Here is a 72,089-nt window from a genome sequence, read left to right as displayed (position 1 = left end):
ACCTTGCAAATATATTAAAGTTAAAATACAGAGTTATCTATTTATTCTGGTTTATCTTTAGGATAACATTTTACTTTTTCTTCCTTTTTTTTTTTTTTAAACATAATGCTTCTATTTACATACACACTTACATGGTACGTCAACAGAAAACAATGCACTGATCTCAAATAAATAATTCACCTCAGCTAATACATTAAGAATGCTCCTTACAGAAACCCCTTAGTGGTACTCCAGAGTACAAGTGGCACCTCTAGAAGTACAAAGGATATCGAGAGTGGCCTGAAAAAAGATGCCACAAGCCAGACCCCACTTGGAAACACCAACCAAAATGCTGTGCTCAAGGAGATGCGTGGCAGGGCTGGGGAGGGAAGGTAGCCAGCCCATGGGGCACTCAGCCTGTCACTACAACACCAACCACTTCTATCCAACACCACTGTTCTGGTTTGGGAAAAAAAAAAAAAGCCCACAAACAGAAAAACAAACAAAAAAAATCCCTCTGCTATGAAAGACATTTTTCTAAGGCAGGTACAGCTATCAGGTACTAAATTGCCATTGACAGTCAATAGGAATCAACTGCCCAAGTACCATTTCTGCCTCAGAAAATCCATCACACAGTGCTGGACAGTGGTACCACCAAAAGTATGGCCAGAGAGTTTAACCTTTACCCAGAAAGGTTTCCTTACACACCACAAAAACACACTTAGAATTACCCATCCACTGTCCCAAAGATTTTTATTTTTTTTTTTTTTACGTAGCCTTCTAGCTTTCAGTTGCATATAAGGGCTTGTCGCACAAATCTTTGTCCACGCTCTTATTTCCTGTCCTTGAGGGGCTTTATGTTTTCAGCAAGTGAGGACAACCTCATGGCACTTACACCCCAGTTTTGTCAATATTCAATTCTTACACACTTCCCAATGCCAAACAGCATACAGTAACTCACTTGAAGCAATACCAGAGGCAAGAGGCAGGCAAGGAGAAGGTTGGTTGCAAATGGTCACATCACCAACTACAGCTGGCACCAATTCCTGCATCTTAGTATCATCTGAAGAAAAGGGTCATGCAAATTGCTGGTGGTGGTTGGTCGCATAGCAACAGCAGAGTGAGCGCAGAAACCCAAATATTGCCAGGCTAGAGAGCCACGGCAAGCTCTCAGAAGGCAAGATAGTACAAATACATAATGAGTCAGCAGGGTCACAGGACAAAATAGAGGAACACTGCTCTTTTTTACAGGAAGTTGAAGATGAAAATCTGAAAAAAAAAAAAACCCAAACAAAAAAAAAAAAAAACCAAACAAACCCAAAAAACTTGGCTTCCATGCGGTACAGGAAGGTTTAGGGCAAAGCACCACCTGTACTCACAGCTGTGGACGAGCTGGGCTGCACCTGGCCATAAGGGACTCTGCAGCCCCTCTCCACTTCCACACTGCACATGGAGCTGCAGGTGGTATTACCAGGTGGGTGGCACTGGGACATCTGACAACAGTCCATCCCCCAGATGCCTGTCTTGCCTCTCCCTACACAGACCTGGGCACAAATACAGGACATCACATGGCCATCTAGTTCCTGTGGACTTCTGTGGGGCACAGCTGTTTCTGACTGTGTTTCTGGCTTTGGGAAATGCTTTTGCATTTGTAAGTGTCTGCCACTTTTTGAAGAGAGCTTTGAGACTGCCCTTGAAAGTAAAGTTTGCCTAAAGTTCCCTGTGAAGAGCAAGTGCAGCTGAAGGGCATCCTCAGAAGTTTCTAGCACCCTGCAGGCATTATCATGCTTGAGAGCTTAATGTGCTACTGCTCCGGCCTGGGATGGATGCCTGTAGCACCTCCACAAAGTAACCAAGGATCACCCTACGTTCACAGCAGCATTTCAAGAGTGCTCCTCAACTATTTTAGGAGCTTCAGCAACCAAAACACCACCTTCCTAACTAGAACCTTCTGGTTGTCCCAGCAAAATACATAGGCTGAACTTCCACCTCAGCCACGGTGACAGGACACCTAGGTGTGCTATGTGACACACTGGAAGGAATTTACGCTGACACCAAAGTCCACTGCTTTTCTGAAGAAAAATACAGGTCTTCCATCTGCAGACCCGATTGATGAGCGAGCATGAACTTCACATGCACACAACAGGACTTCTTGTGTGTAAGTTAAAACAACCTACATGTGTTTTGTAGGAGCCTATGCAATTAGCTAAAAATTTCATCTCAACAGTGCATTGCTATTTTCACAGTATCACAGTATGCTAGGGATTGGAAGGGACCTCAAAAGATCATCTAGTCCAATCCCCCTGTCGGAGCAGGAACACCTAGACGAGGTTGCACAGGAAGGTGTCCAGGCGAGTTTTGAATGTCTCCAGAGAAGGAGACTCCACAACCTCCCTGGGCAGCCTGTTCCAGTGCTCTATCACCCTCACTGAGAAGAAGTTTCTTCTCAAATTTAAGTGGAACCTCTTGTGTTCCAGCTTGAATCCATTACCCCTTGTCCTATCATTGGTCACTACTGAGAAGAGCCTGGCTCCATCCTCATGACATTCCCCCTTTATATATTTATAAATGCTAATAAGATCACCCCTCAGTCTCCTCTTCTCCAAACTAAAGAGACCCAGCTCCCTCAGTCTTTCCTCATAAGGGAGATGCTCCACTCCCTTAATCATCTTAGTTGCCCTTTTGGTAGACTTAATTTCAGTTAATGGGTTCAGAAGCTGTTTTTCTCTACCCAATGAAATGTAAACCCATCTCATGATATATTAAGCAGAGTCACATACAAACCAACACGTATTGATGTTTCATGTCCTCTTGTTTTGCAATGGACTGCTTAAAGTCCTTTACTTGTTTCATAAATGCTAATCCACCTGGGACCTCAAAGTGAGCAGTCACTTCTCCTGAGAGGCACCATCACGCACATCTGACAGGAGGGACGCCACAGCCAAGTGGCTGAGCAGCAACACAAGGATGCTGTAGGACTGCTACAAAAAGCAGCCAGGTCTCCTGACTCCCGCAGTACCTTATGTCCAGATCTCAGTTATCTGCAACTCAGGCTCCTACGATACCCCTCTCTTCGTAGTACTCGAGTTTCATTTTTTTTAGAGTAGTACATGAAACAACATACCCATCTTGTAACTTGTTTTCTCTCTTTAAGTAGAAGATTCACACATACAGGAGTTACATTTACTTTGGCAGAGTCTGCTTTGCTAATTATTTATATTTGAAATTACTGTATTTCTACTTTGCCAAAAAAAACCCCAAACAAACCAGTGAGTATTGCAAATGAAGCGTGTAACAGTTCAGCTAACAGTTCATAGTCAAAGAAGGCATGGTATTACATATGCATTTAGTAGCAGGTACACTCACACTGCCAAGAGCTGCTTGAAGCCTATGACCCATGCAGTCGGACAGGGCAAAACAGCAGCAGAAGGTTTACATCTCACTGTCAAGGACCTCCAGCCATCCAGTCAAAGAACCCCTGAGACCTGGTTTACGCACACAAAAAAATAAAATTAAAGCATGCAGTCTGGATAACAACTGTGCCTCACTCCAGCTAAGACCCCGTTCTGGACCGTCAGCGAGCCAAGACTCCAGCACTTACACCGCAGCCTCCCTGAGGCCAGTTTGGACACAGCCAGCCAGCCCACCCCTAGTGCTCCTTGCAGCCCTTCCTCCTTTCACAGCTCATAGTCTTTTATCTCCTGCCAGCGGTCAAGTATTTGACATTGGCATACAATTGACACCAGAGGTATTTTCCAACCACTTTCCTTTCCCAGACTGTTGATTGCAGTCTTAAGACTTTGTAAGGCCCAGGAGCCCTTTCAGTTGCTTAGGGGCTTAGCACTTGGATACGGATCTTCAAAGACTGGGCTGGGGTTTCATATGGTTTAATGTGGTCTTGAATCACAAAAACTATCACCAGAGGCAGGGGACGAACAATCCTCTGCAACAATGCTTCCACATGCAATACGGAAAATAATCTGGTTGTTAGTGGCCATGGTACAGTATGCATGTGTGTGTATATATGTATAAAAAAATACATATATATATAATAATTTTCCTTCCAAGAAACATCTGATGGAAACACAAATGAAATATGTTTTCAAGTTGTTCTCACACATTGGTTTGACAGAAACAGGACTCATAAGCTGGGGAGGTTTGGATGCAAGCTGGCACTCTCCACTACAATGCTTACTGCTTTTAGAGAAAGCAAAGGAAAAAGGTCTGGAAGTGGATCCCAAAAATAAATCAGCGGGGCACAAAAAAGTTAGTGGGAAGAAGGCTGTGGGCAATGGCAGGTGAAAGGGACAGAAGGTCATGAAAGGTCAATGACTGTGGCTGTTGGTGTGTTGAACTGATGTCATCAAACCCCTGGCAGACCCTGATAAGAGGTTTATTTGAAGGGCAGGGCTATAGGGAGGCTGGATCCCAACCCTGCGAGAGCACCACAGGCACAAGTCCAGGGATTTTAGACAACACAACTCCATGCACAGCAGGCCCAGCAAACCACTCTAGTTTATGCTCCAGTTTAGATGGGCCCCATGATCTGCACAAAAATATGCTGACAGCCTTGGGAAACTGCCTGCATGAGTTGCAGCCACTTTTTATCCTCTGTCTGCAGTCTCCTACATCCAAAGTCAGTGTACCAACCCTTGAAGCTCAGCTACACAGAAGAGCAGTATTGTTTTAACAAGACTAGTTTAGAGCAATATCCCTGATGTTTGACAAAGTCACAGTGGGATAAAAAGGTTCATGTTGGGGTGGATTATCACAAATGGGTATAGGAATTTAGTTATGCTGGAGAACAGTACAACTCAGTCTCCATGAAGAACATAAACACCGTAACTTGTGGAGGAAGGGCAAGTAGAAGTACAAAACCCATAGGCAATAAAGCTATCTCAGTAGAAAATCAGCTTTAGACTAGGCCTTAACATGTAGCCCAAAATCTCAGCTGGAATAGAAGACAGTGCCAGAAACTGCTTTTAGATTATTCTCCTTAGAGAAAACCACAGTACACAACAGATTTTTGTTTGATGGTTGCCTTCTGAATTCAGGGGCATATCATATCCTTATTACTGAATACGGAAATAAAGAGTTTCTATGTGGAGTAACAAGTTCCTGGACTTTGTTCTTGAATCTGTGCCCCTCATGTGCTACAAGATCAAAGCGATCTTTTATCCTGTGAGTTATCATTTGCCCAATATATTTACTGCCATTCCACGAACACAATTTCAGCAAAGATAAATTATATTAACCTCATTTACCTCTTCTTACTGCGTACATAAGTGCCATCTTCTGGCCACAACAGGGACTCTAAGAGAAGTGCTAAAGTTAAAAAAAAAAAAAAAAAACAAAACCAAACACAACCAAACAAAACAACACAATGGTTTTAAACCTAAGGAGTAAAACCTTTGAAGAATTATTTGCTCCAGAGATAGCAGTGAACAAAGAACAACTGCTTACAGATTTAATGTGAAGAAGTTTCATCTGGAAGGTGAAAGCTTCCTCCTAATGTTCAGAGCTGTCACATTTGCAAACATCTTTCTAACGTTGGTAGAGTGGGAAAGGACAGACACAGAGCTCTGCTTTTAGGTGCATCTTAATTGGATAATGTCTTTTGCCTCAGTTGGAGGCAACCACAACCAGTGGCCCAGAAAGTCCTTCTTACCCTGCGTTCCCAAAAATCAACATGATGAAACCTGAAAAGCTAAATAGATACCACAACCGAGGATTGTGCCATCAGTACTTCTCAATAGTAGCAAGGAAAAGTGTTAAAATCCCTGCTTAGGGCACTTTCGTAAAATTTCAGAGAACCTGACATTTGTCACCCCTGTACTGTGCTGTTGGGCTGCAGCAGCAACACAAAATCCTTTTGAAAATATCCACCTGAATCAAGTGAATCTCAGCAATCTGTCCACACATCCCCCATGAAGACAGAAACACCTACATATTCCCACATTTTATAAACTTAGGCCTGAGAATTGTTGTCTCTTGCACAGGATTTCTTTCTCCTCCCTCAAGTGTAATCTGACTAGAAATTTTTACCAGCATACTGCAAAAACAACAAAAATGCTTTGAAGTTAATTAGTTACATATTCATTCTTTACTATGGGATGTAACCACAAAGTATTAAATCAAGTATCACTGCCAGTACACAGAATTTTATTGTACCCCATGACACTTAGCTGCCTTAAAATCCCATCTTCTGAAATAGTGACCACATGATGACTACATTAACATTGTAATGTGCTCTAGGCAATCCTGCTTTAGCAGGGGAGTTGGACTAGATCTCTAGAGATCCCTTCCAACTCTGAAAACTCCACGATTCCGTGATGTTAAAAAAAAAAATTAACTTTCACATCAGCGTGAGGAAGAAACACCAAAAAAGCCAACTTCCAAAAACTAGAAAGCAAATAATTACAAAACACATCTACTACTTTTGATGACTTTTAAGTCTCACTTATTATGGGGGAGAAAAAAAGTGTCTTTTTGAATGCCTGACATAAATGATATAAAATAAAGCACTTTAACACATGTTCAACAGAATGGGTTACTACAAACACAGATTATACACAAATAGAAATTACTTTAAAATCCAGAACCCCTCTTGCTCTGGGTAAAATGGGGAGGGAAGGAAAGAGGCCAAAAGGAACAATAAGGAGATATTTATTGTTTCTGTGCAATGTGTTTGGCACAAACTCTTTTGATACCTAAAGTGAGCTTGATGGGTTTTGTGATAATCACGAAGGACAAAGCCCCCAATGCTTCTGACCTACTGATGCCAATAGGAGGTTAAGTACAGAGTAAAGGAGTGCAGAGCAAAGGAACTGAGGCCTGCAATAACATATCACCAAAAAACACTGAAACCTGTGGGAGCTTTACCGCAGTGAAATTCAGAAGCACAGAACTTAATGACATCAGGGTTTGATCCTATTTAAGACTAATTTTGCAAAGCAGATACCAGTGCTGAAAGAGCTCAATGTTCCCATGTACTTGCAAGAAATGCAGTAAGCTGAAAGCCGCTTTCATAAAAACAGCATTTTCTGCTTCTGTTGACCATGTGGTCTGATCTTTCTTCTCCTAAATAAACAAGCAAACACAGAAAATAAGAAACATAATTCCTATCCAGTTCGACATGAACAGGTGTTTTGCTTCTTCTTACCTCACTTATGGAGGGCGTGGAAAAAGCCCTTTGAAGTCAAATTTCATTGGATCCAAATTAAATACTTTGTTTAAAATACCTAACAAGAATGGGGATAAAGAACTAGGACCACAAAGTTACTAGAAAAATACAGAGGTTGTAAAAGTGACAAACAGTTTCACATTTCTAATTTTTTTATTGCTATTGGCTTACACGCATGCCTAGAAATTGACTCAGACTCAGAATGGTGGCTGCCTTAGAATCACAGGCTTTTTTTTCAAACAAATGTTTCGCTAAAAAATGTCATTTGTGACTCCCAATTAAAAAAAAACACACTTGCTTCCTATTGTGCAGGTTTTCTAAAGCACTGAATAATGAATAATTAATTTTAATATGACAATCTGAACACATTCCTTACAGTTGTTTTCATAAACCCTATAGTGTGCTAGACAATTAAACATCACATACAGTATTTATCTCTGTCTGTTCCCTTGCTCTGTGTCCTAAATTCCATATGTTCACATCATCTCTTAAAGCAAAGTTAAACACTGAATTTTTCAAAAGAATTAATTATTCTTTATTTAATGGCTGTTAGCTCTCAGCAGTCTCTGTGCCTCTGATGGACAGCAATAAAAGCAGTACCACAGTATTACCAAAGGAGGACGTCATTTCTGTCACACTTTGATCTTCAGTCTTACACCTACAATAAAACTTTGTCTAGTCTTACAATCTTGCCAGCCTCCACATCAGACCAGAAGAGGTTTGCGAGATAACTATGGAAGTCTGTTCTCACGCGTCTACCAGCAAAAGCAAGTCTAGATTGCACAGAAAACCTAAACAGCGGTTTGTCTTCTATCACGTTAATATTCTATCCCATAAGCTTTCAAGCATGTCATGGTTTAGGCCAAATTGGCTACTGGGGACCTGAGGGACCCCAGATGGGACTGACAGATGCTCCCCTCCACCCCTCTTCAAAGAGAGAGGCAGAGGAAGAAAAAGAGACTTATGAGTTTAGAAGGAACTAAACAACTTTAATGAAATACTAATAATAAAATAAAAAGAAATAATGAAATATATACAAAACCATTAGCAAGCTCCCGAAATGACAATCACGACACTGTCTGGCACTGGGGCAGACCCAGGCTGGACTCAGTGACAGACAGGAGCTGGATTCCAGATCTGCATTCAGGATCGGGATCACAGGCAGATGAACGGAGTCCTCAGACGTCAGCCATTGAAGGAAGAGAGCTGACCCTTTGATCCCTCAGCTTTTATACTGAGCATGAGGCAGATGGGATGGAATACCCTGTTGGCCAGTTTTGGGTCACCTGTCCTGTCCGCTCCTCCCTGCAGGTGGGACCCCACTATGCTTTTCCGCTTCCAACCCTCCAACGGGGCAAATAAAGTTGGTTGGCCTTGGCTGTTATAGCAATAAGTATAAGCAAGAGCCTCTCTGCATCCCATGCCTGGGCATCAGCTGTAAACAATTGGTCTTATCACTCTGAGAGAGTGAACACTGCACAATATGCAGTTAATTTCAGTAGTTAGAAGAGGCCCAGCTAAGAAGTAAAGTTACTGAACAAAATTGGTTCTGTTTTACCTCAAACCAGGACAAAGCGCAAAAACTTCATTCATAAAGAGCTGCACAAAGACCTTGCACAGTGATCTCATTATTATGTTGCTGTATGATTTGGAATCTCTATAAATACTGAGGTAATATTCAAGATACACTGGAGGTAGGGCATTAGTCAGCAGTCCCATTTCCATACAGTTATCCAAGATATTTTGTTAAAGGCAGATGCTGCAAAATATTAAAATAAATGGTTACACTAAGCATCAGATACAGACAAGCCACACCCTCAGTAGTTAGATATCCATCAACAGCTTTAGATATTGTCTCAGCAGCAGGAGAAAAAAAAAAAAAAACACAAGTATTTTTTTAACAAGCAAGCCAAGCCTACAGTAGTGACATTACAGCAGTGGATAACAGTCTAAATGCTCACAACATACAAAATCCATTAATTCCTCCTGCTCCAAGTTGCCTCAATTAGTAGTTTAAAAGTAACCCCCTGGCCAGAAAGAAGTATTTTATACCAGGCTCAAATCTTGGTATTCATTGAGAATACAAGAGAAAGACCCACAGCTACAATATCTTAAATGCAAGCATCAGATCCAGCTGTCTACATGAGCAAGCTGCCTGCAGAATCACTTGTTTTACTTCGGTCACTTATACCAACCACTCCAACCATGCAAAGGAAGAGAGACAACCTCTAAGGTGACCAGCTGTTAAGCTTCACAAGATTTTTTTTAGCTTAGAACCCAGGACCTTAAACTACACTTGTGTACTTACAGTGGAACTTGAAATCAACTTGCAAATTAGCTCTATCCAAAGTGCCTGTATGCTGATTCACTCCACTAAGCAGGCAGGAAAAACACTCCCTGCCCTATGAAGGTTCCAAAAGGCTCTCAAAGCACAGTTCCAGTACAGTCTGCCTGACAGCAATACCCAAGTTTACAAACAGTAAAAGTATTAAAAGAACAGATTAGCATCCATAAACATCAGTTTAACTCTCAAGCACAGACTCACGGTGCCAGGCCTACAAATCTAATCCTGCCAGAGTACAAACAGTGAGGGAAAGACAAACTCTTCCCTCAAAGACCTATTGATTTCAAGGATCTGATTTTAGTGTGGCCCATATTTGAGGCCAACATTTAGAGAATAAGTAAACCCCTCGATGAGGTAGATCTACCCAGAGTGTCAATCACATTGCAAACACTTATCAATCACGGTAAACATACATAATATTTTAATAAAGAATACAAAGCCACGGCAATACATTGAACATTGCAGGAAAACCAGTTTTGATTTCTATAGAATACAGAATTCCAGGAAATTCTAGTGAAAAAATATTGCCCCATAAATTAAATTACACCAGTAAGTTAGAGAGGGATAATATGTAAGTGATAACTAATCCTTATCAAATGAGTCAGATAAACACTGATAGGCAGACACAGACAATCAAACAACAGGGAATATGACATTTTTATGGATGATCATTGTCAATCATTTTCTTTGTCAATAATGATGCACAGTGCTAATAATTTAGGGGACAGCAAAAATTAGGATTCTTAACATCTTCAAAGATAGAGACTTAAATGTTACCGCAAGAAAAAAAACATCAGACATATCATTACGTAAAATTCTAAATGCTTAAGCTAACCGAAATTCAGTTAAACTTGTATTTCATTATGTATGAAATGACAAGGACTACACTGAATTCAAAAACATTTCAGATTTCAACAAGCTTGAACAAGACTTGCACATGTATTTCATCAGCTCATACAAAGACAAAAATAATCATTACATCGAGTAACCATAATTTGTTCTCAGCAGCAATTTCCATACATTGGTGTGCCCATTTATTGCCCATCTGTCAGAAAAAAATAAGCAAGCCGAACAAACTAAACCCATGCATCAACACAAGTCAAAACTATTAAACAAAAGACATATGGAGTAATACAAAACAATATTTAAAAACATATCATATATGAAAAATAAGAATTATATTAAATGCTCTGAGTCACAATGGATTGCATGGTCTTTGAGGCAACGACCATCCTTTATATTGTACAAATACATAACAACACTGGGCATCGTACACCACATATTTATACAATGCCTAATGCTGTTATAAGAGCAACTTTAATAAACCTGCTGTGAGCTCAAGTACCTGCAAATGCAAAACTGACAAAAGCATAACGAAAAGAACACGCTTTTCATTAGGAAGTTATATGATTGTCTCCTCTCCCTATAGGTAGTCATAATACAATACAAGCAATAGAAAATTTTACTTCAAAATTACTGAGCATATTATCTTGATGAAGCAGATCTGCTTTGAATAGCAAAGCCATAGCCTAGTAAAACCCAGACCTAAGTCTAAAGCTGCAGTAATTAACCCACTTCACCCTCTCTCACCCCCAAATCCTAATATTCAGCCCCTGAGGAATCAGAACTTAATTCTCAATGAACTACACTTACCGGGATAATTCTACAGACCTTAAGGATTTGTGTATTCTGTGGGCAGAACCAGCACTGCATTATAGCACAGCCACACCAGACTTTAGTGTGGTAGGTGACTGGGCACAGAGCTTAGCACAGCAAGGTAGCACCAACACAGCTAGCCCATCAAGCACCACAGCTACCAGCACTTGTACTAGACAATTCTGAAACACTCTAAGGTACACCTACATTATTTTTCCCTCCTGCAGGTTACATAAAATCCAATTATGCGCAAAGTCTGACTATAAACATGCTACAAAAGAATTTTTTTTTTAAAAAATAAGATTTACAATACAACAATACCTAATACATAAATAGCAATGAGGAAAACAAGGTATTTAACAGTCAGATTTTTAGAGTAGTCACCTGTAAGGCCTATAGTGACATCCTGTGAAAGGCAAATACAGAGTATAAAACCTGAAGTTTTAATAGGCAAAAGGACTCCCCAAATTTAATGTGAATTTCCAGAACCACTGGCAGCCTTTCCTGTTCTGGAAGATTTTGTTTTTCTGTACTCTGCACAAGCTACTAAGTGTGTTGAGAGTGCTGCATTTGTATTATCAAGTACATACTGAAAGGCACATAATGTCAGGTACTCAACATTATAGAAACAGCTAGGTTTCAAATATGAAAATTAATCACCACTGCAGGAAGTCCATTCTCACTCATTCTCTCTCCCTAAGCCAAGAGCCCTCAAATAAATCATTCTTACTCCTCAGAAAGGTTTTAGCCAATGCAAGAACTAGACAGAGATAATTTGTGGTTTTTTTTCAGCCTCTCACCACATACTCCAGTTCTACCTTGGCTATTCAGATTTTTCAGGTTGCAGAACAAGGTACCTTTTGTGAATTTCTGGACAGCGACCTGAACAAGAACAGTAATAGAAGTTACATATTAAGTATTTTACCATGTTGAAACTGGCAAAAATCACAAAAAGCAAAGACACTGACACTAGATAAGCAATATTATCCCCCCCCCCCCCCAACTTCTCTAGCTTGGCAGCTTTCTTAAAGAAAACTATGAACACTAATTTTTTTTTTCTGATAAAAGATCAACCTATAGAAATTCATTACATTTGGAATAGCTTTCCATTTGCCACTAAAACCTATTTAAAATTCCTCTGAACTTCTGACATATAACTGTGCACAAACTCCTCCTTAAGCATTTCATAATCTGGGTGGAACACTAGTTCTTGTTACTCTGACAGCTTTCTTTGAATTTCAAAATACCTGTTTTTAAAGAAGGCTAATTGGCGGACAGTCTCTTCATCAGACTCCTAAAAGTAATCTGCAGTTGATTAATAACTCAGTTAAGCATCAGGCACAATTTAATAGTGGAACACAAAATAAAGCCAAATGCACTTTCTGTGAGATTTCTGTAACCTTCGGAGTCTCCTCTTTCCAATTTACTCCCTTGCTGATGTACTGGACTAGAGTTAAACAATAACATTTTGAACACACCCTATCACACAGCACTCTACAAACCTCAAAATGCTATGATTTGACACTGATACCAACACATTACTACAGCACTTGACAGCGTACTTGACAAATGTGCTCTTTAATAGATACCAATAGCCTGCTTATGCCCTTGAAACTACTTTGCAGCATACATCCCGTTTTCTCACGAACATTAGCTCCCATTGCTAGCGTGAATGTAGTTATTGATTTACCGGTGCAAAACACTTGAGAACAGCCTTTCAGCTTTGCTCTGTTTTATATTTAAGCAGCACAGTTTCTTCTATCCTGACGGTATTAGCCATGCTAGGGATCAAACACCCTCCAAGGCCAGTCCTTTGCTCCACTCACAGAGGGGTTTAGCCTGTGTCCTGTGCCACCCGTGAGACAGGGGATTTAAAAACAAGAAAACCCACAAACAACAACAACCACCACCACCACCTAAACAGCGTTTTTAAGTGTGAACATGGAAGCCAGCACCACTTTCACCCCAGCTCCCGCGGCTCCTCGGCCCAGACGTGCACCCTGACCCGGTACCCTCCCCGTCAGGAAGCCAAACCAGGCCTGGGCCGGGCCACCACAACATTGCCCCAAAAGCCGCGGCCTCCCCTGAGGGGACGAGCCGCGGAGGCTCCTGGCTCTATCTAGTCCCCTCCTCCGGCTGAGAGAAGCAACTGCCAACCCCAACAGAGCAGCGGGGACGGTTTTATCCCCGCCATTTCCCCTCCCCGGGGGCGGGGCCGGCGCTGACATGGCGGGGCCCGCGGAGTAACCCGGCCCTGGGTCACGTGGTGCTCTGGCCGCGCCGCGCGCGCGCTCCTTCCCTCTCCTCCACACGCACCCCCCGCCCCGCCTTGCTCCCCCCCTCCCCCCCGCCCTCCGCTCCTTCCTCCTGTGGGTGGCGCGGGGCCGGGAGGCCTGCACGATCCCAGGGTGCTGTGCGCGGCGTGGGCTCCGCCATCCCGCTGGGAGAGACGGTCTGTGCCGCGGCCCTGCCAGCGAGACGCCGCACCGAACGAGCGAGCGAGCGAGGGAGAGAGAGGGGAGAGCGCGAGCCCCGCCGCCGCCGCCGCCGCCGCCAAACGGCCATGTCCGCGCGCAGCCCCTGAGCAGGACCGAGCCGCCCCACCTCCCTCTCCCCTCCTTCCCTCCCCCGCGCGGGCGCCCGCCCGCATACAGCCGCCGCCAACATGGAGGCCGTGAACGCCTTCAACCAGGAGGTGGGAGCCGGGGAGCTGGGGGGGGGAGGGGGAGCGCGGGCCGGGGGGCCGCGGCGGGGCAGGGCGAGGGGGGTGTCACGGTGGCCGCCATCGCTTCCCCCCTCTTTCCCCCCTCCCAACCCGCGCTCGGCTTCCGCCTCTGGGCCGCGCGGGCCCGGTGCGGCGCCGCCGGAGGCCTGCGCTGGGGAGGGCCCGGGCAGCGGTTGGCCTGGCTCGGCCCGCGGCTGCCCGAGGGGCGGAGGGGGGAAGGGGGGTGGGGGTGGTGAGAAAGAGAGATCGGGTCTTCTGAGTAAAATGGAGGCGAGAGGGGTCGGGCCCGCCGCGGCCGTTGCAACGGCCTGGAGCGTTCCTCGAGCGACGCTGCAGCCCGGCTTCCCGCACGGGCCGGGGGGTGGGGGGAGGCGGGGAAGGAAGGGCGCTGAGGGGATCTTCGGGCCCCCCCTCTCTGCTCCCACTCCCCGGAACCCCAGATTCCCCCTCGCCCCACTGGAGAGCGTCCGAGCCGGGATCCGTGCTACAAGGCGTTCCCAGTGCGTGCGTGTTGTTAAGGAGGTGGAAGCCGCGTTTCAGGGCGCGGGGCACTTTTATTTCCTCGCAGTGGTTTGACGAGACCTGCCATGTGAGCAGGCGGCAAATAAGATAGGCTGGAGGTTGAATAGAGAGGGAAAACTGCGAGGGGGCTAATTCCTGTACAGAAACGATGCCAGGGGGGATGGGACTAATGGATCGACCCCAACACTAGGGACATGGGTGGTAGTTTGGAAAGCATGAGGCCTTCAGTCTCCTTTCATGGTACACAGAAGGTCCCTGTCTTCTGATGATTTTTTTTTTTTCATTCCATAGTCATCCAATTGGAATTGGAAACAAAATGTACTGTGATTGCTTTTTGCATAATGTACACCAAAGTACTCTAACCTGTACTTTATAAAGTTTTTGATACATGATTTTAAATTATTCTTAGATTAGATGACACTCCCACCTCGGTTTGACAATTTGGCTTTTGCAGATGCTGTGTGGACTATAGAGCATGCCTATTCTTGTTGCAGATAATCAGTTAAAGCTAAGCCAGAACCTATTCCAGAATGTTTAATACGTTTTGAAGGTTAGGTTGCTGTGCATGTTTGCTGAACAGAAACAGGAAAAATGGCAGACTACTCTCATGTGATAAAGTCATGCTGTGTAAAGTTCACTCCGTGCAACTGCTTGTCATGCACAGACACAACTGAAAATCTGCTCATCCTTAAAATTATAAAAGTACAAAGTGAAAGATAGGTAGCATAAGCCCCTTGTTAACAGCTTTATTCTTGTTTATGTGCCCATGTTATGGGTGTATTGTGCTGTTTTGAACCAGTGGTATGGAAGGGTACAAAACAACCTTCCCAAATAGGTTAAAATAGAATGACATGCACACAGCATTTTCAGTTTTCATGTAAACAGGTAGCAGAAATATTCTTACCTGCCCAAATATAAACAGATGTTCTAGCAGATGATTGCTTTCACTTCATTCATTTCAACATGTTGCTACCTGATAAAGCTTAATTGTAGAGGCAGTGCTTAGTGTTTCTCAAGTAATAAAACCTACTTCTTTTACTGATCTGGTGGCGAAAGTATGTGTGACTTTAGAGTGAAGGCAGTGTTTCTTGGTATTTTGTGACTAATCTTTGTTTTAGAAATGGATGTGTTTTATTTTGTACATCTTCCTCTCAGTTGTAGTAAAACCATGATGCTTTTTTTTTTGATACAATCAGAAATATTGAGTGAAATTCTGATGGGTGGCTGCTGAAAGGTATTAAACCACTGGGTTTCATTTGAACAGCTATGGGGAAAAAAACTATACTTGCTAAAATCCCTGTTCTGCAGTCATTTGTATGTATGACTAGTTCTGTAGGACTACTTAGGCGTAAAGTTAGCATGTTAATAAATTCAAGGTTTGTGTAATTGCTGTCCTGCTCTCAGAAGGCGTGTTTATGATATTAGCTAAAAACATAAAGTCCAGTTCTTAAACTGTTCTCTCAGCTTTCCAGCATGTGTTGCCGGAAGCTGTGTGTGCAAAACAATATATATTAAAATAAAGTGTGAAACATCTCAAACTTTTTTGAAGAGGGGAAGATTTACAATCAGATATTGTTCCATTTCTGGGCTTTCTCAGTGAAAGTGGAGAAAGTGAAAGAGCTGTTTTACAAAAGGTCTCGACGTTATTCACAGAATGGTGGGAATAGCGCAGGCTAGCGAGTGTGTGAGAACTCATTTTGTCTGTAAGACTGTCTTATAATGCATAGACGCTGTGAGGACTACAGAGGTACCAGTCTCTGTTCACTGAATAGTTAATTATTTTATTGAGAGTGGAATAGCTTCAACAGCAAAGATTGGGGTATATACAGAATACCCTGTAGGTCAAGAATTCCTGAACTTACTGGCTGACAATTGTACCATGCCACTGTAGACCGAGAACTGTGGTTTTATAATGGCAACTTTAACTGCAGCAGCCATGAGTTTTATGCTGGACTTCCCATGTATGCTAGAGATTATGCGCTTCTGGCTTTACTGTCTCTTCTTCTGTGGAGGTGGCAGCTCTCAGCTCTTTGCCAGTCTACGTGAAGGAGGAGATTCCGCTTACTGCTTCAGGTGATATGATAATTTGGGATTTTTTGGGGTGGGTTTGGTGATTACAGCAATTTCTTGAATGATGGGAGGTCCAAGTTCAAACCATGGCTGTAAATTAGGCATCCTCTAAGCTATTATGTTGGTATCCTCTTCTCAGACAAAAGAGGCTAGGGAGGAAGAGAAAAGCACCAGAAACACTTTCATTTATGCAATTTGAACCGTTTTGTTTTGGCTGAAGCTGTTCACCCAGTCCAGTAGAAATCATTAGTAGTTTTGGCTGACTTAGGTTCCAATTCTACTTGGAAGTTCAGTTTCTGCCCTTTGGGTTACAGGCTTCTGACGGTAAGTATGATTGTGTTGCAGTGAAATAACAAGTTTCTGCCTGTCATCTAATTGTGATGTAAGTATGGGATCTTAACTGCCCATCTGAATTGTGAGGTAAAACTTAAATATAGAGGTTTGAGCTAGCGTGTTGCACTTAGCAATTGTGGCAAGCTGGGGAAGAACACTTAGCCTTGCGATGGGTGGTAACTTACACGGGTTGCGTAATTTGATCGTGTTTGATTGTGTTGCCCATTCCCTTAGTCGTGTTCTTTGTACCTGTATTTTGAATGCAAGTTTATCAATAAATGAGCTTCTTAATTCTCATTTTCCTACAGGAGCAAGCATGTTTGTTTTTTTTATTGACCAAACACACTTGCTGCTTTATTTTTATCCAGCTGTACTCTGAGCAGATATTGCCAACTGAATAGGCAGGATTTGACAGTTATGTAGGATAGTATATTTTCCCTGAGGAAGTTAGTTCAAACTGTATCCTGGAAAAATGAGTTAGGATTCATGTAGTTAGGTGTATACGGTATGTTAAATTAATAGTACAGTGTAAGTAAATCACAAAATGTAACTTGATAATGGTGCAAAATTTTGTTCTGTTTTTAAGAAAACAAGTAAAAATTTTCCTAAAAAAAAACCGCCAAACAAACCCACGCATCCACCATGGTTTATAAAGATTTTAATCTTTGTTGTGCTTTAATTTAGGGGAATATGTGTGTTTCCTTTTCTTTAATTTGAAAAACTTGAGGGATAGTTTACTGGTTGTAAAAGTAAGAAATAAGAGATTTCTTCACAGTCTTGCTGCTGGAAGTAGAAAAAAGTCAAGTTTGCTATTTTGTAATCTTATATTTGTATTGAGTAATGCAGTATATTCGCTTAATTGTGTGTCTCAGGTGGGTAATAGGTAATCTGTACCACCGAAACAATTGATATCCCACTAATGCGTGCCTAGATCACAAACAGAATAGATATTTTGTGGGCTGTTTCTTTAAAGTTAAAGCTGCAGCTTTCTTTACTGTTTATCCATATTCAGTGAACCGGACAGTTGTATTTTTGATCTAGTTTAGCTATCTTAGCTAATGGTAAGACTTCATTTTGCATGTTCTATTACAATCTGTTGCTCCCTGTTCTTCCCCTCCCCTCTCCAGGTCCTATAAATAGAGGTTAGCAGGATATCCTTCACAGTGGTTCTTCAGCAGTTACTGGAACTAATGAACCCCAGTTAGATTCCCTCTGTTGTATGGCAAAGTAGCAAGGATACAACTACCAGGATCCATGGTTGGAGGAATGAATAACTTAGTCTTTTGTGCATTTTGGCACCCTTTGTGCCTTTTAGAAAACAGTAAAAGCTGCTACCTGTTGTAGCTTCCGTATAATGATTCCCATACTCCAATAGGTGTGATAGGCTGTATTTTTAAGCCAGTGCTGCCTCCCACATGTCCTGGCAGAGTCCTTAAGCTCAAATGGATGTTTAGATGGGGTAGCGGGAAAGAAAGATAGGAGAATTCTGCTAGAGTTTTAGACTGAATTTAGTCCCTTTTTTAAACTCTGAGACCCAGACTGAAATTGTTGCAGAACTAGTGTGCAGCTCTTTTGGGATGAAAGTTGCTTTGTTGCTTTTATGACTGTATCACCTGTCACCTACCTGGACTTGTGCAAAGTGTTTGATGCTGTCCCACACGATATTCTGGTCTCTAAATTGAAGAGACATGGATTCGACAAATGGACCACTCGGTGGATAAAGAACCGGCTGCACGGTCGCACTCAAAGAGTTGCAGTCAATGGCTTGATGTCCAAGTGGAGAGCAGTGACAAGTGGTGTTCCTCAGGGGTCAGCACTGGGGCCTGTACTGTTCAACGTCTTTGTTGGTGACATGGACAGTGGGGTCAAGTGCATCCTCAGCATGTTTGCCGATGATACCAAGCTTTTTGGTGAGGTAGACATGCTGGAGGGGAGGGATGCCATCCAGAGGGACCTGGACAGGCTGGACATGCAGTTCAACAAGGCCGAGTGCAAGGTCTTACATCTGGGTCGGGGCTATCCCAAGCACAAATCCAGGCTGGGCGGGGAATGGCTGGAGAGCAGCCCTGAGGAGAAGGACCTGGGTGTGCTGATTGACGAGAAGCTCAACATGAGCCAGCAGTGTGCAATCGCAGCCCAGAAGGCCAACCGTATCCTGGGCTGCATCAAAAGAAGTGTGGCCAGCAGGTCCAAGGAGGTGATTCTGCCCCTCTACTCCGCCCCTCTACTCCACTCTCATGAGACCCCACCTGGAGTACTGCATCCAGCTCTGGAGTCTCCAACACAAGAAGGACATGGACCTGCTGGAGCGTGTCCAGAGGAGAACCACGAGGATGATCCAAGGGCTAGAGCACCTCTCCTATGAGGAGCGGCTGAGAGAGTTGGGGCTGTTCAGCCTGGAGAAGGCTCTGGGGAGATCTTATTGCGGCCTTCCAGTACCTAAAGGGGACCTACAGGAGAGCTGGGGAAAGACTTTTTACTAGGGCATGTAGTGATAGGACGAGGGGGAATGGCTTTAAACTGGAAGAGGGCAGGTTTAGATTAAATGTTAGGAATAAGTTTTTCACTTTGGGGGTGGTAAGGCACTGGAACAGGTTTCCCAGAGAGGTTGTTGAGGCCCCATCCCTGGAGGTGTTCAAGGCCAGGCTGGATGTGTCTTGGGCAACCTGGTCTAGTGGGAGGTGTCCCTGCCTATGGCAGGGGGGTTGGAACTCGATGATCTTCAAGGTCCTTTCCAACCTAAACCATTCTATGATCACAGTAATTGAAGGGTCATCATCGCTGTGATCCGGAAAGAGCTGTGTCTGTTGCTTCTGGACTGAACCGTTTCCAGGAATATTGAAAGCTGTGGCATTCTCTTAGCGATTCTTGGTAAGAGAAGAGATGAGGTGAACAGCTTTTCAGGAGATATGCTGGACTTGAGAGCACAGCACTGATCCTAAGATGCAGATAAGTTTCAAAAACATTTGTTTAGAAAACAAAATTCTACTCTGTGTACTAATACGGTGTCATTTTCATATGAGTGTCTTTTGTAAAGAGGTTTCTCCCCAGTGATTCAGAATTTGTGAATGGTCTTTCTAGGCCACAGAAATAGCTTAGTTGATGAAGTATTATTTAGCTTCATTGCCTGGGGTTCATATCTGGTCAAATTTAAATCTCACTTTATTTTCCAAAGAATGTAGCCTGACAGCCATGAATTTTATGGTGATCTCTTACCTTCAGCAGCACCCAATACTTGGTATTCTTCACAGCTGATGGTCAAGAATTTAAAATTTACACTGATCCTCTGAGACGTAGCTTAGCGACAGAAGTTTAGTAGACGTCATTCTCTTTCTCCTTTTCTTAGTAGCTCAATGAAGAATGAGGACCTGAAGAGGAAAGGAAGCAATGGGTTTGATAGAGAAAGGAAAATGTATATGACCAACAAACACTGTGTTTCTTTCAGTAGATTGTGCTTCTATCTGGGCTGTTTCCTTTCTGTGAGTTTTATTTAGTAAGTGTATAAAATGGAGCCCTACCTCTTTATTTGTAAACAAAGAGTCCTTTTTATGGCAAAGAACCTTCAGCAAGATAGCAAAGCCAGGGAAGTCAGTCCAAGTCTTAATAGGTATTTTTACCTTCTTCCTATGTTATCTCATGCTTAAAACAGATAAATAGACTTAAGATCATACATCAAGCTCGAGATACCCTGAAGGATATAAGCCTTGTCTTTTTCCTTCTGTGCCACTAGGATAAGTCTCATTGGATGACACTGTCTCACTTCTTTCCTAGTAGTTTCGCATTTGGAAAGTATATGAGCTGCCTTTTTGCTTTGACCATGTATCTTATGTTTTTCCCTTGGAACTCCTGTTCCTTCTCTATGGGCATGCACACATCACTGTCTGGTTTTGCTTTTCTTGTAATGAATTCAGTAACAAAGTGAAGGTGATAGTATTCCTACATTTCAACTTGTTCATGCTCTGTCCAGATGTGGTGTCTTTTTAGGATTCTAAGGTAAGGCTGTGGGTAAATTTCAAAATCGAGATTCTCCCCTTTGCTTCAGAAACCCACAGTTCTCAGGTTTCTGTGTAAAATGGACCCTCAAAGGACATGAATTGTAGACTTGCAGAAGTCAATAATTTGCTGCTTGAAAGACTGAAGACTAAAGGCCATCATCCTATTCCTTCTCCCGTTACCCACCCCTCCCAGCACACCTCACCCAGGGCTTGTGAACGGGAGCACGTTCTACAGTTTGACTTGGAAGGTCTTTGTAGTTCACTCCTGCCACATGTTTACTATAGTACTTCTGTACATTGAATTTTAATTTGGGGGTGGTTAGTAGCATGTTCTTTAAATAGCAGGCAATATAGTTAGTCTCCCTTCTGCTATCTGCTGTGGTTTAATGAGTGGCTCATCTTTGTTATTTAATTGCATTTATTAGCCTGAAAATGAGCAGGTGATTTTTCTGCCATTGAGGTTCTTGGCTTTATAGATATTTTATCCCGTACTTTGGTAATGTTATGAAAACTATGTAGAAATACTCTTGAATCAATATTTTGTATTGTGGCTTGAGTTTAGTAGGCTTTTTAATACCTCCACTTTTTTGTAGTACATGGGTTGGTACGGAGCAACAAAGAAATTATTCCTTTTAAAAACATGGTGCTTTTAAAAACATGCAGCTACAGCACGCAGACTCAAATGTAAGAAGGGAGGTTCCAGAAATGTTTGGAAATTCTTAAATTGAAATTGCATCTTAAGCTAGAGCTTGTGTGAAACAAAAGTGTGGGGTTTTTCGTATTACTTTCAACAAGTAAGACTATTATAACTGAAATGGTAAAGTTTTTCTTATGACATTTGCCTTAATGATTTTGATAACCATTTGTAGCTAAGCCTTTCTACTAGCTTTTCTACATTAATTTTTCATTGTGTATGAAAGAATCCACACAGACAGCAGGAGACAATTCTTCTTAAGCTATTTAAATTATCAAAACTGAATAAACGTATGAGTCTTGAATAGTCCTTGGATTAATTAGTTCTTACGTGAAATTTAAGTTTCACTTCGTTTCTTTTCCCCTGCTGTCTCTCTCCCTGTGGTACCCCCCCATCCCAGTTAACGGGATACCCTGGGCGGTTTTCATTGCCAAATGAATGGACTGGGGGCAGTGGGCAGTAGAAATAGAGGCAGAGCTAAACTGCTGCTTTTTTTCTTTTGCCAGTGGTGTCACTATGTGGGGAAGGAAGGTAGGGAACAACTAGGAGCTGTTGGTTGTTTTTTTTTTTCTCTCCAAGTATCCAGTTATGGTCGGTAAAAGCAGCAAGTCGTTTCTATCAGGTCAACTTTACAGGGCAGAACATTCCAGGGACAGGCTCCTGTTGTGAAGCAGTATATTGGAAACACTCAACCTGCAAATTATTGTTGGCTGTGTTACATCCATCAAATTTCTTTTATTTTTTTAAATGTGTAAGTTTTTGTGTCTAGGTTGTTTCTTGAGCTGATCATGGTGCCCTTTGAGGAATAACATGTATTATTGGAAGGACGGTCTTCTGAAACTAGGTTTTTTTTTCATATATTGGTTTGGGAAATGTGTATGAAAGAAGATCCAGGTCTAATTGAACATATGCAAATGTAAGGTACATAGGTGTCTTACAGAACAGTTTCCCCTTCTAACAGTGAAAATCCATGAGGAACTAGGAAGGTTGTTAAATTTTAGATTTACCCATCTTTAAAACATGATTTTGACACATGTAACTATGATACTGAAAATAAAATAAAAATCAGCTTTAAAGTAGTCATTTGGTGTTCTAAAATCTTATGAAAATTTAAAAAGGCAACAAAGTTTTGATGCTCTGTTCCAAGAGATAGTGATGGGGGTGTGTGTGAACAGAGGGCAAAATGCATATATATACACACATCTATTTATGCACATCCATATATGTGTGTATATATGTATGTGTGCCTATATATTTATATATAAAAATATTTGCATCTCAATTTGCATATTTCAGCTGTCATTCATCTTGAGCTGGAAATATCTGTGTGTACTGACCTCTTTGCTTTTACTATGTTTTTGTTGCTGTTGCCCAGAGTGCTGTCTATAATAGTGAAGGAACAATTTACAGTAATCTGCTCAGTCCTGTTCTTCCAAAGCTCTTGTTTATTCCTGCCTTATTAGCCATAGTTTCAGCCTCTTGTGTTCTTTAACTAATGACTTCTCCAAGCTACCATATTCTTTATTGCATCCTCCCTGGCTACTTCAGTGCATTTAGCTGATTTCCCTTTATCCTGCCCTCCAGCAGTTTCTTTCTCCTTGAATTTTTTTTTTTTTTTTCTTTTTCCTCCACTTGCAATGATATTCTTGGGGTACCCTTTAAGATACTTCTTTTTATTTTTTGCTGCCACTTGTTTATTGTCATCTTCTGTCCTGCTATGAGCTCTCCCAGTTTCCTGGTTCTCTCTGGTTGCACTCCTGAAATATGAACGCTTTCACACAGTGTTGCTTTCACATTGGCTTCTTTCTTGTTATATGGGACTGGCTCCTTTTTATGGAGAACCAGTTGTGTCTTGGTGTGTAAAGGAAAGGATATGGAGTGCCTGTCTTTAGCGTTGGCTCCTTTTTTCTTCATCTAATTTTTCAAGCCTTCTGTTGGTTTGTTTGTGGGTGTTAGGTTTTTGGATATTTTTTTTTTGTCTTTCATTACCTCTTTAAACATATTTTCCTGATTTTTAATAATCGCACTGACTTTATTCATCAATAGTCTTTGCACTTATTCTACAGAAATACAATTCAAAATTGAAATTAAGCTTTATTAAAAAAACAAGTCAGCTTGCAGGCACCTCTTTCCTTCTGTCTTTCATGTGAGAGTTTTCATTTGTCCATGCTGTGATTTCTCAGCAAGCAGGGTTGTTAGCTGAAGTATGTCTTATGGCCTGAATGGCTTTAAAAATCAAACATTCTGGGACTAGAACTTGCCTTTTTTGGAGATTAGTAATGAAAAGTCATGGTCTCAACTTGATGTTGGTGTTGGAAAAGGTTAGCACTGGCTACCACTGTCTTGCAGGACAATTTTTCTTCTTTCATATTTCCTGGACTAGGAATCGAATTAAGAAAGTAAACACCTTGTTGTCTACTCTTTGTATTTTATTGGTGGAAGACTCCAATACTCATTTTATATTGCTGAAAGTCTTGTTATCACTTTACTTGCCTCTAAATACTTGGCTAATTTTTTTTTATCTTCTGCATTGTTTTATTCCTTAACTGAGACAGTGGATAAATCTGTGTAAGTTGGTCACTTCACAAGTATCTTGGACCTTAAATTAATAGAAAAATAAGAGATAATTTTTTTAATGACATCTTACTTTCCATTACACTGTCAAATAAAGATACTCATTCTTTTGTTTTGATTGGTGGCAAAGAATTGATTAAATTTTTGGCTAGTATTCATGGGCTCTAATTTTTCTTTATTGTGAAGAGCAAAATCGAATTATGTAATGCAAAACCATTCTTCTGTGATTTGTGGGGAGTATTTCAAGGTAAAAATGTGTGTGGAGGAAATGTTGAAGATCTCCATGTTTTTTGTGCTATACAAATCATGACATTATAATGATTCTGCCTTTAGTAAGCCACAGCTTAAATAGGAAGTTTATGGGAAGAATAGAAAATCGTATTTAATGAAGCAGAGCAGCTAACCATGAGCTGTGGTGTAGAAGCAGGAATTAAAAGCTAGTACTGGGATGTCCTGGCTTCTCTTTCTGCTTGGAAGATGGGAAGGAAGGTTGGAGAAGAGAGACGATCCTGACAAGCCAACGTGGATTATGCTTCCAGGTCTAATGGCTAGTAGAACAGAAGTGTGCACAGTATGCCATGAAAACGTAGTGCAGCATACGGTGTAGTTTTTGCAACTGGTTATTTTATGATCTGAAATTACAGGAGCAGCTTATGGAGTATATAGAATTCACTATAGATGCAGAATAGGCAGAGTGGTCTGGAAAGTGGTGAAACGTGCATTTGATTTTGGTGTCTTCTGGTGTGTGCACATGCATGCTTATGAGTGCCTGACTGTAGGGCTGTTATTTAAAAACAAATCTCCCCAAATCCCCTATTTCTCTATTCCTTTAAGATGCTCTACAGGAAGCAAAGTACAATAAGAATGACATGCTGTTCGGGTGGTGCTTGGGACCTGCGGAAAATGCATCCCTGTTTTCTCAGCTTTCTGTGTTCAGCCCTTCACGGATATTTCATCAGCTCTGACAGTTCTGTGTGCAAGTTTTAGTTTCTCTCGGTTTCTGAAATGTGAAGCTAATACTTGTTTTCAGAGTTATGGTCAATACTGGAAGACTGAGCAGTGCCTTTTCTGAATGCCTAGATTCAAGACTTTTTGAGTGTTTTGTAATAAATTTCCTCACACATGAGATGCAAGTCATGGTGATGCTATGTGTGAAAATAAAGTTTGGGGTTTTTTTTACTTAGAGACATACTTTCACATTTGAAGAGCCGAACATCCTACCTGTATCCTACGTATTTTGAATATTGAATATGCTTTCTGTGAATTCAGACTTTTTTTTTTTAAAGAGTATTTAAATCTAGTACTGCAAATGCCTTGTAAGTTGGGTTCACAGAATGCCTCAAACTGTAATCTATAAAGACGTAGTAACTTCTGAAAACTTTGTCCTTGAGGAATTAACTTTTCCGCTGGGTGACATTAGTGTGGAGGATAGTGCAGGGGATTCTTCAAAACAGTTGGTGCAGTTGATTTTAATAATATGGTATGGTCATAGCAAATGAAATGGTAAACATCCCCATTTGCGATGCCAGTATATAGCAGGATAATTTGAAAACTTAGTATTGATTTGATCGTCTTGATGCATGGTGTCATACTTTTATGCACATTATTTTAATGTGCATATAATAATTATAGGATTATGTCAGTCTAGCTATCTGTAGGGCCATCCTAATATTTCTATTTGGTAAGCAGATATTGAGGCTATTTTAAATTAAGCTGCAATTATTTCTGTTTTATATTGTTTTTGTAAAATAACAGGTTCCCATACCATAAGTTAGTGGTGCCTGTATCATAAGTTAGCAGATACTCATTTTTAGACACAAATGGAACTTTGACAGCAGCCTTATCAAAATCTGATATATCGGTGAATATGGGTTCTTTCATAAGGAAGATAGCTTTGAACATTGCCTAGAAAGATCTGCGTGTTAGCCTCTCTGTTTTAAAGGCCAGCTAGCATTGTGACGATACATAGTGTGGAATGTCAGTAAGCAATCAGTTGTCTGAAATGTTGTACTTTTGGTTAACTGCTTAAACTTCAGAATACGTTTTTCATATTTATTTTCTCTGTTTAGCTCTTTTCACTGATGGAGATGAAACCTCCTATTTCCCGAGCAAAAATGATTCTCATCACAAAAGCTGCCATTAAAGCTATTAAGGTAAAGTACAGTAGAACAAACGTGAAACCGTAACAGTAAAGATGTTTTATTATTTCATTTCTAAGTAAATGCATCTCTGGATTTTCCAGTCTTAGCTTCATGGATGCTTTATTCTAGCTGGCGTTAAGAATGTTATCTAGAAACAAGTGGGTGGTGAATATCATCTCTTGGTTTTAGACTAGTAGCATAATGCCAGCTTGATTTTTTTTTTTTTTTTGAATCATTGCTTTTTAATGCTACACCCACTAGGGTGTTGTGATTTCTATGTAATAAAATTTTAAATGTTGCAGGATGCAACTGCATCTTAGCATATTAAACATTAGTGGACTGACTTAGTAAGTAAATCCAGAAAGCTCTCACTAATGCTTTAGAAGTATGTCTTTTGTGTACGCACTGACACACTTCTGACAGAAGAATGTCTTGTTTCTGTCTGTTCCCCCCATGAAATCTTTTTCTCTGTGCTTGATTAACTTAACTTGATAACATAGTTCTTTTTAGAATGTGACTACAATATTTTGTTTGTGGTCTTTCCTAACTGGTAGTAAGCACAAAGAGTTACAATACTTCTAAAATGATGTGCCACTCTTGAGTAGACAATAAATTAATTTGTGCATTTATTTTCCAGCTCTACAAGCACGTTGTCCAGATTGTAGAGAAGTTTATCAAAAAGGTAAAAAATAAAAAATAATAATCTCCCTGTTTTACTTTACTGTAGTATATTAAGAAGGGTAGAGAAAAAAAAATTGTGATATTTCCCCTTCTTCCTCCACCCAGCAACTGGGGAGGAAACTGGAGGTACTGAACTTGAAATTAATTTTCACTAAGATAATACATATTTTTAGAAAATACAGTTTTCATGTTTGCCTAGGCATGTAGAACAACAGGCTAGAATGTAATACTCACTAAACTCAAACTATCATGCTGCCTAAAGTAAGTTCCTCCGAGTGAACAGGAAAAATACTCTTATTCATTTGAAGTCCTTCAGAGACCTCCAAAGAGAAGGACTTCACTCTAAATTCTGGAGAATAGAGTTGGTGGAAGTAGTTCAGTGCATTGAGTGTGAGGTAGCTTGATAACAGAGTTGTACTGTAGTGTAATGTAGTAGACCTGTTGTTGCGGTCACATGTTGTCAAGCTAAAGGTGCTTTAAAAGCAGTGATTGAAAAGATAAAGGCTGCTTCACTCTATCCAGGTATATTTACTCTGTCCTAAATGTGAAAGCACGTTTTTCTCTTTTCTCTTCTGTTTCTATAAACAAAACAAATATAGAACCCTAAGATAATTCTACATTAAACAAAACAAATTAATATATTTTTTTTCTACACAAATATACTAAATATAGATTTTGTGTAAGAATCTAAGGTGAATGTATGTTACCTTGTTAGTATCACAGCCTAATGGAAAATTATTTTTGTGTTTTCAGTGCAAACCGGAATATAAAGTCCCTGGATTGTACGTTATTGACTCTATTGTTCGTCAGTCTCGTCACCAGTTTGGAACAGACAAAGATGTTTTTGGGCCAAGATTCTCTAAAAATATTACTGCCACATTCCAGTATTTGTATCTCTGTCCATCTGAAGACAAGGTACAACTATAGTGTGAACAACTTCTCAAGTGATGTTGTGAATTGATAACAGTGCTACCTTGGTGTTTCCCCTTAAATGAAATCTAATTTGCTGATTCTCTGTGTCCATGGTAGTGACTGTTATTGCATGAAATGGTAAAACATGCTGAGAAAGATTATCAAAGGTGATAGTTTAAAGAAATTTCTAGTTATAATATGTATTTTGCCTAACTTCATCAGTTTTGTTTTGCCTATGCAGACGCTTCAACAGTGTGACTATGCTAAAACTTCTCTTCTTGAGGCTTCTTCAGGAAAACTTACTATGGAAGGTGGTGTCTCCCACATAAAGAAAGTATTATATGAGAAGCTCTGGTGTTGTAGGCAGTGAAGGTTCTGCTCCCAAATATTTTCTGAGAAAATCATCATGTCGATTTTGTCAGTCTTTACAAATCCCATACTTAAGAATGTCATTGCTGCTCTCCATTGTCCAGACTTGTTTAAGGCCTCGGTTTTCTTAGTTTTGCTGTACTTGCTGATAGAACAGAAGCTCAGGGAGTATACTGAATTCACAATGGTCAAGGTTGCTACCAACAGAAGATGACTTTTACACCCTCTGTCAGAACAATTTCAAAAGACTCCCTAGATAAATATGTTTTAGAAGTTGCCAGTTGGTTTCCAGAAAATTGCCTACTTGCTCCTCTTCTTAACTGTAGTACTCTAAGAGCAAAATACTCTTTTTCTAACTGACTTTTCCCCTAACTTTCTAACTAAGCTTTTGAAAGGCTTTGATGCTTGTTAGTTTTCTAATGTGGAACATTTAGGACTCAAATCTGATATTCTGGAGCTTCTGGGTTAACAACCTGGTGAAATAGAGCAGTCTCCTCTTGTTTCTGCCTTTGTGGTTACCATTTTGTTCATCTAAATGAATTAGACTATCTATCTCCTTTGTGGAACTACCCGATATCTTCACTGCTAAAATAATTAGGATGCTTTCCACTAGGGGAATAATACTATTTATAACATGCTTGCTTTAATGAATTTCCACCTAAACAAAAAACATGATCTGCAGATACACATTAACTATGGTTGATATCCAGAGTGTGATACTCCTGTGTTGTTTTTTTTTTTTTTTTAACAGTCTTTCTGTAAGATTAATATGTGACTGAAAACAAGAGTATTAAATTTATTCATTTTTTGGCCTTCATATTATTTTTCAAATCTTCTGGAGATAGAGAATACCCAAAGCAAAAAATTGCTGCCGTTTTAAAGTTAACTTTTTTTCAGACCAAAATCTTATCTAAAAGTAGCCATTTCAGATTTCTCTCTTAACTGATCTTATTGTAAAAAACATTTTGTGAAATTCTTTAATCACTTAGCTTATGAAAGTATAGGTGGATTTGCATGGGTGCATATAACTGAGTCACAGTAAGGCATTTTATTGTTGAAACAAGAAGGAACAAAATAGATTCATTCTTAGCAGCTACAGTAGAAGTAAGAAGTACTTAAAACACGTATGAGTGCAAGTCAGATGACTAAGGATACAAAAAGGACAGATATGTCAATATAACATGTATTCTGACTTTTACCTGCTTGCATGTTCCAACCGAAGCACCACATCTAGTTAGATATTATTGTTTAATACTGGACTAAAGAAGGAAAGTCTAATTTCCAGCTTGTTCCTGAAAGCTTCATTGTTCTTAATGTTAAAAAAAGAAACAAGCTTAAAATAACAGCTGACAATCAGAGGTTATGATTTAATCTTTCTGCAGTGATCAGTTAGAATGTTTTCCACTTGTTCTCCTGATCTTTTCAATAATAATGGAGATGGGTTTTCTGGTATCAACATAAATTTGTCAGGTTAGTAGAAAAAAAAATCAAGCAATCTTCTGTCTAACTTTAAAGCTTTGCTCTAGCATTTTATGGTCTAATCACCCCTCAGTTTATTAGGGTTTTCTAGCTCATCTTAATTTTCTCTATCTTATTGCATTTGTTGTTTTTTTCACCCCGTTATGACCATCTGTGAAGAAATGGTGGGGCTGATGTGACTTCCTCTATTATATATCAAACCTGGATTTTCTGACTGGCCAGAGCAGTTCTAGAAAAATTGCACAAAATGCTTTTTGTTAAAGCAGGTAGTAAAATAAGTTGGCAGTTTTTATCTTTGCCGTGTAAAAGGTGTTGCTGAGCCATGTAACGACATAGGGGTTGTTAAATAGGTATGCCTGATTATGTTGAACTCCTACACTGTTCAAATCTTTCTTCTCAACATACAGAAGATAAATTTGGCATTTATGAATTAGGAAAGCTGTATTTAGCATTGATGCTTGCTTTTGTTTCAACAGAGTAAAATAGTCCGTGTCCTGAACCTTTGGCAGAAAAATGGAGTATTTAAAATTGAAATAATTCAACCTCTTCTGGATATGGCAGCAGGAACTAGTGCCACTGCACCAATGACAGAAAATGCTACCAATAATGAAGGTATGAATAACATTATAACTTCTTTTAAAAGGGCAGATGATAATAGCTTGTTTGCTTTCACATTAAAGCACTTACTATTTGTTTCAACAGTAGCTTATTAATAAACTCAACTTTGTTGTCACAATTATGTGGAGCAGCTGAATTCATTCTAAATAATTGCTGATACTGTACTCCAGAAGTTATCAGAGTGTGAACACTTATTTGGAAAATATCTGAAATTTATATTGTTTATGCATATGTACATACATACGTGTCCACTTTACTTACAGATGACTTCAATATTTATCCTCTTTTAAAAAGTATTTAATTTTTTTCTTTGGTCTGAAATATTTTTCTGTTGTTTCTCTGTGTTGTAATTCTGATGTAATTTTTTTAATGTTAGAATCTGGATAAGTAAAGCATGATTTTGCATGTTAAGAGCTTCATCTTTCTTCGAATCAACTTAGTATCTAAAAGCAACAGCTGTCAACGTCTTTCAGTATGCAGCCCCAACCATTTTAACTGGTGTTTCAAATCCAGATTCTTGAACAGTAAATTTATGCCTGGCAGTAGGCTTTTACACAGGCTACTGGTTGAAAACCACTGATCTAAAGAGTAAAGTAATAACAGCCTGCCCACAGTATTTTCACTGACCTATTTTATGCCACATGAAAAGCTGGTAGTGAGGTTACAGAATTGTGGGTGAGAATATGCATACCACGGTTCTCTCTCTGGAGGGCCTTCTTTTTGTGTTTGCACTCTATATTTCAGACTTAGCTTTGGTAACCTCCTTATTTATTGCACTCATGTATGTTGGAGTAGGACTGGCAAATTATGTAATGGAGTGAGTGAGGTGTGGTGGTAGACAACAAAATAATGATGTGCAATAGCATAAGTGATGTCATCTCCAGCGGCACTTAAGAAAGCGTATCCTATTGAGATGTTTTATAAATATGGCAGGGGAGGGGGAGGGAATGTCTTGGCATCTGAGCTTGGGTGCAGACTGGTGGCTATACAATTTCATTCTGATATGACGGGTGAGTGGCTCTATTTTTCCGTCTTTGTTTCATCAGTAGTAGCTAACAGGTTGGGTGCCTTCTGCATAGATTTTCGTGTACAGAATTACTGATTTCAGTGAGGTTATTCACATGCACTAGAGGGGATAATTTGGCCCTGAAATAAATATGCTAATGAATAATAATAAATATATTAATGCATTATGTGAAATAGAATCTATTTAGCTCATAATGCTATGAAGTCTATTTAGCCAAAAAAAGAGGGAGAGAAATGCAAATTTTCTCCCTTGAGCAAGCAAATATCCTTCTGAATATATACAGTAAGTAATTTGGGAGTTAAATTTTGTATTTGAAAACAATCACGTATCTTTTTGCAGTATTTTTGTGTAGCATCTGACTGCTGGGAAAATGTTATTCAATATGTTTGTCTCTGCTTGCTGCATGTCAGCGCTGCAGTTATTTAAACTGCAAACAGATGAGTGGCTTTAAAGAAGTTGGTAATGTGAGGCAAACATTTGCTTAGTGTCTCAAACTAAAAAATATTTCTATCTGTGGGGTTTTCTTAACTGTCTCCTTGTACGGTTTTATAGTAGTCCATTAAAATATATTTGCTAAAGAATAGTTATTTGCTCACAGTATGTAGGAATTAATGGTATTACTGCTAATTTAATTTGTACTGGCAAAATATTTATTAAAAAAGTATTGTAATCTAAAGCAAAGAGAATGGGAAATCTACATGTGTAGACAAAGCTAATAGCATGTGTTAAAATGTGAGCTCAGTGGAAATGGGAGTCTTTTCCTGGAAGAATTAGTAAAAATTATTTTTATGGTAGGAGGATTTGTCTGTCAGATGCAGGTTTGGCTTATGCCTATGCAAAAATGTCATGTGAACAAACCTTATCAAAGAAAGAGAGTTGCTTGTGAAATAATTTTTTAAAATCTTTACTTACTACCAGACATTTCAGCAAAAGTTCAGTCACTGCTAGAAAATAGAAAATATTAAGAGAAACTCAATTGCTCTTAAAATGAACCATTAGATGATTCATTTGAAATATTTATTCAAAAGAATGAGTCCAGAATTTTGTAAACAGAACTAACATTTTAAGTGTATTGATATGCATTGCTTTAACACTGTTGGAGTAATAGTTTCTCTTAATTTTTCTAAAATTGTGCAGTTACAAACATTAAGTTGTGATCTAAAGTATGCTGGACTAGCTTTTAGATAGGCCATTTTTTTTTGTTTTCTTTCATAGTGTATATAATGCACAGATGTGAGCAAAGAATAGAGAAGTTAAAGGCAAAATGAATATGCAATTGGGGTAGTTTAGATAGAACCTTTTGGGTTAAATAGGGTGTTGTAGATAAAGACTTATTTTGCCGAGGTAGATGTATGCACTGAAGAGTAAGATGAATGTTTTGGAGTAACACAGTGCTTTCTTGATTCCTATGAAACTGTCAGGTTCACCGCCCCCTCCAGCAAAGGTTTCTTCTGAGCCCCCTCAAGTTACTGCTAACTCAGTACCTACTGTGCCACAGTTGCCCAGTTCTGATGCCTTTGCAGCTGTAGCTCAGTTGTTTCAAACAACACAAGGACAGCAGGTAACCTGTTTATATTTGGTTCCCTTCTAACTTCAGTTTTAATGTTAAATGGGGTGGGTGTGTGATGGAAGTAATATCCTTGATTTGATGCAAAACAAAAACCTCCCTAACGTCTTCAGTGGAAAACTTCTAAGAGTTAAAGTCAGTATTTGAATGATCCGTGACCCTTCTATCCATTAAGTATGGTATTTGAGGAAAAATCAGTTACATATTCCTAAATAATTAGTTCTGAATTGATGTAGTTACAAAGTTTCAAGAACAGCCAAAATATATTGAAAAAAATGTTGAGTTTTATTGTTTGGTCCACTTAAACCTCTGCAGTGTTGAAAGGCCTGAATACTGAAATCTTGGGATCTGCTGAATTTTGCCACTGAAGTATTTAAAAAGTGCCTTTTGGTCTTGCTAAAAGTTCTCCATAGTTCATTCACTTTGGTGGTGGTGTTCATCCTGTGCCGTAGTCTGGTTTGGTGTAAAATTTATATCCTACAACTCTTTCAATACTATGTGTTTATATAAGAATATATACTTAATACTATCTATGTTTTTGTAGCTTCAGCAAATTCTTCAGACTTTTCAACAGCCTCAAAAGCCCCAGTCACCGGTCATAGATAACACTGTGATGGCTCAGGTTCAAGCTATTACTGCTCAGTTGAAAACTACAGCAGCACAACCACCAGAACAAAAAGCTGCTTTCCCACCACCTGAGCAAAAAACGTCATTTGACAAAGTAAGTCTTTATTTGTTCTTTGTGTTTAACTTCTTCAGTTCAGCAGAAGACTGTTTGATGGAATCCTCAATAACCTCCATTTGTTAGGAGAAAAAGGATGCAAATTTTGTTTCTTCTCTTTCTGTTTGGAGGTTAGCTTCCTGTTTTTATAACCTTTGCATTTTCTGAAGCTGAATAAAACGTATTTGGACAGTTTCTGATTCTGTATTAGAATATAGATTTTTTTATTATTATTATTATTTTCTTATTCTAACTGTGTCTTTAATTCCAGACCTGTTAGATAAATCATAAAACTTGAATAATAAGAATATTTTGGCTGCCAGTTATGTAAGATACAGAAAAAATAGTTGGCTCGATGTAATTTCTTTCAGAAGCTGCTAGATCGGTTTGACTATGATGATGAACCAGAAGCAGTGGAAGATTCAAAGAAAGAAGATTCAGCTCCTTCGCCTTCAGTTCCTCAGCCAGCTTTGTAAGTTTTGTACCATATTAAAATTAACAAATCTTTGTTCTAAAAAATGTTTATGTTAGAAAGCTGATTAAAATTCCAAGTTAATTCAGTACTTAACTGTTACAGACCAAAGTAAAACCATTGTTAGCAACTTCTGGTGGGTTTTCTTTTTTTTTTTTTTTTACTTTGGTGATTCGGTGTAGGTTTGGCATGTTGCACTATTGATTTGAGGAATGTGTTCTGTAGAGAAAAGCTCAAATTCAGGATGGTTTCAAGATGAGTTCCATGTTTTCATTGCACAACTGAGTGTGTCAGGGCTTTGTTAGTTGTCGGCTGGATTGCTTTGCTGGCTGGGGAAAAGATGCTATTCCAAACATTGTCATAGTTTTAACTATTTAAAAATTTAAAATTGGCTTTGCAGCTTTATGTTCTCAGACATTAAATACCCACGCAAACAAACTCAGACTCCTGTTTCCCTTTTGATATGCATTATGATACAGTCTTAAATTACATGATCACATACTAGTTTTTTCCACAGGACCTCTCTCTCATTCAGTGCACAGGCTGGATGGTGCTCAATACCTGGGTTAGTCAATATTTCTTTTTTCCCTGCTTCAGTATGTGGCCCCGTGTCTTACTTTCTGTATATGCCATCCAAACCCTGCTCTCAAAAACAGAATCACTAACTTTGTCGTTAGCTTTCTTACTGTGTTTATCACCTTGAGCACTTTAATGTTCCACAAATATTAGTTAGTTAACATGTCTTTTAAATAAATTGGTAGTATTTTCCCTATAATACAGATGGAACTCTGGAGTACAGAAGGTTGAGGTAGGTCAAACATAAGCACTGCTTGTGTACATCCAACTAAAGATCATTGGACTAGGCTTTTCAGCATGTTTATGTTCTGTTTGTAGCACTTCAAAGCCTCTGTCCTTATTACCTTATAGTTGTGTAAGATGCCTCTGAAGATTGGATTCCAATAGTCTCATTTTGGGCGCACAAAATCAGTAATGCTCTATATGAAAAACTAATCTGTCCAGAATCATCTTAGAATTGTATGACACCTGTGTTTTAAAATACTACAAAGTTCCATTTCACATCACCATGAAATTCCTTTATCTTCCTGAAATTCTGTTCAGGTTCTTACACAAACTGCGTCCTGTAAACAGGTCATTTTAACTGCGCAGACCTCATTAATTCCCTGAGCACTGTCCATTCTGTGTGTTGAATCAGGAAGTGAATGGCATTACTGTAATGCTTGTGTGATATACATATCCCTTTCTCCTCTGCCCTAAATTCCTCCCAAACTAAAGGGTTCTTTTCCTGCAAAAGTATGGCCAATTTCTTTTCCGTAAGGAAAAGGCTTACTTCTTTTGTTCCCAAAAGAGGAACTGGAAAGGAAGAAAGTTAGGCTAAGGCAGACAACCTCAATGAAAAATTTCCATAGACTGAGATCTTTAGCAAGATCATATAAGTACAGGGGGAAGAGAGGCTTAAACTTTTATGTAGTATTTCTTTAAATGTTAAAGGACTACTCTTGCAGTGGAGGAAAAATAAGGAAGCCGCTCTTTCTCCTTTTTTTGTTTTCCCTTCTTAGATAGGAATAACAAAGATTTTTCTGTCTTAAGTTTGAAGCAATAATGTGTAAATGTACATAGAAATTTGTAAAATACGCAGAATTTTTTGCCTTTATCTACTGACTTGTCTCACCAAAATATTACTGATTTTAGTGGATTTCCAGGAGAAGGTATACAACAGCCAGTATTTCCTCAACTCCCAAATATGGATCCTTTTCAGCAGCGAATGATGGGAATACAACAGGATCCAATGCGTCACCAGGTAACTTCAGGGTTTTCCCTTGTCCCTCTGTTGCATTGTGTTTTCTATCTTCTGTTTTTTTCTTTGAGCAGAGGTAAGGAAGTGGTGTTCCTATTAGGGAAGAGTGAATATGGCTTAGCCCTCCAACTTTCCCTAGAAACATTTTTTTTGTGCTCTGTTCTAGTCATGCTTTGAAGAACAAGATTTTTATTTTATACACCTAAACGCATGACCTACTTCATCTTTCTCGGGCTTCTGGTCTTTTATTGTGACTTTGGAGCAGAGATACAGTTTTACTTTAGCAAACTGGGAAAGCTAATGTAATTTTTTTTCCCTAACTAGCAGTTTTCGTGTTTTTTCTTCTCCAAAGGTTCCACTTCCTCCTAATGGGCAAATGCCAGGTTTTGGTCTCCTGCCTACCCCGCAGTTTCCACCCATGGCTCAGCCCGTGATTCCGCCAACAGCACCTGTGCAGCAAACTTTTCAGTCTCCTTTTCCGGTACAGAGCGAATCACACATGCAAAAACCACATCAGCAGGTGAGGACCCCTTGCAGTAAACAAACTAACTTAAATGCTCTAATACATGTCTTTCTCAAATGTGTATAGTTTATTCAGGAGAGGAAATTTCATTATAACCGTGGGTAGAGATGGTGGTGAAGGTAGCTCATCTGATGGAAAGATCTGGAAAAGTAATTTTTAAGGGCTTGGTAGATCGTTAATGCAGTGGAAATGGACTCAGAAGTCTGTAAAAATTTTAAAAAATCCAAGTGTATGTAAGCGCTTCTCTTCTTCCTAAGATTTTGGAGGGTATTGTTGGTTTGGTAACTGGCTGCTGTTAAGAAGAAATCAAAGAGAAAGTCTGTTTATTAGCCTATATGAAAAAAAGAAAAAAATATATTTCCCCCTTTTGTTCCAAGAAGAGGAAATCCTAAAATGAGAAATAGAGATGGTACCAAACTGTCTTTATGTGGTGACCTGTGATGTCACAGATTCTAGAAATAAGTGCTTTTCACTTATTTTACACTTGGTATAAAGGGACAGTTTTCAAGAGTATCTTTGTAATTAGTTTTTTAGTCTTGAATTTTGTTGAATCAGTACATTCTGAGGGATTGCTTCTTTGCAAGTTCCCTGCCAGGATCGCGTTGGGAAGTCTGTTTAAAGTTTAGACAGGAGACAGTATATTCTGGAGTGGGAGGCTACAGAGGATTTGGGGTAGGAAGAGCAGCATTGAACTTAGTGAGGTTTTTTTTTAAACAGGTTCTTGCTTTTTATGTATTGTTTTGATGACTTACGGTTTCATTCTTCAAATTTATTTTATTGTAATTTGCTTATACATATGGCTTAATGTAGTTTCCTATAACATCTTTGAGAAAAGTTTTCTAGTAGACTTTTCTTTGCCTGTGATTTTGATGACAGAGCAAGATCCACTGACTGACTTTAAGGAATATAATCATATTCTGTGGAGATACATGCAGTACTGAAATTGACTAAAATGTGGAAAAACAATAATTTGCAATTTGAAAATGAGAATTTTGTGTAAATTTTCTTTGTTTTTGCAGTGGTTGTATTAATATCATTTAATACTGGACTGTCTCCCTGTTAGTGACTACAAAGTAGTGGTGAATCTTCTGAGGAGAGTTGCATTACCTTTTAATTTCACATATGTGAATATTCACTATAGTTTTAGTGCTGTTACATAATTTAGTCTGGGCATAAAATGTTTGCACTACTCACCTGTTAACACTGGTCATCTTAATATTCTAGGATATGGAAGTGGAACAGCCACCTATTCAAGAGGCAAAACGGCATGTTTCTGACAACAGAAAGTCAAGATCTAGATCTGCATCAAGGTAAATTAGTGACAGTTATTTTAGTGAGGGTATATATTATATCAACTATGGATTTTAACATAAGGAACTTAAGTGTGTCATGTCCAAAGACTGGGAAACACTACTAGTTCTTTAGGAGTACTGAGGAGATGTATGGTGATTATCTGGAGCTCAGAGAATCTGGTGCTGTGCTGCCAAATCTACTGTGGGGGTGGTAACATCTAACTGAGATGACAATAAATAGCTGAGAGGTGAGCCACTCCTTGAACTATTAGTGGGGCTCGTTTTCAGTGCCTTAGGACATAGTCATGTTACCTGTGTTTCGAGTTGGCTTCTTGGGTGCCCCACTCAGCATACTTCTTTTGAGGCCCTTTCTTCTAAGTGCCCAGTTGTGCTGTACAAGTTGGATTCTGTGACTAAATGCCAAAAGACACATTTAGCACAAGAGTCCATTTCAATTTGATCTAAGGATTAAGTACAAGAAATTACTGTCTGTGTGTTATTCTCTCTATGGACAACGCTAGTGAAATTTCTTGGTAAAGTCAAAACTATCAAGGGCTTTATTTGAATTCCCCTACTGCAAGAGAAAAAAAAAAAAAGAGATCCTTTCAATCTCTTACGTCTGAGAGGAGTTGTGTATAAATACAGCTAAATGTTGTGTGTACTTCAGTGCAGGTATTAAGAAACATATGAGTGACTATTAAGACTTGTGAACCTCTGAAAGTCACCTACTTTCTAAGGAAAATTGAGTATCTAGAAAGTTCTCTTTTATCGGTAGAGAGTAACTTCCGTGCCCGTCAATATCAAGTAAATTTTAGGGAAGCAGAATATGATAGTTTAATTTTGTCTGTGCTCTAAACATACTTTTCATACCAAGAAATCTGTGATCCAGTGTCCTATGGGACTTAGCCTGTCACACAGAGGCAGTATTTCATGTCTCAGCTGACCTAACAAATCTGGCTCCCAGTATTAAAGCAAAGCTATCTACTTAGTTACGAGTCTTCTCCTTTGCCAAGTTTCATATGACTTCTTTGAAGGTCTTCCAGACCTTAAGTGATTTAGAGCTTGAACATGATGTAAAACACAATTTTGCTGGCAGAATTTATTTTTAATCTCTTTTTTAGCCATTCTTTTGTAAAAGCAGTAAACGTTTTCCTCATTTAAGCAGATGTCATTTTTTTGTATGTTAAAGCGGACATAGTTTTGGTAGTCAAATTCAGTACAAAATTAATAGAAGATAAGAAATTGAAAAATAATCAAATGTTCAGCTGGAGTGCATTAATAAGCTACTGTAATAATTTATTCTAATTCTAAATGCATGTGAATGAACTTGGATTAATTTATTTTTTTTTATTGACTGAACTCTTGCTTGGTTGTTTAAATAGAAACTTGAAATAGTTATCTATCTGTCAATGTGTGGGTCAGAAAGATTGAACATAAATCGTTGTTGGTTTAAACTAGGTCACCTAAAAGGAGACGTTCAAGATCTGGCTCCCGATCTCGAAGGTCACGTCATCGTCGATCTCGATCTCGGTCCAGGGATAGACGCCGACACTCTCCTAAGTCTCGGTCACAAGAAAGACGTGAACGTGAGAGGGAGAGAGAACGGAGGTCAAAAGGCCTTCCACAGATCAAATCAGAAACTGTTAGTGGTAAGTTTGTTCTTTTTTGTTATTGTTGATGTAACCCTGCAATTTCTTTTAAATGCTGTTTTTCAGATGCTCAGTATCTTCCTGGTTCGTATATGGAAGTCTTTTTGTCTGTGCCCAATATTTAATGAATTTTAGAGTTCTGTGAAGTTGAAGACATTACAATAGATACTATGCCTATGTAAAATGGAATACTAAGAAGACAAACAAGTATTTTAGAAAAAATGTAAATGTCAAAGAAATACACTTCTTGTATCTATTAGACTTTTTTTTTTTAAATTTAATGTTGACAAGTCCACTTACCTTCAGTATATGGTGTCTGCTCAGAATATCCCAGAAGACACTCTTAATCTGATGTGTGGGGGTTTTTTATATTTTTTTGTTCTTTTTTCTTGGGTTTAATGCTATTTGATGTGGGTTCCAAGGCTCATCCAAACAGAACAAAAGTAAACTGTACTGTGTTTGGATTTTTTTCTGAACTGTTGTAAAGCTGGTAAGAATTCAGTTCAGCACACATCCCTGTACTTCTTTACTCATAGTAGACAATTTGGTATTTTTTTAATATCTCCAAGTCAGAAATATTTTGGCTGTAAAATAAGGAAAGAAAAAGCTGAAACACCATCTTTTTCTTTCCCTTCATTCAAGACATATAAGGTAAAGCAGATTGAGCAATGAGAAGCTGAGCACGTTGTTATGATTTTTTTAATGGTTCAATGTTGTGTGTTTCTCAAACCTGGAGGGGAGCTTTGACCTGGAAAACACACAGGCTAATGTTTGGATTTCTAAAATAATCCTGGCTTTGCCTGTGTTTATAGACAAAACGTATAGTTGTCTTCTGAGTATTCCTGGGGAGTTTGGAATCTTCTCTGGAGTCATCAAGTAAAATGGGAACATTCTTCTTTTTACATAAGAGGGACAAAAACTAAAAGAGTTTTAACTAGCCAAAACCTTGTGAATTACAATACTATTAGTTTAAAAGGCCTGCAAAGACTTAGTAGCTGTTCACTAAAAGCTTACTGGCAGTGATGTAAGATATGCTTTTGCCAACGTCTCTCCCAGATTCTATCACGTAATGCTTTTTAGGTTTGCAGTTTTATATCACTTAGTGACAAGAGCATAGATGAGTATTAAATGTTTCTAGAGTAGTCTTTAGCAAATTGGATACTTTTGAGCTCATCTGCTGTTTTATTACCTTGAAGCATGAAGTGAGATAACATGTTGCTTACTCTTTACCGAAAGAAAAAGCTTGTGTCAATAATTTTTCACTTAACCATAGAAAGAAATGGCATTGAATAGGTCACTAAAGAGGTTAAGAGTTTGGTTGCTCATTGTAGTTGAATTGTCACCACATTCTGGAGGAAAATCTTGCTAGTAGTGGGTTTATCACCATGGACAATCTAATCATCATCTTGCCAGTAACATCCGTAACTTGCGTAGCTTGCCCGTAGCTTGGATTTCATACTAAGCAGAGTGAGTCAACCTTGTGAAATACCCACTGTACGTGTTGGGATATTTCATGGAGCGTTGTTAGCAGCAAAGCATATTTTTCCTTTTTATGATTATTTGCAGAGCTCACAATCATCATAACTTGCAGGTTGCTTCAATATTAGTTAACTAAAGAGCTTCTTAGTGAGTGCATTCTAACAGTGGTTCTGGTATAGTCGCTTGGTTAACTGTCAGTGCAGCTCCAGGCCCGCAAGAAAAAGATGTTTCTGTCAAACGCTCCTAAAGATTAAAATATGTATTTTAATATTAGCTGGCTTTTTCATTTGAATAACTATTTCAAAATTAGTATTTTGACATTCTGGCTTGTGAAATGCGTGTTTCCAAGTGCTCTGACAATCTGTTAACTCTTTGATTGTAGTTTGTAGTACGACACTTTGGGTAGGACAACTTGACAAAAGGACAACTCAACAGGATGTTGGAAGTCTTTTGGAGGAGTTTGGCCCAATTGAATCAATAAATGTAAGTATAAATGGTGCAGTGTAAGCTACTTTGATATGGCTTGGTTACAAAAAGTCTTTTCAGACTGTTTTAAGGCAGCTTTATTTTTGATACATTCAAAAGAGTCAAGAGCTCTCATTTCCTATATGGATGTGTTTTCTAACATGTAAACTCAATTCATTTGGCCGCTTTGTAGAAGAACAAGAAGGCAGTTGCTTTAGTGTCTTGCAGTTTAAAAATGCTCTTGAGGGTAATACAGAAGATTATCCCATTTTCATAAAAAACATGCTTTCTCTGAAGAGAATTGAATGAGAAAGGGTTATTCAGGAGATGGGTACAGAATTACACACTGTGCTACTGAGTTCCTGGCATGCTCCATTTTGTTTGATGATAGAAATGTGGACTCTCAGCTGGTGTTCTTGTTTCTTTTGCTTCTTTCTCTTCTCTCATTTTAGTCATAAGCATGTTGTTATGCTTTGCTGTATTTAAGAATATTTTTATATATAAATGATAGCTGTTCTGGTAGCTATAAAATTTAATTTAAGCAAACAATCAAAAAGTGACTAATTTTCTTCCTATTCCCAAATTTTGTAAAACAACATAGAAGTTTTTTTCTCAAATGCGTTAGAACTAATAAAAATTATTACAAAACTGCAGATAAAACAGAATGTGGAGGTGCAGCTGGCAGCTTGTGGTATATGGAATGAAGTGGGGTATTAGAGTGTCTTGTTTCTTCAAACAAAGTAACTAATTGCCAGACTACAGCATTTACATGAACACTGCTGTTTAACAATTTCAAAGGATTAAATGTTCAACAGTTGTCTGTATTCTTATGTGGAGTAGAGTTTAAAACTTTCTACATAAGAAGTTGCTTTTAATTTACTAGAAATATGTATTTCCAGAAGATACTGGCTACCTTGGCCTCTTAAACTAACATTCTCTTTCATACTTTCATAGTCCTTTTTGAAACACCTGCTGATGTTCCAGCTTACTGTAATTGAAGACTTGTATGTTGTTCATTACTTTGTAAATGTGCTAGCAAACCCATTTTTTTTCTTAAAATACAAACAGATGATACCACCTAGAGGATGTGCCTATATTGTAATGGTTCACAGGCAAGATGCTTACCGTGCCCTACAAAAACTGAGCCGAGGAAACTTCAAAGTCAATCAGAAATCTATAAAGGTACTTCTTTGAAATTGTCAAGCTGTTTTAAAGTTACTGTAATTTCTGTAATCCCTTTTCATCTGTTGTAGACATTTTGAACTTTTATGTATTCTGGATATGGTATTCCACACACTTATGTGAATGGACCACTTTTTTCCTTGATAAGTAGTCTTCCTGTTCTGTAACGTGACTAGTGGAATTTGTATCAATTTCCTTGAAAGATTGACAATAATTGTCTATTTAAGCAACAAAAATGGTGTCCTTTTAGTCATTATGGTGGACTGTAACTGTTTTTCTTGTTGCTGGTTGTCTAATAACTGAGCTTGATTACATATGATAATCCTACAAAGAGTACTAATAAATAAGAATGTATTCATTAGTGAAGTTCTTCCTTTTGTAGAACATTGTATTAGAGTGTGACACTGTCCTTAATCTTAGTGACTGGGGAACATTTGAAGAAACTGCCTTTATACATTTTTGCAAATTGTGTGCAAGACTCAAGCCAAGAAATAAGAACTAAGTCTGCTTTAAAAAAAAGTCTTATTTCAGAGTTTTGTACCTAACTTATTTTTCCTGCTGTTTCAATTAGAGTATTATTTTTGCTTTTTAGTCTCAAATGGTAATGCTGTTTTGTGAGAACTAAATATTAAATCCATTAAAATGGAAACATTTTACTGACTATATGTAATTTTCTCCCCCCCCCCCCCCCTCCCCAAGATTGCATGGGCTTTGAATAAAGGAATAAAGCCAGATTACAAGCAGTATTGGGATGTAGAATTAGGTGTTACTTACATACCATGGGACAAAGTGAAACCTGAAGATCTTGAAAGTTTCTGTGAAGGAGGAATGTTGGACAATGAAACTCTTAGTCCAGGTAAAGTACTGGTACATCTTTGAATGCTTTTAAAAAAATGTCCTTTGTGCTGGTGTACTGAAGTTGGTGTGGCTGACTTTCATGACTGCGATGCGTATAAAATCCTTGAAATGACTAAGTAGTGCAGTGTGTGTAACCTGTAGGTTGGAGAGAGTCTGTAAGCAGTTAATGACAGTCCCTCATCAGGAGTTGTGCAGCTGTGTTATGAGAGCCTGGGCTAAAAATGCAGGTGGATACCAGGTGACATGTCAGCTCTGCTGGTGTTTGCCCTTGGTGGCAATGCAGGATGCAAGTGTGTTGTACTTGTTGGTCCTGTTCCCCCATCATCACCATTTTGTGCGAGGCACCCCTAGCAAAGGAGGCCACCTTTGGAGTACTTGTGTAGCAACTGAGCTGACAGCAACTTTAAAATTTCTAAAAACAGTGGCTATAGTTTTCACGCTTGTGACATTTTCAATTCCTTTAGCAAGTCTTTTATTTATAGGGACCTAACAGAATTTTTGTTATTTTGTATGTAAGCAGTGGAAATATCAGGCTTCTATGGTTGTATTAAGAAAATGATACCCATTATAATCAGCAGTTTGAATCAATTACAGGTATCAAACCAATATAGATTCACTAGTGTGCTGTCTGTTGTGATTTAAAAGTAGTATTAAATGAATGCAGTATTTAAAAATTGAAATTGCATTAATTCTTTGAGTTGGTACTGTAGACTACTGTGTTGGTTTCCTGTGGTGTGCTGTATAGTTATTGAAACATTATTTCAGGGGGTTGTCATTCTGTCCAGTTTGCCCTAATTAGGTGGTTGTTATCCTAAATAGTATCATCTTTCATGATAAATACACAGTAAGTTGAGTGTGTATGTTAAACGAATGATAAATGCAATGTGTTCCAGTCTTCTCAATGCTTTTCTCTTTCCTGGAATGCCTCCTCACAGATCTGTTTTTTCTGCTTAGCTGTCTCTTCCCTGGAACTCCCGATAGATAATAGGAGTCGTATTTCTTCTGTAAAATGAGTTTAAAGCTATATTTGATGTTTGTCTTATTTTGCTACAATTCTTTATTGTATTCTCATTTTCCTTGTTCAAGACTTGAAAATGTTATTCTTTTCAGAAATGATTTCTCAAATTAGTGCAAAAGCTGCTGCCTTCCTGCTTGAGACCAATGGAATGAATCTGTTGAAAGCTTGTCCCAAAACAGCCTTACTGGTTTTGTTACAGATAATGTGTTTCAGAGTCCCGGGCATGTATAAATGCTGTCAGGGCAAAGAATTGTTAAATGAATAATGAAAGGAATAAATTTATTTGCTATGTTTCGTTTACTTGCTGTACTGTGTTTCAAGTAATTTGGAATTGCTATTGTCAGAAATATGTTTAAATGCTTCTTAACTCTGTGGTTCTCATTATCTGAATACATCATTTTTGTAAACATCACAAAGCATGGTAGTTTTAATTGGCAGTACTTGACTACTTGTCAGCTTCTATTGAGCTGATACGTGTATGTTTGGTTTGTTGTTTTTTTTATAGAATGGAAGGGGATTCCCAAGAAGTCTGAAAATGAAGTAGCTCAAAATGGAGGTGCAGAAGCTACGCATAATGAACCAGTGTCACCTATACCTAAAGCTTTACCTGTTCCAATTCCTGTTCCCATGCCTGCACCAATAACAGTACCTCCTCCACAGGTGAGAGTTGCTTCTCATTTGCTCTGGATAGCTAAACAAAGACTTACTTTAAATAATAATTCAGTATGGCAATATGTAAGTTAAGTAGAGGCAGGAAATGCGATGGATGGTAACTAGTTGATTTTGTGTGTGTGTCATGTTGTTGCCCCTGGTTAAAAATGCTCTTGTTGTCAGACTTGCTATGCTCAATTTATGAAGATAACTTTCCTGTGCCATAAATCGAGTATGAAATCCATTATTTGAGCTTATTCATGTAAAATAGCAATGCAGTCTCGTAGAAGAACATACCTTTTCTGCTACGTCACAGTGGCAATGGAAGACTTGAAAAAAAACCAAATCCATTAGGGTTTGGAGCATGTTTTGTGCCCATCTGGTTTGATTTCCCTGAAACGGGATGTTTTTTGCATGTACCAGAACAGCTCTGAGAACTGTGTGTCAGCACGTGGTTAGTGAGAATGATGTAAGATTTGCTCCAAAACCTCGTTGCTGCTCTAATGCTAATGTAGACGGAGCATATGTGTGTCTGCCAGATCTTTATTTCAAGTATTGTAGGACTGTACATCTAATATCTGTTCTCTCAGTCCTGGATAAATTATTGCAGTAGATTATTTTTATTAATGGGTTGAATTGTATCCTGTGTTCTATGATTGCATTTTTTTTTCTGTATTCCTAATTAGTTTTCCTCACTGTTAGCTTAGTGTAGGCACATTGCTTTCATGTTTATTCATATTGTGTATACTCTCTTTGAACTGCCTTTGGGAATTTAATATAAACATTTTGATACTCTTCCTTTGTTGTTATAATGGTTCTTTAGCCAAAGATGATGTTGTATGTTCATTTGCTAAAAGAGCACTCTGAAATTTCACCATTAAGTAGCGTGTAATAATAATTACTCTCTCCAGTGTTTTACAACCTGTATTTCTTTTAGTTTTACTTATTGACAGGTGTGTTACTATTTTTATTATAACAGTTTTTCTTGACACTGTTAAAATAGTAGTATACCATCTCCCAAATGGGAGGAAGTGTGAATAAAGCTATTTTACATCTTGAGAAAATGTGATTTATGAACTACAATATGGCAGACACTCAGAAAAGATCAAGAACTCAAATTGGTTGAAGACATACATAATTTAGCCAGTTATGTGATTTGAGACCATAATATATTGAATTTTGTGTTGTTTTGACACAGAATTCCTGAAATGCTGTAAGGAATTATTAGTGAATGAACATATAAGTCGGAGTTCTAACTTCAGAGAGTTTTAATAGCCGTTAACTGTGTTAAATAGTAGTGATTTTGTTTATTTTCCTTAAATCTATGCTGAAAAAGAAAGCGTAAAGAAAAAAAACAACGAGTTTCAGAATATATTGAGTTTGCTGATTACTTGTCTCAGCCTCATCAGCTTCAGTTTTTTACTATGGCAAAGAAACTTGTGTCTTTACAAATTCAGGCCAGGATCGGAGAACTGTAGTCTTCATCTTTGGTTTTACTATGAACTTTTTTATGCTGCCGTATACTTGACCAATTCAGTTGTCTTCTCTGGCCATAAAATTACAATCGTTTAAAACTTAAAAATTAAGTTCAGCTGGGATGATGTTAGTGGTGTTAGTAATAAAAGTAACATGTTTTGTAATATGCAAATGTGACCTAATAACTGAAGGAGAAAGCTCATTATATTCCACTTCTTTTGTTTAAATAACTTGGTAGAGTACCATTGCATTTCAGTTGCAGCTCAATTAGCTGATGTGTTTTTGTCCTCTCATACAAGCAAAACTGTTTTCATTTGTTCAGTGTTTGGGACTGTAAGAGGTGGGGAGGTTGTTATGAGTGCTGGGTAGCTGCTGATGCTGTCCAGCCTGGAATGGGCATCAGTACAGTAATACCAGATTGCCCGATCCGTCCATCTGGCTGCTCTCCTGTTAGCCATGGAAAGCACCCTGCCCTCCCTGGTCCCTCTGGCTGGAGAAGCAGGTATGATGGGTGTGGGATGTCAGAACAGGCTTTGTGCATTGTCCTGATTCAATCTGCAGTGATCAAGCATAGGGCTGCCTGACAGAAAACCCCAAACAGCTTTGACTGCATGATTCCCATAGCTTACTCTCTCTTTTCTCACTTCTTGACTTTTTTGTTACGCTTTGTCCTCCCTTTCCCCAGTCCAGTCTCCTCCTAAGTAAGCAATTCTCCTCTAATTATTTTTTCCATGTTGGTCCCAGTTTTGCTGCATCCCTACCCAGATTTGCTATTTGTGATACAATTACCTAAGTAATACCGTCCTTGTATGGTATTCCCGATTATGGTTACTTATGCACTGTTGACCTTACAAGGAAGGTCCTTCTCTCCATAAGATCCCCAGTGCTCCTTTCTGGTTATCTATGAAGTTTGGCTATTGTTCACGAAACACCCTGTTAACCACATGCAAAATCCAGCCATCCTTTATGCTGCTATCTGTAACTTGTCAGCTTCTCACATTGTTCTGTCATGTCTGGCAGTTTCTCATGTGGTGTCCAGTATCTTCTCATGCCTGTAATGCCCTTAGTGCCCCTTCTCATGAAGCTTAATTTCAGGCCAGGGGGGCTAATCAGCAGCCATAGTCAGGGCCCACAGCCCTGACAATCCCACGCTTAAAGTTAGGATGGGAAGGAGCTGCATCACTCCTTTCTCTGATAGAGCTGGAATGGGCCTTCTGTGCTACCCCCTTGCATGGGCTGGACACATAGGGACAAGGCCCTGCTCTGCTGCGCATTACCTGTGAGCAGTGCAACTTAACTGCGTACTGACTTCCTGTTACTGCCAGTTTCGCCTTGACACATGAATGCAACCTTTATGTAGTAACGCACTTAAAATTGATGACATCCTTCTAAGAGTGATAGCGTGTGTAGGTAAGTCTGGTTCTTCGGCCTCGATAGTGCACACAGTGTCTTCTCAGCCACAGGGTCCTGGGTTGTTGGCAAGATAGGTGGAATGTTTCTGTTGTGTTATGCTGCTGGAGTGAGCCCTTTTCTTGCCTATAGATTCAGATCTCTGAGCTGTTGCTGAATCTGGTCCCACTCCTGCAGGTCTGAGTAATCCACCTCAGTGGTCCGCTCTGGGGGTAGGTCTGTGTTTATTTTTAAGTCATATTGCAGTGTCCAAGATCAACTTAAGTCTATTTCTTGCTTATTGAGAGTCAGTTTCAGTTAATAGCACTTGTGATACCACTTGTGTTGTGCATTCAGCAATGGGGTTTTGGGCAATTGGTGTTCTATACTCCTGGCAAAGCTCGGTGTTGCCCTACCAAAACTGCCATTCTTTTACAGTGAACCATGGCCCCGGCTTTGCTAGGGTAATACATTGAAGTCCAGGGGGTTTGCTGTGGCCACCCTTTCTGTAAGTTTCCCAATCCAACCCAAAGTCCCTTTTCTTCATTTAATGGGCTTTCAGCCAGAAACCAGAGTCCAAGTTGAGTGTGTACCTCCCAGACTTCCTGTTGTGTTTCTGGATCCCACGTGCTCCTTCTCCCTATAACTAGATGTGGGAGTTGTACAGTGGTCCAATATCCATCCTGTACCCTTCCTATTGAAACTGGCAAACTCCTCCTTTGCAGTCTTCCTGCTGGAGACTCCAGGTACACTTAAATACATATTTACTTGTCTTAAAGTGCTGTAGGTAGACTGTGCTCCTTTAGTTCACAGGACCAATGATTCTTCTTCAAGTTTCAATCTGAGATGTACAGTAAGAAATAGTTACACCTGGACACAGGCCAAACCCCAAGACATGTTCATTCAGATGCACCTGGCAGTCTGCATTAGTTATTGAGAAGTTTGTTATTCCAGTTTCCAATGTTAGAAAAATACCAGGTTTTCCCAATATTTGTCTCCCCATTAATGTAGGTTCTCCCCAGTAGTATTTTTGTTACTTTGCTTTATCCAATTCGTTAGCTATTATTCTGAAACTGTTCACCAGTCCTCTGTGTTTGTTATCTGTCAATGTTTATTAGCCATTGGTTCCATCTCTTTAACAAAGAGAGAAACTTTAGACTTCAAATTGTATTTTAAATTCAGTGGTGTGACATTTATGCACAGATTTTTTACCACCTTCCTTTTTTCTTTCTGCTTAAAGGAAAGGTTTAAATGTGTTACTTACAATTATGTATTAGAGGGTTAACTTTTTAGAAAAAATTAAGCACAGCGGTTAATCTGGGATAATTAAGGTGTGAATATCCTCTGATATCTATCTAAATAATCTTCCTTTGATGTTACATCTATTATGGTTCCATCATAATGTTTTACTGTTCATTATATTTTCTCAAGCCATTGCGTACACATGCTTCATCCACAGTTTTCTCAACTTTTAACTACGTAAGGACTGACAGCACTTAACAAGTTTCCCCTCTTTTTTAAACCTTTTTGCCTTCTTGATACCCCTCCTCAATTCCTTCTGCTATGTACACACTCTGTAAGTGAAGGCTTGCTTTGCAGAATATCACTGCCATCAACAGATCTGTCGCTATGTCTAGCTAATTTTGTAAGTTGTTCTTTGAAGGGGTTCCCTGTAAAACAAACAGAAAGACCTACCAAGACTATTAGGTTACTGTGGTTTTGGAGCACTTTAGAAAAAGCTTTAACTGTGATTAATGGAAACACCCCTAGGGTTGCTCAAAGTTAACATTCATCTAGGTAGTCTTGGCCTTCTATGTTACTCCTAGATATGCTTGCCTGTGCACTGTTGGCCTTGCAAGGTCCTGGTCCCCAGAAGGTCCCTAGTGCTCCTTTCTACTTCTTTCTGAAGTTTGGCTGTTGTTCACACAACACCCCTTTAACCACCTGCAGAATGCAGCCATGACTCACGGTGCCATGTGTAACTTTTGTCAGCTTCTCACATTATCTGTCACATCTGGCAATTTCTTGTGCCACGTCCAGTAGTTTCTCACATGCTGCTCAGTTAGCTTAACTTCAGGCCAGGGCCTAATCAGCAGGTTATTACAAAGCAATAAACAACCACTTTAAAAATAAAAAGTGATGGTCTACACTAAAGCCTAATGAATTAAAGCCTACTGTAATTAATTGATTTAAAAATTCTAATAGTACAAGTTTTAATGTGCCTCAGCTCACTAACCTAGCCATTGGTAAAGAACTTAGAACAGAAGTTTGAAGTGGTATCATGTGCTTGGTAGCTTTAGCACGTTCTTGAGGTTTAAGGACAATATTTTGCTTACTTTGATTTAATGCCACTTCTTTCAGTTCTGAGAGCAAACTAGTATATAGTATAGCCTTTTCCTTCTTTACTCTAGAAATAAATAATGAGTTATGAAGGGTCTTGGTGTAGTAGTTCTGAAATTTTGGTCATGGAGGTGAGTCAGTTACGATCACTTGAGTGCACAGCTTTCTTGTGCTTTAATAAATCAATTTTAAATGCAGAGCATATTTTGATTTAACTTTTTTCCATTTGATTTCCACACATTTAATGTAGTTTTCATAGTAAGCTCATAAATACGAGTCTGAGGACCAATTTAATTTAAATCAGTTTTCATTCAGACCTTGATGTAAATCAAACTAAAAAAAATAAATGAATAAGGAAACAATAGTTACTAATATAATATAAAAACTCAGGTAGTGAAAAAGAAAAAAGAAAAGATTTTTAATTGCGCCCAAGTTGTGTGCATTATAGTGTATCATGATAGATGGTAAAATTAATTCCAGCTACTGTTTAAAGGGTTTAGATGAGTTACCAGCATGCATTAATATTGATTTACTACAGAGAATAATTTTTTCTTTAAGAACAAAGGCAAACAATTAACGTTGATATTTTAAGTTGTAGGAGTTCTTTGACTGCTAATTAGATCAGTTATGTAAGTCGCCTTGTTTGCTTGAAGATTGAAGCTAGATATCTTAAATTTTGTGGTTTTGATGGACAAAGCACAGAAGACAGTAGTCCACAGCTGAAAAACAAATAATCCATTCAGCCTTGAGGTAACACATTTTTCTCCTTCATTTTTTCTTAGGTTCCACCACATCCATCAGGTCCTCCTGTGGTTGGTGCACTGCAACCACCTGCTTTCACAGCACCTTTAGGAATCCCACCTCCTGGATTTGCTCCTGGTGTACCGCCACCGCCGCCACCTCCATTTTTACGACCTGGTTTCAACCCAATGCATTTACCCCCAGGTATATTTATATGTTTTTAGGAATATTAAGTCCCTTTTTTAACCATGTAGCGAATAAAAACATCTGCCAGATAAACTACACAAGTATGTTTTGGTAAAGTGATACTCAGTGTTAATATATACCTCTTTATAGGCTTTCTTCCTCCTGGGCCACCACCGCCTATAACTCCTCCAGTATCTGTTCCTCACACTCCGGCAGTAAACATCCCAAACTGTAAGTGTTTAAATCCTGGGCAAGCGGCAGTAGAAGGGAGGTTTCATGCAAGCAGAAAAGCTGACTTTTTTTTAATATGTCAATGCATTGTTTCTTAGCTACAGCAACTGGTGTGAATGAAGACACTACGAAAGATTCATCTGTAGGAAATCCCATCCCAACAGTGGTTTCTGGATCCAGAGGGAATGCTGAAACTACCGATAGTTCAAAAATATATGCGACTGTTCCACCTCCTGTAGCACCTACTAATGTACCTGCTCCTGTCACCCAAGCTATTCCACTTCTTGGTAAGTTCATTTTTGTATGTATTCTTCAGTTTATTGTTCCCTGCATTGAAAATATGATTTTGAATTTGCTACTGACTTACAATTTGTGGGAAAGCAAAGCAGATTTTTATAAACTTGTTGAAATTTCTGCCCTTCTGTAGGCTTTTAAATAATTTTTAGAGGCTTAGTTCTGTGCAGAAGGAGCAGTGATTTTTTTTTTTTTATTGTTGAAGATCTTTTTTCTGAAGAAACAAAAAAGCTATAATGTTTAACTTACAAATTCAGGACAGAGCGAAATGCTATCTACTTTCAACAAATTAAGGTTATACCATATAAAAAATTAACTTACAGCAAAACGTCTGTATGACATATGAGCTATGTTTTAGACTCAACTATTAGATGTGAAAGAAAAATGACAGAGAGAAACAGTATTTTTTTATATGTGTGAAAATATGGTATACTTTTTATGTATGGAATAAATTATGTTAATAAAATCAATTCTTAATAGTTAATTATTAATCTATTATTTTAATAAAATGAAAACCAACAGCTTTTATTCAACCCTGCAATATTATAGGTTTTTAAACCTTTTTAACAATATGTTAACTTACTTAAATATTACAAAATTATATTTTGACTAGCAAAACCAAGCTAACTTTGGATATCTTACAGAAATTACTTTTCACAATACGATATGAACTTGATCAGATTTTTAAAGAGAGTGTATACTGTGTAACGTTACAGATGTCTGCTAAATACTTATTTTAGGATGGCCTTTTATGGGTTAGTGTCCAGAATATACTCAAGAGACTTGTTTCCTCCAAATTTTAATGAGACTATTACATTTATGGGATTTCAGACCTCTAAATGAGAGCCTAACAAGTGAATGAAAAAGATAATTTTGTTTTAGTGTGTTTCTGCCCAGAACTTTACAGTGTACACTGGCAAAACTCCAGAGATTTGTCTCTGAGAGCTAACTGTTCTATTGGAATTGATGGCTACATTTTCCAGCCGTGACTAGTGATTTTTGGAAACTCAAAATAAGACCTTTTAAAAGGCCCTTTTCAAAAAGTGAAGAGCTGCTTCTCTCTGAAAATCAGTCTGCTTTTTAAAATCTGTCAAAGCAGATATGCAAAACCAGCATTGTTTTAGAGTATCTTGGACACTCGGCAAGCAGAGAAAAGCTGAAAAAAAATTCTGTGGTGGCACCACGGATTGAGAGAATTTTGCAGTGATAAGGATTATTGGACTGTACGTTTAAGACATTCACATCTTAATGATGAAGTTATGCTTTTTGTAATTGTGATACTATATTACCAGATTTTTGAAATTTCACGGTACTATGTCTTGTACAGCATAACATGAACTTCTTATTCCAAGCCTTTGGAATGTATTAAGTTACTCTGCAGTTTGCTACATCTCTAAACACAAAAGAAAAAGGTTTTACAAAATTTAATTTGGAGTGAAGTAGATTATATACCCACATTAGTTACTTGGACAGTAGCTTTTTTTATTCTTACAAATTCAAGATAGCTGAATTTGATAAATCTGAAGATCAAGAACTTGCCTTTGTGTTTATTAACTTGTTTACTGAATAGTTGAGTTGAAGTTGTTCATGTGGTCAGAGTGACTTCTCTCAACATTCAGTCTCATCAACAAAGGGGATAGGAGAGTTTTTTTTCTTTTTATAAGATTGCATGTGTGATCTTACAGAGTAGTCCTGACATAATAGCTTAAGATACCTGTGTTTACTTAAGTAATAGCATTTTAAAATCCTTCCATCCTGACATTTTGGAGTTAAGGAGGAGTGTTCACAATCTGATATAAGGTACAAGAAAACTAGAAGAAACAGATTATAGTATTTTACATTATTAAAGATAAAATATTAGTATCAGTTGTCTTTGCTTTTAAAACTTTTCAGTAAGTTAACACAAATGAAACTGTCTTCTTAAAACCGCTCTGATTCACGTATTGATTGAGCTTAGCTCTGCGTGTGAGAGTCAAGATCTGGTCTCTCCTTAGGCTGGAAGAAAAACATGAATAAGGTGATGTTTTCCACCACTCGTGCTGATCTAGATAGCAAAGAATTGTCCCTTAAGTCTTGCCTTCCCCATCCTCTGAGTTCAAGAGCCGGCCAGGCTACATCGTCATTCCTTCCTTTCCATTCTGTGTGTCAGGTTTCACTCCTAGGGAAATCAAAGCATGGGAAATGGAGTGTGCCAGGGTTTCACCACGCCTGCGGACATGAGGTGCAATCTACATATGCATCCCAGTCCTGGAGCCCAGAAGTACTTTCAGGCTTGACAATTTAAATGTAGCCTTAGTATCTGACCTACAGTCTTGTATAGGTCAGAGGCACATGAGCTGAACAAAGTAAATGAGTAGGTACAGCATCACCCCCAGTTAGCCACGGGAAAGTGCAGACAAGGGAAGTCAAATGCTTCAGACTAAAGGACCTCATGTTCACAAGTACATGGTTTAGCAATTTGAATAGATGACTGATCATGTGACTGGTTTCTCACGAAGTCCTCAAACTGCTGGTAAAACGTTCCCATGATGTGGTTCTCCAAGCTGAGAGAAGAAGGTGGAAGAAAGATTTGTTTGACAGCATCATGAAGTATGTCATGAGGACTCTGCTTGGGGAAATAGGGTTGAAGGGGCTTGAGTAGTGTAACATGAAGAATGAAGAGGTGTTCTTCGGATATTTGGGCAGGATAGAAGAACTTCAGCAGGCTGAATTCAAGGAATGAAGATTGCTCTGAAGAGACTGTCATAGAAACTTAAACCTTGCTTGAGAACACCTTATGTAATCTGTACAAACGCAGGAGCTCTTTTCTAATTTTTGTAACTTCAAAATGAAGCTTATCTATCTGTTCAGTTTTTATATGGTAATTCTAAATTGATTATTGTAAGATTTCATATGCTTTCTTAGTAATGTAAGTTACGTTCTGTTTCATCTCCACTAATTTCATTCGTTCCTAAAATGTAATTCTTTCATCACTTCCAACAAAGACACATTTGTGCTTCAGAGGAGTGATCCCTCATGGACATGGTGTCTGAATTTTTTTGTGCTTATTTCTACAAACCACCCTCAGGTTGTTTTGATTGGGTTGTATCCTTGATCATATTCTCTGCTGTTATAGCTTCTTGTTCTTAATTTGAACAAGATTATCCAGACTGACTGGTTTTGTGAGTGTGTGCTCATACGTCATTTTTTAAACGATCTGCAAAGCAGATTTTTAGACTCCTTTTATGTGTGCATATTGCAGAAAGTGACAGGCTTTTAAATCATTTTTGATTTGCCAACTTGTTCTTAGTGTTGAGCAAATGCTGTAATTTGGACCAGTAATAAACTGCTGTTGCAGATGCTGTGTTTCGAATATTCATATTCTGTGATCTATTATCTTGATTAAATACACCATATTGCAGTTTTTAGGTTCTGGTCTAGTGCTCTTTTTACCAAAATTCCTACAATGATAATTACATGTTACCAAAGATTAATCATACTGTAGTTCTCATTGAACTTGGTATTCGCTTCCTGTTAATGCATGCTGAATTATTATTCTTTTCTCCCTTGCTGGTTTGTTCTTAAGTAACTACGTGGTCTTTTTGCGATCTGCATTAAATTATAAAAGACAGACTACGATATTCTCTGTGCTTATCGGAGTATTACTATATTATCAAATGGATATCAAATGGATCCTTCACAGGAAGGATGAACTTTTTATTAATACAGGAGATGAACAGTGATAAACCTAATACATTTCCAGATTTCTTGTGATGGCCCATTTTAAGAGCAGAATGAACACTGCATGTTGGTTAATTATATATATGACTGTTGCTTTTGCTTTCTTAATACTACCAAATGAGAATTCAGAGGTAAGGGAACATGAACTCTTAAGCATCATTCACGGAATTCAGTTTTGCCTTGATGATTCCCTTGACCTGGATCAGTTTAGTGTTTATGTTTTATAAAGCAGGAATTTTAGAAGTCTTAATAGCAGTAACCAACACTGTACACATAACATAGTTTGACTCTTACGCCCTTGTTTAAGCATCTTACACAAATAGAAGCAAGCTCCTACTGGCTTCAGTGGTGGGCATTGACAACCCTGAAAAATGTTGGTATTTATGTCAAGTTATTTAAGCTGTGAATCAATATTTAGGCACTTAAGGTTAGGCTTCTTTCTTTACAGTCTTGGCCTAGTCTAAAGGATTCTGTATCAGACTCCAGAAAAAGATGCAAGACTTACAAAATTATCCCTCTTTCAAGAACTTCCTGGTAGTATTTAATGCTCTAGTTTTAAGATGCAACATTCCCCACTGGAGAACGATGGGAGAATTAATGTGACATGCTAAATGTTGCAGGACATCAGCATCAAACTTAAAAGTGTAAACTTTTAGCCCATTCTGCTGGAAGCGTAAGCTTTTGGCTTCTTGGCCTCATATATATTTCCATCAGCATTGCAAAGGAGGTCTATGTGAAGCAGAATTCCTCTGTCAGATACAGAAAACACCATTCCTCCACTTGCTTTTTTGTAACAGCACAGCTGAGAAGTAATTTAACAGATTATAAGAGATGCTGTAATCACTTATATTGAGCACAGTTGAGTTAAAAAATAATCAGATGCTATGCTTCTCAGTTATGTTAGTGTTTGTTAACACTGATAATTATCACAAGGGAACATGGCCTTTGTCCAGCCAGAAGAGAAGATAATCAGAAATGGAATTACAGTGACACAGAAGTCGGGCTTTTTACCTAATTTATGGAAACAGTAAGGATGACTCCTGTGACCTCTCTGGATAGAAGACTCTTCTTCAGGACAGCTATAGCATTTTGGTCTATGTCTTACGAGTAAAGTGAAATTATGAAACTTTTGACACTGTGTGATTGTTCTTGCACCTCTGAAACAATGCTTGTGGTTGGCGATGGGTTTTCCTAGTACACTTGCATCTGCGTTCTTCATAGTAAACACCCTTTGCAAGTTCCGAGGACCCTTCACTATGCATCACTGGTAAAAGTTACAAATGAAAATTAAGTTGTGAATCTATATTTTTACACATTTTTAAACAGAGTAACATATTAGGTGCAAGGCCTGAGGATTATATATCTCCAGTATTAAAAGCCATGTTGTGTAATAAAAACCATGTCTTAGCCAAGTTATGCAGAACAAACAGCTGGTGAAAGGGGTGGTTGTATTTCATACCCATCAGCAAGCAGACAAGGTTAGCTGCTATCTATGAAAAGGCTTACAAGTTACGAACAAATGAATAAAATACAGGCTGGGGCAGATAAATTCCGTCACTTGTCTGCACAGGTATGAGATGGTCGTTAAATCACTTTATTGCTTCCCTAGGAGCTCTGGTACTTCCTTTCAAGTTTGACAAACTATTTAAATTTTACATCCTGTCTTTCCCTATAGAAGACAGCAAATGGCTTTAAATTTTCCTAGACATTGTGCATACAGTCTTTGTCACTAATTTTCAGTAAACTTGGGTGTGTTTCTGGACAGCCCTTTCAGAAGAAATTTTTAATCGGTGCCTGATTTGTCAGCACGGTGAGGAAGCTCTAATAGTTCTTTCTACGGTGTACTTCAGCCTCAAAATTTGAGTGGGCTGATTTAAAATAAAAAGCCTTCAGCTACCCTGCTCATGCAGTCCAGATTGAAAGAGAATGAGTTTCAGGTACCGCTATGCTGCATCTGTGCTGCATTTTGTGTAGAAGGAAGGTTGAGACATTAGATTACTTGTACTTGTTAAATTTAAAAGAGCTTTTCACACTTGCCTCGTGTTCCTGCTGTTGTAACCCCCATCTACTCTGCTGCTATAGAGCAGAAGCATATGCTTATCCTCTTCAGCTCATTAGATCTTGGTTATTCTTTTCTGCCTTATTTTTAATCTTCTGTGGAAGGCTTTACTTATCAACAGAAATATCCCCAGACTCCAGAATTCAGCAAAATAACATTCTTGGATGACATCATTAGCCATATGTCTGTCTCGTCAGATCTGTAGTACTAAGGCACGGGAGGAGTTTAAACTAGATGATTTACAGCCCTGGTGATGGACAGGAAGAGGGGGGAAGGCTGTGCAATTTGAAAAAAAAAAAAAGAAGAAAAAAAAAAAAACAACACCAAAAATATGGTGTTGCTGCTTGAAATGTTTCTTTCAAAGAGTGTGACCTATCAAGCCGTGTCTTAAAAGTGACTGCTTGGAGGGGAAGGTAAGATGATACCGTGGACTGGAAGAATATTCAGATCTTTGTTACCTGAGTTCTCCTGATCGGCAAAATATAATTTCCTTCTAATAGGCATTTAAAGAGCACTCAGGAAAAAAGGTTTCTGTTAGAGATGTTCTCAAGCAAAAGAAGTGGTGTTATGAAAGGGGCACCATGTATGTTCTTTGGAAGGCTCTGGCATGTTTGGGATAGAAATGCCAAATAAAGCAGATGGAGGAAGAGGGAACCTGCGATAGCTGAATGAAAGGTTATTAGGGATTTCTGCTCCACCATGCTCGTTAAGCTGAAATCAAAGTGCAGTTTTTGCTGATGACACTGCCAGGTATTTAATTCTAGTATTAATTAATAGCTATTGCACATTCTAGTTTTACCCAGAGCAGGAGTTACAAAATTTCATGTAACATGCATTCTTAACTTTCATTTTTATTAATATATGTGGAAATAAAACATTATTTATAGTCTCAACAAATCTATAAAGGAATGCAAGATGGATTAGGAGAGATTTGCGCTTGTTCCGCTGGTAACTCTTGATTCCTTTAAATTTCAGTTCGGGAGTTTAAAAAACAGCACATGCTTTCTCAGATATGGAGCTTATTTTCGGGTAAATAACTGCCAGTGAGCAGAAAGAGCAGATAGATCCAGCATAAAGGCTACGAGAACACGAGACAATAGTGTTACTCATTCAAACAAAAGGAGGCACCGGAGATAAGCTGGCACACGCTCATTGGTGTGAAGCTCCTCATCTGGAGCTCGGGAATCCTCGTTCATTTTGGCTCGTGGTGTTGATGTCAACAAGCGTTGGGCTGAGCTTTCTCAAACGGTATGTTTTGAGAGTCAGGGGTTTTTTTCCTCTTACGGAGACCACGTGAACAACAGGAGTCCAGAAATAAATACGGAAAATAGCTGGTGTTGAATATGTGTTACAAAGGATGGAAGGTTGTATTTAAAAAAAAATAATCCAGAAATTACCTCTTGCATTTCCTTTTAGTTTACATTGCAAGTTTTATTCTACTAAAATTAAACGTTGATGTATCCCCTTTCTCTGGAACGGTAAATTGAACTGTCTGTGATCTCCTGCTCCTACTCCAGCCCTGTTCTGACTTCACCTCTCCCATCACAGCGTACTGCCTCTCCTGCCTCTTCTGCACGGTGAAAATCTTGTTGATGACCAGTTCAAATCTTAAGCATTTTAGTCAGATACAATTTGGCTGATGTTTGTAATTGAGGAGAAAGGTTTTAAAGCTAACTAAAGGAGGTGAGGTGTCTTTAATTAGGAAGCCTGGAAAGCATAACCTATGAGGAAGGTGTTTCAGTCAGCAGTCAGTTGAAGAAGCGAGGCACTGATCAGGGAGAGCTCTGACCTGCAAAATGGCAACGGCTTCTTCACGAAAGGAAGCCTTTAGGATACGTGATTAGTTACTACTCTTTGCATATTAATTACTCCTAGCACGACACAAACTCCTGTTTAAAGATGGTGCTATCCTTACAGTATGTAAACCAGCACAGGAAGCTTTGCAGGCTGCTCTCCGCGCCTCCCCCCGCAAGTTTGGTGTAAACTCATCTCACAAGATCATTTCAGGATGTTATTGAAATTATGAAAATGCTTCTTTTGTTTCCCTCCTGCCAGCCTCTGATTTTACTTTGTGTGTGTGTGTTTGCTTGTTTCAGGCACTCAGGGAGTCGCACCCCCCCCGCCAGCCCCTGTTGTCGGGTTGCAGACTCCATCCACCGGCCTCTTGGGTGCCCGGCCTGGGTTGATACCACTCCAGCGACCGCCAGGAATGCCACCCCCTCCTCTGCAGCGGTTTCCCTTGATGCCACCACGACACATGCCTCCCCACATGATGCACAGAGGGCCCCCGCCGGGGCCAGGGGGCTTCGGGATGCCTCCTCCCCATGGAATGAAAACTCCCTTCCCACCACCGGGTCACTTTGTGAGACCTGGGGGGATGCCAGGAAGCGGGGGGCCGGGCGGACCCGAGGATAACAGAGATGGGAGGCAGTTTAGGAACGACAGGCAGACGTTCACGCCTAACAGAGACCAGGAAAGGTATGGCAGGAGATCTTTTGGAAATCGGGTAGAAAACGATCGCGAGCGCTACGGTAACCGCAACGATGACAGAGATCACGAGCGACTCGGTAATCGTGACAGGCGAGACTGGGGACGAAGAAGCCCTGAGCGCGATAGACACAGAGACTTGGAGGACAGAAACAGGCGGTCCAGTGGCCATCGAGACAGAGAGAGAGATTCGCGAGACAGGGAGTCTCGCAGAGACAAGGAAGAAAATCGAGGCAAGGAAAAACCAGAGATGACAGACAGGGCAGATGGTGACAAAAACCATGAATCTCATAGCAGCAAAATGGAAGATGCAGACATTGTTTCAGAACTTCCCACGGGAGAGTCTGAACCTACAGGTGTAAAACCTGTGGAAGAGTTACCATCCGAGGCTACCTCATCTGTGGAACAGGCGGAAAAGGATATGGGCTCAGCGGCGGAGGCTCCTCGCTAGAGACTGGCAGTTGTCGAAAGAGGACAGTGACATTTGTTGGAGTGTAGAGCTTTAGAGTTGTACAGTTTGCTGTATTATACTTGCTTCTGCTTATATCACAGCCCCTCAGTAGTCAGTGGGGAATTGTAAGCAATTTGATTGCTTCCCTTCTATTTAAAATAGCCACAACATAACATGAGATACTGAAGATATGATTAAAATATTACCCATTTTTGCTGTAACTTTTTTAAAGTTTTGACTTTAAAAAGTTTACAAATCAGAAGTAGAAGTGCTTTCTATTTTTTTTTTAATTTAAGAAAAGGTAACGGTGAAAGCTCCTCAAAACAATAGGGATGTGTTTTTAATAAACTCTATTTTCGTAACAAACTTTAACGTGTGCTATTCTTCCTACGCTGCACTGAAGTGGAAAAGGAGTGTTCAACATCTTAAAGTTTGAACTGTTAATGCTGTATTGGAGTCTAAATTAGACTGTTCTGTTTATATTTGTTAAAAGAAATACATCTGTTTGTGTAGCTATTCACAGAAGCAAATTTTTATTTGTAATAGTCATCTTGATTTTTAGATTGCTGCATTTTAATGATTACTTGACCATACTAGGTAAAAGTTAGAGGTTTTAAAATGTTAATTGAAGAGTTAACTGTTTAGTGTTTGCAATGCAATCAATTCTTTTTTTTTCTCCCTCACCCCCCCCCCCCCCCCTTCCAACTGGTTCTGTGGTAAATGTTGCCCTAATTAGCCTTTTTTAAAAAAAGTGGACACCTTCAGGCATACTCAAGTCTGCTCTGCTTGTAACATTACAAAATTACTGTGTGTGGTGGGCTAGGAAGCGTACCAGTCCCGCATCTTTTGTACTTGTTATTCATTGATGCTTTTTTTTTCTTTTGGAAAGTGAGGTGAAAGAGAAATCAAAGGCACCAAAACACAATATAAAATGCTAACCTATTTTTTTTTAAATGGGGCTGGGAAAAGGACGGGAGGCGAGAGTGCGTGAGGACTTTTAAATGCTGCCTCTTCATTCACCCCAGTCTGGGCTGCTACTGTTGTCTGTGTTAATGATCTCTACCTCCTGTAATCCCGCAAGAGGTAGGTTTAAAATTTTTACCCACCTAAGCATTGTACCTATCGGCCTGATGGACAAAGAGAGCATTTTCTCCTACTTGTGTAAGTTTTACCACCTTCTCTTCACGTCACTGAAGTAATAATTTGAAGAGGGCAAATACTAGTGCTTGGGGTTCGGCCCTTCGGGCGCAAACCGCTCCGAAAGAGGGCTGTGCTGCACTGCCGGGGCCCTGTACCCTCTGCCTGCCTTGTCGGCCATGCACAGGCCACCAGGCTGGGGTGGCACCCGGCCTTCAGTTGAAGCTTGTTTAACTCTGAAGCATAGTGGAAAAATTGAATCCTGTGCATATTTAATTTTCTTTATCACTTTTTTTTTCTTCTTGATTGATATAGGTGTGTTCTACTTTTGAAGTTGGATTTTTTCCCTAAAAGTGAAGGGCAGCTGCTTTCTTACATCAGTACTTTTTCATAGCTGCTCTGCGGCAGAGGGATTTTATTCTGGGTGAGGGAGGGGGGAGGGAAAGCAAATGTGGAGTTATGGACTGGGGGAGAGGACATATATTTTTATGTTCTTGCAATAGCAGAATAAAGAGAAAAAAACCACCTGTTTACATACTTGTAGTGAACTCAACTTCCATGTGTTAAAACTTGTGTCCTTAATGTTTGTTTCATGCTGGGCCAGTGGAACTAACTTTTTTCATACATAATCAGACATTTATGTCTTATGTTTAAGACTTGTCTTAGTAAAAACTGATATAATTCTGTAAGGAGGTAGGATTTTTTTTTAATGAACACACTTTATTAAAGGATTTTAAGACAAGAATGAAAGACAGAAGGCTTATCTGTTCACACAAATACCACCTCCCGTTGTCTCCGTTTCCCTTTTTAGGAAATTGAAATCAAAGCCTAGGAAAACCTTGCATGTCCTTTGCACAAGTTTCTTACTGCCTTCCACAGTGGTAATTGTACAATAATCCTGCTGCTGGGGATGCACCATCTATACAGCATCACCAGCATAACTGTATCCTACCCTTCTACAACTATCAAACTTCTGGCTTTATAAAGTAAGCCAGAAATTTGTACTGAAAGATTAACTAGCTCACTGTAAGCATCCGCTGCTGATAAAGACTACAGCGTTCGCAATTAATACCTTGGTTATGGAGCCTATGCCTGCCAGTTACAATGATATGTTTGTACATAAACTGAGCAATACTTATGCATCCTTCAACACAGCATTGACTTGAGGCTAGACAGTTAACCTAATGAGAGAAAACAGGTTTGAAAGTCTAGATCTGCATACACCAGGCTTTCAAAGTGACAAGGCTCAGCACTGAGAAGAGGTGGGAGCAGAGGCAAGCGATAGAGCTGCCAGAGCTCTCATTCCACTACAGCTCCACCTACAGTTGCCAAGCTTTTGCCATTTTGCCCCCTTAGGGAAAGGGCAGACAACATAACCTTCCTCTGAACTTCTGGAACGCCAAGAGGTGATGGTGGTATTTGTGTATGTTCAGTGTTCTGCATCACCCAGTGCTCAAGGAGGGAGCCGAAATGTGCAGCCACTATCTTAGTTCTGCTGTGGCAGCTAAATCAGAGCATAGACTAATCCACTGGAAGAAGTACAGGTGGGTAGAGACTGTACACACAATTGTTTGCCACCTGCAATGAATGTAAGTTTTTAAGTGTTTTTACAGTATTCTTGCTATACTACCAAAAGCCATTTCATCTGTAACATGCTATACTGCAGTCTGGGTGTCTAGAACTACAACCAACTACTTCCATGAATATCTCTTATGTACAAGGATAAAGGAATGTTGATACAAGTCTACATTAAAATTAATAATTTTCTCTATTAAAAGACTTGGAAATCTGTGTTTAAGAGGTACATACAAGAAAAATAATGAAAGCTGGCACTAGCACACAGTGATTACACTACTGAAAAGCTTTATGAAATTAAATGTAGAACTTCTGTCCTTTTTAAGGAAAGGCCTGTTCCACACTCCTGAACAGCATGAAGAAAGGCATTGTCCTTACCAAAACATCCAGACTTCCACCGCACACCAGCCCACAACAACCCAACCCGCACAGCCAGAGGCCCAGATGAGGCACAAGGACACATGTTGGAGCCAGACCACTCTATGATCTTACGGCATCTTCACACATACACACTTCGCAGCCACACCAGACCATCACAAGGGTTACACACCATAACCTTTTACAGCAAGAAGGTGTTTCTGCAACACAGCAGTTGTCCTTCGGTACACAAACCTCCCTGGCTGCAACATGCCAAGGGGGTCAGGTTGTTACCACAGATCATGGCCTTCTGTCTCAGGAAAACACATGAGAATGCAAGTAACAAGAAACATACTGATTGAGCTCAGGTCTTAGTTGTTCCAGGGTTACTGGCTAGAGGCAACTTGTTGGATGCTGTTGGTGACATTATGACATCCAAGCCTACTTTTCCATGTTAGCAAGTTAGCAGGTAGGAGTTTGGTGTTGTTTTTTTTTTTTTATAGACAGGGAGACCAAGGTGTATTTGCCCAGCAAGTTTATTACACAAGTATGAAACCTACAGATGCTGCAACTTTACCAGGAGGAAGCCCTGATACACGCAGTGCCTACTGCTCTTTGGTGAGTAGTCTTGCCAAAGCTTGTTAAGGCTAATCCTCCAAATCACACTATGTACCAGAAGTTTTGGTGTTCAGGATGTGATCACCACTAAACATCTTCCATTATGCAGAATGGGAGTTCCAGTTAGTGAAGTTATACTTAATGGTTACAGCAGATGTTTTAGCAGAAGACTAGAGAGACATTCCATCAGGGTCACTTTAATTGCAATATATATCATACAAAATTATGTCAGTCTTCACCAGTTTAAGTGATACTCAGAATGCAGAGTAGTAATGAGATTAAGTGATACATCTTTTGCTTGCACAAGGAAGGGCAAGTACAGCATTTGCAATGAAATACAGCCCACTTATCACTCATCTTAAGCATTTCAGGTACAATACTTAGCTCTTTGCTATTCCAATTACACCGCAAGCTAAACGCGGGCCAGCGTTTCCAGTTAATTTGCTCTCATTATCTCCACCTCTACCCAGGTCATCGCGTTTTTCATGGACCTAAAAGAGAATTGAAAATACCTTAATTCATGTTATTGCATAACTCATCAACATTTTTCACTACTCACATTAGTAGCAGCGGTGACAGCAGTATAGCCAGCCACCAGCAGGCTGTTACACAACAGAGAACCTATTGTAATTATGTAATGCTGCATGAGCATCAATTTGGCATTCTAAAAAATTAAGACTAGACTTTTCTAAAAAGCTAAGTTGCCTTCAGCTGAACTTGTTTGAACTGGATGTCAACAGAAACCCATGTTTCAAAAAAGTCATACGAGTCTAAGAGCAAACTTGGACTTGACATTCAAGGTCACGCTTACAACACACAAGGCTGACAGCCATCCGGAGTGCTGCACTGCACATCTCCTTGCTCCTCAGCCAAGCCTGCTTCCTGCCGGAGTATGGCGATCTCAACACATGCTTGGAGTCCCAAGGGAAACAAGACTGACTATGCTCATGGGTGGCCAAGTCCACTCAGCCTCTGCCTCCCTCCCTCCCAGGGACACTGTAGCACAAGTCACACCAGACCAGTACTAGTGAGAAGTGCCCCAAAGTGCCCACTGCCCTGCCTTTCAGGGACAGCATTTGTGCCAGACTGCCAGTTCCTTCCTCAAATCAGGTTGCTTTAGGCACTCACAGCTGGAAGAAGCAAAATTAAACGGAGAGGAACATCTTCAGAAGGCAGGCAGAAAGTTAAGATCTCATGGCAGTGAAGTGCCATACTAATACACAGAGGACTTTCAGGCAGGTCTTCAAAGAGGTCCCTACATTAGAAATCTTGCACCGTAAGTTCTATAACAAACACCAGGGACTGGCCTCTAGAATCAAGAAGTCTCCACTTGCTGTCAAGACTGCTCTAGAGTTCCTTAAAGTGTGCAAGTAGGCAGCAAGACACTTACCACCATGGTACGTCCAACAATGCAGTGTGGTCCACTAAGAGAAATGATGGAATCTTCTATTTCCACTTCTGCCACTCCTCCTTTAGCAGTCACATTGCCAAGGTCTCCCACATGCCTACACAAGATGCAGAGAAACTCACAGAAAACTTGGTTGAATTGAAAGCTCTTCTAAGTGATGGCCTGGACAATACAATACCCATGGTTACTACACTCAAGTACTCCAACTTAACTGAAAGAGCTTATGTGTCCTACCACCAGCAGATCTTGACCACTTTCACTATTTTAACTTCTTTAATTCAACAGATGATTAAAATTCAGTCCTAGGTAGAACTTGAAAATGAAAGGGTAATCAACTTTGGGGAAAGGAATGCCCTCACTCCCTAACAAGCCAAACCAACAGTGTACAACTCAGAGCCAAGAATTCCTCCATGCTGATGGCATCTCCCTCTGCTCAAAGAAAGTCTCTCAAATTAGGTGAAATAACCTTTCCTGCACATACAAGGTTTGGTGTAAACACCACTGCTATTCTTAAGAGCTTTTAATGTCTATCACAAATCAGCTACTCCACAAGCAGCTGCAGGCTTTAGGTTTAAATAGGATTAGTAAAAGCAGTTTGTCAAGTGAGAGGTCAAAGGGGATGCATGAAGCGCTAATCAGTACCAACAATGACCATTCCAGTTTGCTTGGCACTTTCCCCATACGCTTGGCATTATACCCTACCACACAGTTTTTAATCAAAGCTAGACCTCCGCTAGGACTTCCCTTAAAAACTCAACTTCAAGGAGTTCAGTTTTCACCAAACTTCTGGACATTCCAGTGTATTACTTCCAACATATCTGCCTCAAATAAGCCACTCACTCAAGACAACTTGATGATGTTCTGGAAGACCCTTCTATCCAGATTCAGAACACTGAATACCAACTTGTTTCCAAAACTCTCCACACATGCAGGGTGATCAGCTCAGCTCGCTGAACACTGACTAGCAGCTTCAACAGCATAGCACCGACTTCATACTTAATCAAGTCCTATAAAATCAGGTCAAGGGCAGTTTTCCCTTTAGGAATTTGCTTGATTTAAGCTTCCAGGAAGCTTCAGTCCCAATTGTTTCAACTCCACACTGATAAAAGCATGATCTAGTTCTTATACCCTCCTAAGGAATTCCCCAGCCTAGAGCTGTGAAGCAGGCAGGTTACACCAGATGCAGGATTTGACAATCCAGAACCAGCAGAAGCCATGATGTTCATGCAACTTTGACCTTTAGTACTGGAGTAGCTGGCTGCCAGTGAAGGCCCTGAGCACACCATTTCATGCTGCTCTGTCATGCAGACAGCTGGCTAGCAGCCAGCTTGCTTGGTCTAGCATGCAACTGATCACCCAGGTATGAATTCATCAGTCACGGAAGGTGCAGTTACAGACATAAATGTGAGCAAAGGCTAATCACAATACCAAGTTGGTATCAATGCTACTCCAGACCCTACCTGCGCAAGGCCAGCCTATCTTTTACATGTGCTCCTAGCTCCGCTCACTACCACAGTGGCAACCAGCTCCTGTGCAGCCCCTTCCCAGTCTCCAAACAGTCAACATGCTATATAAACCAGTTGCTCTGACATCAAGTCTCGAACATGCAAGGGTTCCCTGAAGGTAACTGGGCTATGAAAACTGCTTCCAGGGGAAAAACTAGCTCTCAGATCCTACTGAGGTACAGAGATATTCAGCATAAGCATCAGACCCTGTACTGCACACAGCCCCTGAGGAGTACATACTGCAGGTAGTAGAGTACCTAAGCTAACAGGGTAAGAACAGCCCAGCACACCAAATAAAAAGCCACCGTGCCCAGGCACACACAGCTTTGTATTAATTTTGCGGTCTCTCCTAAAGCCTCAGCACCTTCCACTGATGATCCTGATCTGCCACATGACAAGCCTACACACAGCTTAACAATTGACAGTTTAGGGCCCTTATTGTCAAAAGCTGGCCCCAAAACAGAAGCAAACCACCACTGACCAAATAAGGCTTAAACACACAAACTCCCCCCACTCGTACCCCAAGGAACCTTCACTCACTAAAGTCTTTATTTCTTCTTCTCCCCAAGCTATGCTAAAACCAAGAATATGTCCCAAAAGACTACTTTTTACCCACATTCTTGGAGCCAAGGTGTCTAACAAATTGCTGCAGTTATCAGAGCCTTTGTTAAGTGACCTTAGAAGTCCTGCAGGAATTACCAGTTTTATTCTGGTATTTTCCTAGCATTACTCATAAAGTGCCCTCCCAAGCACAATGTAGCACTTTGATGGCCACTGCATAGAGTAGCTACCCAGTAAGAGGTCAGGCACATTAAACTCACCTTTCTGCATCATTTGGTCCACCATGCTGCTTGCCTTCAGGATTGAAATGAGAACCTGCACTGGTACACCCTGAAACAGAACACAGCCATCAAAAGTAGATTTGTTTTTTAAGTAGCCAGCTTAAAGTCTGTTGCTTATACAGTACACCAAGGTAGTCCTCCTATAGCCAGAGGAAGCTGCATCACTAATGATGGAATAAGCTACTCTCCTGTTAAGTGTTCTACTAATCCTCTGGAGGTAAGTAACCTACTACAGGTTTACAAGTTCAATAAAGTAAGATTACTCACTCTAGAACACTCTGGGCTCAGCTGAAAGTGTTCTTATTCCTTAATGCTAGGTTATAAAACTATTTAGGTCAGTGCTTGATACATCAGCCCTTGAACACCAGCCTAAACATCTTCAAAGTATTAAATGAGAAGCAATTCCTTAGGAAATGTCATTATTTCTTAACACAGACTTGCAGTCATGAGACCCAAGTACACTTATACTAGTTGCTGCTACAACAGTAAGAGAAGCTCTTTAAAGCTGAGTAATCACATTACAGCTGTAGCTCAAAAGCTTGGACAGACACCTTACCATTTGTATTATCACCAAATTCATGGACGTGGAAGCCATGATCTCCATCAGTCAAGCCACTGATTCTTCCAGTAACTTTTACTGGTCCATTACCCTTTAATGAAAAGGATTTATTATCACCAAAATGACTACATAATTAAATGGTCTTGTGTCAAATGAAGCTAAGCTTCCTAGTTAACAGAAAGCACTAGAGACTCCACTACAATTTCAAAGACACAAACAATTATCTTACGTTACCCAATTCTATATGCCAATACAATATTTCAGAGAATGCTTGCATTAATTTAGCCACCTAAAATATACCCTTCCTATTATGTAGCAATAAGTGAAAGGAATGCCTTTTATCAGATTGCTTGCTTTTGAGAACAATCATGCACTTCCATTTGGAAGTGCAAGTACCCCTAAAGTCACTCCACCTCTACAGATGGATACAGTATTGTGTGTATACAGCCCCAACTTGTTCACTGAGTATAAGTGACTGAAGTGTTCAAAGGGCTTTGGCCATTTGACAATTAAAGCTCCGTTAAGCCCTACTCTGAGAATGCTAAACAAGCTCCGTAGGAAGACTAAGGCCGGCTCCAGCGCTGAGCTCAGCTCAACACCCCCGAGCAGAGCAGAGGGCACACGCTCGCTGCCGGCCCCGCCACGGCTCACCCCCTTCTTCGCGCTGAGGCACACAGGGCGACACGCGCTACGGCAACCCGAGGCACAAGGGCAACAGCCCCGGCCCTTCCCGCCACCGCAGCCGGCGGGGCCGCGGCCCACTACGTGCCCGCCCAGTGCAACTCCCACCGGCCTTCGCAGCCGCCGGAGAGGAGGGGGAGAGAGAACCGCGCCGCCTGCCCCGCACAATGACTCAGCACTGTGGCCGGGCGAACCCACCCCAAGGGGAAGCGGGGGGGAATGCAGAGCGATAGGGTCGCGCCCGCCCTTGCCTGCTGGTGGAAGTGGATGACGCCCTGCACGGGGCCGTCCCCCTTCATCACGCAGACGGCCTTCAGCGTCGCCATGTTCCCGCGGCGGCCGGAGAGCGGCGCACAGCACAGGCCCCCACAAACACCGCCCGAGGACTAAGGGCCCGCCCCTCCCGCGGCCCTTATATAGGGCGGCCCGGAAGCGCCGCGGCCAATCGCTGCGCGCTCACCGGTCTGCTGGCGCAGTTCTTACGCGGGGGTTCGGCCAATCGAGGGGGACGGGTCGCGGCAGCGCGTGGGTGTGTGCCAATCAGCGGCTCCCGCCTCCTGAGCCAATGGGCGGGTGAGCCGCCCCCTGGCGGTGGGGAACGTTGTGTAACGGCGGTGGCGGTGGCAGTTACAGGCGTCGTCGTCGCCGTCGGTGGCAGTTACAGGCGGCGGCGTCGCCGCCGCGGGCGAACCGGTGGGGGCGGGGCCCGGTGCTGTGAGGGCCGGGGGGGGGGGAAGCGGGGCGTCCTTGGTCGGCAGCGAAGTGTCTGGGCACGCCAGGCAGCGGGGGAGAAAGGGTCAGACCCCGCGCTTCGGCCTGCTCCGCGTTTTACTCTCGAGAGCCTGACGGAATTTGCTCCTGCGTTTCGCATCGTGGTGGCACTTGGGGCCTGAGGGGACCTTGTGCTTTAAGCAGCTTCTCATTAAAGCTTTCTGTCTCAAATCATTGGGCGACAGTTTCTCGGTCTTCTAATGTTACGATTTAGCCCGGACCTAAACCTTTTCCTTTAGGCATGCCCTAAAGTAGTGACATGAGGAGAAGCTGCATCACTGTTGTTTTCCTCCTCTGCAGACGTTTTTCTTTCCCTCCCCTGGAGGCTGTTTCCCTGTTTTGCTGTGACTGAGGTGTGTCACATCATGAACGCCTGTCTAAAATTAGAATGCAGTTTTGAAGTTGCCTCTGAACAGCTTTGCGTTTCAAAATAGTTGCCCTGCCCAGAAGATGTTTTGTACAGAAACCATCAAAGTTACAATGCGAAGCTGGTGTTGCTCTGCTGCTGACTTTTCTTAGAGACACCTTTGCACATAGGCTGTCCGCAGCAACAGGCTTGGTAAGTAGTTTGCAGCTCAGACCTCTGCTTAAAATGGGAAGAGTCTCAGTGTAGCCAGACCTCCTTGTCTGAGGAATATGTAGGGGAGAGATGAAAAAATAGATTCTCTCCGCACTGGTAAACTTGGCAAACGTTAAGACTCCAAGGGAAGGTTAACAGCAAACTTGGGGAGCATACAACTCTGCAGTTTCATTCAAAGATCTACAACCTTCGAGCATTTTAAGAAAGAAAGATGTAATTAATTCCTTTGGCAAACCCATGTTGCTTGTTTTTTTGCTGCATTGCTGATGGAGAAGTTCAATCAGAAGCACAAAATGATTTTATGGTAGCTGGGACTTTAGGTAATCTGTGTATATCACTGAGGTATAAAAAAGCCCAGGTGATTTTAAGTCACCTGGTTGAGAATGCCATATGGTCTTAGAAGGACGTACAAGGTTAGTTTCACACATCAGACTCAGCCATGACACCTGAGTCATGGCTCAGGTGACATAACTGAAACAAACAAGGATTTGTTTGCTTGAGTGGTGTAGTTCTCTGCTCAAGAAAGAAGCAGGGGAAAAAAAACCCTCCACATAAATACATAGAGACTGTTTGTCTGAGAGACAGATAAAGATGTGTAGTTTAATCCCAGAAAGAAGCTGAGAGAGGAGAGCTGGGCAGCTTCCTATCTAGGAGGCACTTTAGCACTGTGAGTTAAACTCCCTAGAGTTTCATTCCTGATGTGCCTGGAGAGAAGTGACTGTAAATTACTTGTGAGCAAACAGGTCTATGCTTGTGGCACAACAGGCAGCACCCTGAGTGCTTGCTAGATCAAGAAGAAAGATTCCAGTGCCCTCGAGGCAAATCTTGTTTGATTTAAAATGGTATGTAAACTTGGAGGTGTAGGAGTGACTCATTTTCCTTTCAGTCATCTTTGGGTTCCTGTGTCACTGTCTTTACTTGTCAGTGCCCTTTCATAAAGAGGGACATCTTGAGTGCTGTGCTATAGTGCTTTCTCTTAATTTTGGGCCTGTCTCCAAATCTGCCTGTGTTTTCATCAGACAGGTTTATTCCTTCCTTCCTGGAAGTAAGTTTTCAAGATCTGCCTTCTTCACGCCTCCATGTGAATGTAGGACAAATAGGTGGATAAGAGTCAGATGCATCAGGCTTCTTAATGTGAAGTGAAATAATACTGATTTCAGAGATTTATCACATTAGGCATTACCTGTGAAGGTGGGCTTAGGTGCCCGATGCCTAAGTTAGGCAGAATGCAGCTGACGAAGCTGATGTGCTAAGAGACACCACCATGGTGAAGAGATCAGCAGTAGGAGACTAAAGAAGAGATGTCAATTTCAAGGACTAACGTACAAGAGTTCCTATGGTGCATGCAGAAAGAGAGTGGTAATCTTATATAGGTCATGGCCTCACCCTTTAGAGAGTTTTCTATTATTCTTTTCTTTCACACATACAATAGACATACAAAAGTATTAGTTTACAGGTATAGTCTTTCACATAAGTTTTATACAAGAAGCCAGGGAAAGGTTTTTGGTTTGGTTTGGTTTTTTTTTCCCCACATACTTCCTTTTAACTTACTTTTTTCTTAAATCTCACCAGTAGGTGAAAAATTCCACCCCAAAGAAGCTGAATGGGGTGTTTGGTAGCAATACTATATTTTGTTATTTGGAGTATCAAAGCAGAGAGGAAAGAAGAAAAAAGTGCAAAGTGGGAT

The 72,089-nt window shown here is 39.9% G+C and overlaps 2 protein-coding genes across 3 annotated transcripts; one reads left to right on the top strand and one right to left on the bottom strand.

Annotated features, from left to right (window-relative positions):
* Positions 1-13,596: 13,596 nt before the first annotated feature.
* SCAF4 (SR-related CTD associated factor 4) lies at positions 13,597-61,007 on the top strand. 2 transcript variants are annotated; one of them, XM_082488550.1, is made up of 21 exons: positions 13,597-13,857; positions 26,145-26,228; positions 26,854-26,898; positions 27,651-27,812; positions 30,134-30,269; positions 32,724-32,863; positions 33,414-33,590; positions 33,962-34,062; positions 34,580-34,627; positions 35,773-35,881; positions 36,231-36,398; positions 37,626-37,711; positions 39,152-39,342; positions 41,204-41,304; positions 42,355-42,468; positions 43,168-43,324; positions 44,850-45,004; positions 50,983-51,145; positions 51,278-51,358; positions 51,457-51,645; positions 59,528-61,007. In XM_082488550.1, exons 1-21 carry the CDS (start codon positions 13,828-13,830, stop codon positions 60,367-60,369), a joined length of 3,279 nt encoding a protein of 1,092 aa, XP_082344676.1. In that variant the 5' UTR covers positions 13,597-13,827; the 3' UTR covers positions 60,370-61,007. The 2 variants fall into 2 exon arrangements, with proteins under 2 accessions (XP_082344676.1, XP_082344677.1); XM_082488551.1 differs by lacking the exon at positions 34,580-34,627.
* Positions 61,008-63,956: 2,949 nt separating this feature from the next.
* SOD1 (superoxide dismutase 1) lies at positions 63,957-69,451 on the bottom strand. Its single transcript, XM_082498231.1, has 5 exons — positions 69,303-69,451; positions 68,368-68,461; positions 67,791-67,860; positions 65,447-65,561; positions 63,957-64,547 (listed from the first exon to the last, which is right to left on the bottom strand). Exons 1-5 carry the CDS (start codon positions 69,375-69,377, stop codon positions 64,437-64,439), a joined length of 465 nt encoding a protein of 154 aa, XP_082354357.1. The 5' UTR covers positions 69,378-69,451; the 3' UTR covers positions 63,957-64,436.
* Between the last annotated feature and the right edge of the window lie 2,638 nt (positions 69,452-72,089).

The sequence above is a fragment of the Vanellus vanellus genome (genome assembly GCF_965231255.1).
Source record: "Vanellus vanellus genome assembly, chromosome: 1".
In the NCBI taxonomy this organism is placed as follows: domain Eukaryota; kingdom Metazoa; phylum Chordata; class Aves; order Charadriiformes; family Charadriidae; genus Vanellus; species Vanellus vanellus.
Note: the sequence above shows the minus strand (reverse complement) of the source record. Positions and strands in the feature narration are given on the sequence as shown.

Coding starts and splice junctions, on each gene's coding strand:
- SCAF4 (XM_082488550.1), top strand. CDS start 13,828: ATGGAGGCCGTGAACGCCTTCAACCAGGAG. Junction 32,864..33,413: donor AAACAACACAAGGACAGCAG/GTAACCTGTTTA, acceptor ATGTTTTTGTAG/CTTCAGCAAATTCTTCAGAC. Junction 39,343..41,203: donor CAAATCAGAAACTGTTAGTG/GTAAGTTTGTTC, acceptor CTTTGATTGTAG/TTTGTAGTACGACACTTTGG.
- SOD1 (XM_082498231.1), bottom strand. CDS start 69,377: ATGGCGACGCTGAAGGCCGTCTGCGTGATGAAGGGGGACGGCCCCGTG. Junction 68,462..69,302: donor TCATCCACTTCCACCAGCAG/GCAAGGGCGGGC, acceptor TTTTCATTAAAG/GGTAATGGACCAGTAAAAGT. Junction 64,548..65,446: donor TTGTTGGACGTACCATGGTG/GTAAGTGTCTTG, acceptor ATTCTCTTTTAG/GTCCATGAAAAACGCGATGA.